Below are 72089 nucleotides of genomic sequence, written 5' to 3' on the forward strand. Positions count from 1 at the left end.
TCTCCATGGTAATATATATCATAGATTCGATTTATTACTATAAGTTTATCCCATCCAAATACCTGGATCCGTCCCTGGAGGCACTGGAACGAAATTAAACATATATTCCGTTATCTACAAGTAACGACAGATTTGGGACTTTTGTATTCTAAAGATACCAATCAAAATATCATTGGTTATGCTGATGCTGAATATTTATCTGATCCACATAAGACACATTCCCAAACCGGATATGTATTTACTCGTGGAGACACTGCAATTTTTTTGCGTTCACATAAACAAACACTCGTAACAACTTCATCAAATCACGCCGAGATTATTGCATTACATGAACCAAGTCGTGAATGTGTATGGTTAATGTCAATGGCCAAACATATCCAAACATCGTGTGGATTGTCAGTAGACAAGAAGCATGTGACACTATATGAAGATAATGTTGCATGTGTTGCTCAAATGAAAGAAGGATACATCAAAAGTGACAGAACCAAACATACATATTCCCCCAAAGTTCTTTGCCTACACTCAAGAGCTTGAGAAGAATAAAGATATTGATATCTGTTATATATATTCAATCAAGTGAGAACTCATCAGATATCTTCACAAAGTCACTTCCCACGACGATATTCAGAAATCATATATATAACATTGGGATGCACAATCTACGAAATATGTGAAGAATCGTTCATATTAACATGAGGGGGAGTGTACGTGGCTACACTATTTTTTTCTTACAATGGTTTTTATCCCAATAGGTTTTTCCTAGTAAGATTTTTAACGAGACAGTATAAAACACATAATAAAGACAGTCATCATATCACGATCATCATCACAAGGGGGAGTGTTGAAAATATGATAATAATAATAATAATAATATTATTATTATTATTATTATTATTATTATTATTATTATTATTATTATTATTATTATTATTAAAGTTGAATGTTGAATATTGAGTTGTAAAATGTGAAAAATTAGTCTGTGATGATGTAGATGAAGATATATTAATTTTTGGATTAATCTCCAAATGAGATCTATAAATAGGTCTTCATTTGTGATAAAAAAAAAATACAATTGAATTGTGAGAGAAAAATTTGTGAAGTTTACAGTTTGATATATTTTGAGTTTTGAAATTTTTACTTTTTACCATAAATTTTACTTTTTCACAACATGTATGAATTTTTTTATTAGAAATTATAAAAAATTACCAACTGTTATATCAACTTTTTAGTCATGTGTCATTTTTAATTATGTGTATTTAATTTTCAAAAAAATTATGTGTTTTTTTTAATTTACTTATGTTATGTATTTGAAAATTATATATTTCTAAGCTTTAAAATTCAATTATGTTATTTAATTTTGTGTAATTGTATTTTTCTCAATTATGTGCAATTTTACTATTTTTATTTTAGACAAAAAGTTATTAAATTGAATAAAAAATTAATATTTCAACGTCATCTAACCATTTTAGAACATACAATCAAATTATCAAAGTTGACATCAGCATGCGATCAAGTTACCACTTCATCACATCAATTTCGTCACAGTACTCTTGTACATGCTCTCATGCATGGTGGCCCAACAATATAAAGAAACGTTGGAAATTAGTCATTTGATTTTGATTGATCATACCGCAATAAAAAAAATATATATACACCAATATCTTGAATTCCCTTTCAATATCTTACCCAAATTTCAACTTTCATATAATTACTAAAAGATAGTTGAATTTGTATAATATCTAACGTTCAAATTAGTAAAATCATTTCATTTTAAATTCATATTGATATTCGACAACTATATTCAAACAATAGGCTACACACATACACATAAATACAAATATGTTGGGGTGTAATAATTATGCATGTCCATAGAGCAATCGAACTATAACTCTTGGTTGCTGTGCGATTTACAAAATTTGAGTTGCACGGTTACCACCAGCTATAAATTTTAGTAAAACAACAAGTGTTCGGTTTTACAATTGGTATCGAAGTCGAGATCACGTACGTGTTCAATTTTAATTGATTGCAAAATGATGCAGTGATTGGGATAAAGATTGTTGAGGTACAATAATTGTCCTTGTTGGTAGAGCGATCAAATTATAGAGTTTGGGCTGCTGTGTGATTTACAATATTTGAGTTGCACCAATATTTTCACATGTTATAACTTTTGATAAAGTGGCAAGCGTTCGATTCTACAAAATATTAGACATGGTATTTCTACTCCAAATTAAATATATATGATTCCAGTAACTAGAAAATGAATATTGTGATATCCATATCCCATATTAATTGAAAATTAAAATTTTTACAATGGCATTGGCCAATGGACCCCTGTTGTAAGTAAGATTACCCAATTCCGTAGAGTAAGAACAAATACGTGGTAATTGCTAATAAACTTATTGTGTAGTGTTTGCAAATTGCACGAACTTGGGTCTAGAGCTTGACAACTACTTTGCTCGTCATTAGCACAAGTAATTTAGTATCTATATTTATTATTATTATAAAGGGGTAGAGGAGGACTCGAGTTCGAGTTTCCGTAAAAAAAAAAGACAATGAGATCAATTGGACTACAAGCTGATCTTAAGTAATTTAGTATCTAGAAATCAATTTTTTGTTGATAAAACATATATACAATATAAAAATATACTTTATTATACCCAAGAGAGAGTATATCGAGTCCATCCAACTATAGTCTCCACAAAAGTGTCGTTGAACTATAAAATTATACTAGTGTTTCGCATGCATCATATTTTTTATAAAAAAAAAATTGTTAAATAAACATTTTTCATTCGAGAGATTATATTAAAATTTAAATATTTTTTATGTTATGAGTTTTATGATTATTTTAACTTAAAAATTCAAAATATTGATAAATATATAGAAAGATTTTTTGTTGGGAAATAGGTTAAAGATAAGAAGCAAAATAATTTACAAAATTGGATTTAATGACAATTTTTTTAAATGAAAATAGAATATTTTGTAATTTGAGAAAATGAATATTTCTGGGTTGTAAAAACTAGACTATGAATCAAAGTTAGTTATTCTAGGTATCAAACATAATAATATAGTAAATACATTGTGTCAAAAATATAGTAAATATATATATATATATATATATATATTAATAATGAAGATACTTTTTATATATATATATATTAATAATGAAGATACTTTTTAATAAAATGATGTGTACGTACATCTCAAAACAAAAATTAAGATATGTAATTTGATCTTGGCAAATGGAATATCTAAAATTTAACTCGATGACAAAAATAGTCCAACTTTATAATGGGGCGGCCTCATCTTGAAACAAGGGTAGCTTTATATTATAATATTGATGTGCATTCACACGTTTTGCCAATGTAAAATAATTGTTTTTATTTTATTTTTGTATCATAATAATATTTTTGATGAAAAATTAAATTTTCATTATATTAAAATTAAAAATTTTAGGGTGACTTTTATTTGTACTTGGAGTTTTCAATAAAGTTTTAAGTACTATATTTCTGTTATTTTTAAATTTTATGGTGGTCCGAAAAATTTTATGAATCAAGGGAATCAAGGGTCGTATGGTCATTTTGTGATTACATTTATAAACTAATTAATTTATGCACGTTTCTATTTTGTTTTAAAATTAAAATTATATAACATATAATTTATGTTTCTATGTGTGTGCGTGAAAGTATATGATCATGTAAGTGAATACTTCACATGGAGACTAGTACTTGCAACCTACGAATGGGAATCTGATCCATTGTCAATGCCAAAATTTGCTCAAAAATAAAGCTATTTAACCTTTGAAAATATTAAATTAGTGCCGCCATGAATTTAGAAAATGTAAATATAAGGGACAAGCATGTGAGTGGCTTGACCGCGCTCATGATTGTTTAGAGGCGTAACTAGAATTTTAGAAATGAATAGACAAAAAAAAAATAAAAAATTATAGTCGATCGGCAAGATATAATATTTTTATTATTTTTAAAAATTTTTAAAAATTAAAACAAAGGCTTTAGTAAAATTTTCAATTTTGGTGATATTAATCATATGCATTGTAAAATCCTAGCTTTAGTTCGTTATGTTTTTTTACCTACCAGTTTTGGTAATTTTTCAGTATGGTGCTAATGTGACGCATACTGCATACATGATAAAATTCATAGAATTTTTTAATTTTCTAAGTGAGAAAATGTTCACATGAGGAGTACGAATTTTCACAATATTACCAAAGGCTTGATTCATGTAGTATTGTGACATTTGTATACTAAAGGTGGATTCAAAAATTTAAAAATAAATAATATATATATATATAATAAAAAAAAGGTGTATTGATAAATTTATTTCTACTAGCCGCTTGCACATATTATAATTTTAGAAGATAATTCATATGTATTAGTTGTTATTGTTATTATTATTTTGTAAAAAAAAAAAAAAAAAAAAAACCTCGAACAGTTAAAACATGACAGGAAAGTTACTTTCAAAATCTGAAAATCAAGTGAAATTAGTAACATGCACATTTGATTTTAAAAATTTGTTTTATATATTATATGGATGATAATTTTGATAATTCATTTAAAGTACATAACGACTTATGAGAACATCCTCTCACTTTATTAATAGTAATAGATTACACAATTTTTTTTAAATAATAATGAATATGTCAGTACATATTTCCCTTCGTCTAAATATATTGTCATTAATTTTATCATTTTTCTTCAGATTTGAACCCAATAAATTCGTTTCTTCAAAATTAAGGGTTGGATTCGATTTTTTTTTTTTGTCATCGTTTTAAATGTTTTTTTGGATTCGAAAATGTCATTAAATTTTATAAATACATGATATCAAAATGATTCACATAAGTATGTTCCAAAAAAAAAAAAAAATTTGCTTCGCCATAAGTCCTCAGTAATTCGTTCTGGTTAAAAAAAAAACAATAAAAACAGTAAAACCGAAATCGAATCGATTCCCGGACTCTATGGGCCTATGGCGCTGCTGGAGCCAGGCTGAGATGCAAATCCAGCCCGAACGCGTAGTCGAAAGTCGGCCCATCGAACCCCTTTTGGGCCTTAACGGGCTCTCGAAGCCCATGATCTGCCGGAGCTATAACTTCACAGCCACGCGACACATTAAATCCCCGAGCATCCACCGCCGGAAGAGGAAAGACGGAGGATCCGACGGGACGTAGGAGGTTTTCGGGCGGAACGAAGGGGCGGAACGTCGCGTTTCGCATGCAGGAAAAGGCGGCGGCGTTTCGAGTGGCTTGCATTTGTGCTCGCTTCAGCTGTTGCCTCTCTTTCTTGTGAGCGTTCTGGTGTCCACCCAAAGCTTGCGAGTTTGGGAACTCGCGGGAGCAGTATTGGCACTCGTATTTCCGGGATAACGATGTCGCGAGACCGCCGGAATCCGGGGACCTCGATGTAGTCGTAATCCTTGTGGAATCCACTTCTTCTTGATGATCTTCGGTCACGTCGAATCCGAATAGTTTTAAGGGGGGATTGCTCGTAATGTTTTGTGGTTTCGGATTTCGATACTCGAGTTTGGACATGCTATACATTCAAGTTATATATATATATATATATATATGTTAGAAGAGGAAGAAAAAAGAATGAAGAATTTTGGTGAGAGAGAGTCAAGAGTTTGGTGGTGTGTGTGGGTATTTATATAGTACTAGTGGTAGGGTTTGTTTAAGTAAAGGCCTTCCACATAGCTGATGTTCATCGGGTAATATATATGATTAGAAATTGAAAAAATTTGCAAGATTTAGTGCTAAAAATTATAATTTCTCCATATCTAAATGAGTTAAATGAATTTGAGCTTAATTTCTTAAAAATAATTGGGCAAAGACCATCGATTCAATCCAAATGTTTGACTCTTTTTAGGTTCGGTCCCAAATTTTTCAAATTAGTCCTAAACGTTCATAGATTTTGGCCGAGTTATTCCTTCCATCAATTTAATGGTTAAACTAAAACTAAAGGTAGACATGACATGCATCGGTCATGCCCCTAACATAGGTCAAAATTTATAAATGTTTAGTACTAATAAGTAATGTCGAAATATTTGAGATCAAATTAAAAAATGAGTTCAACATCTTAGACGAAACCGAGTTTTTCTCTCGTTAATTTTAATAATTATTGATTGTAATATAACTCGGACAAATTTTTGAAATAATTAAAACTAAACCACGAATGTCAAATTATTTAAGACTGAATTGAGAAAAGTTTGAAATATATATATAGATATATGATTGAACCGACTTATATGCTAACATACTCATTTGTGGGATACTACTCTTTCATTAAAAAAAGCAACAAGAAAGAAAGAAAGAAAGAAAATACCCTGCAATCGATCAATCCCATGATTCCATGTAAGTGTGTGCCAAACAATTAATCAATTAATGAAAAAGAATGCACGGAAAGATATATATATAGCATTAACATGAACTAGGTTCTGTGAATCAAGAGACTGGCAATCTAGGCATGGGCTTCACGATACATCATTGGGGCTCGTTCCGTTAATAAAATATCATAATATATCTAACTTTTATTTAAAATTTATAATTTTATGCCTAGCTACTTCAATTTTTTTTAAAAAGGGTAACCAATGCATTGATTTTTTAAGGAATTTATAGTGTTTCTTGTTGCATTGAATTCCGCCGATCTTTCATTGGGATGGGATATTACTTTGGTTAATTCTTTAGAACATATCTTGTACAAATGAGCAACTTCAAGTTTTAAAGTACTACCTTATTAATAATGGTGATACTTTGACATCGATATAAAATGAGGGTATTATTCTATATAAAAAAATTTCTATGAAACGTTTTCATAGGTCATTTGTCTGAGACAAATTTTTTATTCGATCTGATAAATTAAAATATATTATATTTTATGTCAAAATTATTAATTTTTAATATAAATATGGGTCGATCGATCCATCTTACAAATAAAAATATGTGACATGTGCCACTGAAAACATACTTCTATTCTATATATATAAGTTATAATGGAAAAAAAATATTGAAAATTGACGGTTGCTTGAAAGGATCAAAGCATCCCGAACTAGCTTTCTCGAATGGATAAAGAAAAGAGTAATTCGAATAATAAATAAATCGAGTAATTCAAAGAATGCTTACCCCTCCAATCTACACAAAATCAAAGATATTATTAGGTATATTCCATAAAAATGTTGAAAATAATGGTTCCTTGAATTCTACATTGAGAAAAATGTATTATCAATATAGATCCTACTCCATGGGTATTACCTCATGGGATAGGTGGCAATCACTGGTTGGTTCAAATCATGTGGGTCTCACTGAATTATATGAGATTTACATAATTTGAACAAATAAAATACATACACATGTCCCATAGGGTAATACCCATGGGGTAGGTTAAAATTTCCCAATATTGGATAACGGAACACACATGTACGCAAATTTCAAGGGAACTATTATGTATATTCCTTTCTTGCCGATAAATGCCCAGGAAATATATTTTTAGAGTACTCATGTTACGTGTACAATGATATTTATTTAACAATTTTTTCAACACAAAATTTCATGTATCATAATAAATTCAATACAAAATCTCATAATATAATGATAAAATTCACGATACAATTGTTATAAATATAGATGTACAATATATTTGTTGCATCTTTAACATCATTAGTATTTTAATTATGTATGTACTATGGAGTGAGAAACCAAATAATTGATGGACAAATGCAAATTTCACGTGGGAACTAGGGGTGCAAACGAGTCGAGCTACTCGTGAACAGCTCGCGAGTAGCTCGGTCAAAACTCGACTCGAACTTGGTTTGACCGAGCTCGAGCTCGAGTAGTTCGAACACACATCTAGCTCGAGCTTTCAATGTATATGATCGAATAACTCGCGAGCTACTCTATCATATATATGTATATATATATAATATAATATAATATAATATAATATAATATAATATAATATAATATAATATATATTATTATATTTATTTATTTATTCATATATTATTTATATTTATTTATTTATTTATTTTTCGAGTTCATATATTATTTATTTATTTATTTTTCGAGCTCGAGCTCGAGTAACTCGAACTATAGTCGAGCTCGAGCTCGAGTACAAAAATAATTACTCGATCGAGCTCGAGTTCGAGTTCAAGTAGTCAAATACGAGTCGAGCTCGAGCTCAAGTAGCATGATACTCGACTCGGCTCGACTCGATTGCACCCCTAGTGGGAACTATTGCATTTGTGAGAATTTAAGAGGAGCGTGGGGGATATTGTCACATTTCATAAAATAAAATAAAATAAAATAAAATTCCAGTTCTAATGATATTTTGCCTAAAATTTAAGTTTCACAAAATATCTTGGGCATTCGCTACAATTTCTAGATTACCATTATTTTTAGGTACCTTTACACGTAATTTTGATATCCTACATCGTAGTATGCACAAAATACGTGAGTGAAGTGTTCAAAAAATATATAAGCGACTGCTAAAACATGATAATGTGTTTTAATAGTTTTTATTTTTTTAGGACAGCAGTCGTTAAAATATAAAAGATCAAAACTACCTCTACATATGGATTTTGATGCTACACCAAGAAAATTTAATAGCATCATTATAACCATTGAACCATGTAACTCAGATCATATTTTATGAAGTACTCACTTCATAATTCATATCTTGATATTCCAATGATTCATAGTTTGTTACAATATACGTAAGATAATCATAGAAAAAGCATATGTGAACTGTTATTGTCATGTCTCAATCCTACGCCAACGCAAAAGCGATCACATAATGAGTCTCTATAATAAACTACTTTGTATCATTCTTTGTTTTACGAAATCCAAATTGTTGTATGAGAATTGTATATCATTTATAAACATATTTCCACTTTTCAAATTTTCTCATGTGGAACAAATGTATTGTAATCATCCTTCATAGTGTCTACCTTCGATCCACCAACATTGAGAATCTAAGGATTGATGACTCCTATAAGTTTAAGAGGTGTACAGATGACTCACGTAATGTAGCACTTTGCCCTGCAATTTCAAAAGATATTTTCACCTACGTAGCATTGCCCTGCATATATAACACTTATTTTTCGATGTTCCTACTAGTGATTTGAGCAAGCACGAATACTCAATGTGCCACTATGACAATTATTTTGTATCCGGTCTCACTTTAGAAAAATGGTTAACTCAAATTATTGTATGAGTCACGTAAAAAAAATCAGTGTCAAATAACATCCATATTGGATATATTTAATGGCTTAAAAATTCCAAATAATCTGAACGAAAATCGAACTTGACAAGTTAAAACACTACAACACAATAAAAACTAACTTACGAAACAAAAATTGCATTTATCCCTTGCTAAAGAGTATTACCTTCACTCACATATTCAACTCGAACAAATTTCCTCAATATTTTATAGTACACAAAAATGTTAAATTTAGAGAAAGGGGGATAAGCACATGGGCTATCCATCGATCTAGGAATACATGTGATTTTGTATCCATTTGTTTTCTAGCAGTTGGCTACATGTATGAAGTTTCTGATATTTATGTCTAAATTCTATCTAATAGCCTTTGTAAGATGCAGTAGTGTGAAATAAGTCAAATCATTTTGTAATTAAAGTGTTGCACTTTAGTCTCAATGAGAAATTTCACACTTTTTCTACGTCACGAGGTGTGAGACATTTTCTATTTCTTCGAGTGAATATAATTCAATTTCTCTATATTTGGAAAAATAGACTTGAGATAGATTTATTTATATGGAGATCAGTTGAGATAGATTAATCGATTGCTATCATACTGCGTGTTTTCTACCATTGATTGCCAAACTAACCTTCTCAAGCTGGAATTAATCAACGACAAAATGTCCTTAATTAACAATTTGACATGAAGGATCCACACGACCATTATCATATATAGATATTTCCACCTATAAGTTATCCATCATAATTAAAATTTCAAAATTACTATAACATTTTTATAAATTTAAAGACAGAGATAAACTAAAATACTGATTTTTATAACTTGAAAAAGTGAAGATATGATATAAGGTGGCTCTCAATCTGATCAGACCTTAGTTGGGTACGTAAAGGTGAACGATATTGTTCGGTATCGGGTCAGGTTCGGGTTAAATAGTGTGGCAAAACATGAATAATTACCTTATCTCGAGTATCGGAAATCGGATGATTCACGTTTTTCTTTTCAACGTGTTTGAACGTTAAATTTTCCAAATTCTAGTTAAAATGGTTTCTATCATTAAAGTGAACTTTAATCATACAAGAGACAAATAATGAAACTGGCAACATAGGAGAGTGGGGACCAAATGAGAATCAAGAAGACATTGGAGGAGTAAAATAGAAAAAAAAAAAAAAAAAAAAAACCCCTTTAAATAATTTTGTCTGGCGTTAGCCTTATGCCACCTATCAAGTGACAATGACGAGTCTCTCCTTCACGGCCAGTCCTAACTTAAAACACGGGTTTCTTGATACTTTTCCCCTCGTAGACGTAGGTTTAAGTCTTTAACATTTGAAATACTACAACGATTAAAAAAAAAAAACAACATTTGAAATACCTATTCGTACATAGTATGGAAAAACCTCTTAAAATCAAAGTTTTAAAAAGCGAGAAGCGTGTTAAAGCGTGAGAGTCAAACTTCAATTTTTTAAGCTTAAGCGTAAAAATGTGTTTTTAATTTCAACTTTAATTTTAGTTAACTCAAACAAATTAACAGAGTAAATAATGAATAAATATAATAAATTCAAGTGATTCTAATTCAATTTGTTTCATCATTCATTTTATATCATGTGTCATCGAACATAAATTAAATTAATTGGTCTACTTTAAAATATTAGCTGTAAAATCCATCAATATGTACTCCATTTACATCATCGTTACACTTAACCATCCAATATTTTACATTTCTAACATTCCTAACAATCAATTACTAATAAAATCACTAATTTAACGTTTAAACGTATTTAATGACATTTGACATGGTCAACCTATGTCTAATCGTTTTTTTTACCGCTTTTGGCCGAAGAGAAGCGTTTTGGGGAAGTTTTAAGCTTAAGCGAAATTAAGCAAGGCTTACTCAAGATTTTTAGAACACTTCTGAAAATACACACATCCACACCCCCTGTGAAAAGTCTAAAAGGCATAAAACACCCTTTGTAAAATTAATAGCATGTTAGACCCTATGTTTTAAAAAAATTAGCATAAAAACCCCTATAAGAGGGTATAAATGTGCCTGAGTTTGTATAACATAGGGGTGAAATGTGCTACATTTTAAAAAACTGAGGATGCATTAGCCTATTAATATTTCTTAGGGGGTTTTATGATTATTAGACTTTTCACAGGGGAGATTAATGCAATTAGCTCTTAGGGATGGCAATAGGTCTCATATGACTAAGATTTAATGTTTTCGTTATCATCTCCATTTATTGTATCCACTCCATACTCATCATTATCTTCGTCGATTATTCAACTTTCATCTTCATTTTCATGTCCGTCGGAAGATCCGATATCTATACTCTATCCAAATACCCAGTTACCAACTACCATTATATTTTTTTTTTCAAATTTCAATTATTTCGATAAAATTATTCTTATGTGCCAAATTATTAAAAAAACAATAAAAAAACTTATTAAAATAGAAAATAACAAATTAAACATCATATAAAAAATAATAAAATATTATAAATAATTTATTTCAATATCATTATCCTACAAAAAATAACATTTTATTTATATTAATAATTTATTCGTTTCATCTGACTACCATTCTTAAAAAAAATAAATAATATATATATATGAGGAATTTTCAACTACCCAACCATGTTTTCTCACTTGGTCCACGATGCAAAAACAAAAAAACAAAAACCACTAAAACCCACTACCGGGTTTTAGTGGTCGCGGACCAAGTGAGAAAACATGATTGGGCAGCTGAGCATTCATCATATATATATATATATATATATATATATATATATATATATATATAAATTTTCAGTTGTCCAACCAATGACGCACAACTCATCCCCGACAACTAAAACCCGATAGTGGGTTTTAGTGATACAATTTTTTTTAAAAAAAAACAACTAAAATCCGGTAGTGAATTTTAGTTGGGCAGCTGAAAATTACTCTATATATATATATATATATATAATTTTGATATCACGCATCCTACCTTAATGTGCAGGATATTCGTGAGCCACCACTAAAACTCTCTAAAACCCACGGTTTTAGTGTTTCATTTTTTTTACAAAGAGTTTTAATGATCGCTCACGAAAATCATGCACACTAAAGTGTTGTATATTTATATTTTAATCGGATATTCGGGTCGAGTACGGATATGATGGTACTACATTCGTCTCCATCCACATACTCAATTACTCATTTATTTAATCGAGCTCAAAAATTCATCCGTATTCTTCTACATTCAGGTCGGATATCAAATTCTCCATTGGAGAAAATTGACATCCCTAATTGATATCAATAATCCATCGACCTAGTGATAATTGTTAAGCCCAAGATCCCACTCCGGTGGGTTCAGGTAGATAGAATTCCCCACCCCATTGTATAAGGAAAAACAAAACAAAAATGGATCAATAACTTGAAGGAAATCTAAGGTGAAAATTAAGCAGATATTACAAGTTAGATGGCGCATCTTTTTTTTAAAAGGTTGTGAGACAACATGTATTTAGGACTGCCATATTCCCAATAGATCGAACATTTGAAAAACATATAACTAAACACAGCGTAATATATCAAGCCCGAGTGGCACACATGCACGTCATGAGATTTAAACTCTATTCATTTACTATAAGCTAATGGAGATAATTCGAAAATGATTATTTTCTCGGCCAAACATGTGGATCCCTTATTATACCTAGTCCTCGAAACATTTGTGGAAATAACATCAATGCACATATAATTCATTAAAATGTAAACAAATACGTGATTCAAACATGCATTTAAGAAAAAGGACCGGGTTAAAGAATCAGACATGTATAAACCGAAGTGTTCTGTGAAAAGAAACGATCTAAAAAATGGTACTCAAATAACAATCAGTACCTGGTAAAATACAGTACAGTTATAGTGTGCACTTGTGTTGTATTGATAAATCAATCAATATTAAAGTCAAAAAAATCCTTTGATGGTATGAAATTTTACATGGTAGTCCTCGGCTTACTTTCATCTCTATACGTGGAAGGAATATTGGCAAAAAAACAAATCTAAACACAGGAGCTCTCAAACATATTGAAGTATGCTATACATTGTTCTTTGAGAATGAGAAAAGAGAAAATTGACAACAAAACTCACTAAGAAGCATGATCACCTGCATGGACGAGCATGATACCATGGCACCAGCCGAGATTTGTACACACAGGAATTGTCTCTGTGACAACTATAATGAACAAGTAGGCGCTCGTTCAACCTTGATCACCCTTGTATTGTAAGATCCGCAGAAACCACACTTGTGATACAACCAATGAAAGGGCGCTGATCCCTTTCTGTTGCAATCGTTGCATAATATATCCTGCAACAAGGAAATTGATTTACTCGACTGTTTATCAAAAAAAGGGTTGACAGAGTTTTTTAGGTAGAGTTTGACGCTCACTTGACACCGATTCCTGTATTCTTCTGGGAGAACCTCAGAAGCCATTAAAGCATCGAGCATGCCAAAATAGACCTGCAGAGGTGAAACAGCTCTCTCAGTAAAACAATTCTTTATATACCTCCGAAAGTATCAAATGTCCAACTGAACACGAGAGCAATTTATTAACCAGTGAATGACAACATTTACTTGTGAGTTTGCTTCACCAAAGTAGGGGTATAAATGAATTGAATCGAAAAAAACAATGAAGAAAATATTAAACTCAAATTAAATATATTCGAGTTTGAGCTCAAATAGTTTAAAATTTTCACTCGAACTAGAGCTCGTGTTCAAGTTTAGCTCGAAAAAATCGAACTCGTTTGTGAACCATTCAAGACATTGCTCGAAAAAAAATAATCAAAAAGCTCAAAATATATTTATTAAATAATAAATATTATATTATATTATATTAATAAATTATTACAGTTCGAGTGGTTCGATAACTGGCGAAAACTTTTGAATAAAATAATTTGTGCTCAAGTTTGGCTCGAAAAATAATTTGAACATGTTCGAGTTTGAATTGAATTCGATAATTTCGAATCCAAATAAAATATTTTTCGAGTCTACTTGAAAAGCTCACCAGCCGAATCGATCCATTTACACCCTTGACCCAAAACGAATGCATAAATAACAGTTATCTCACAGAGAGACTTGAAACGGGGTGCAAACAGAATAGATCAAAACATGGGGCGTGAATTGTGATGACACAATACTTACAAATCATATGAAAAGGAAGAGACGATCAACATGACTTGTGACACTTGAGAAAGACTGAGCAATAGCGCTTGACTAAATTAACTATATAAAATTTGTAAACCGATAAATATAAGAGGTTGATTCCAACTTCCTATCATCAAAACCTTTCGAGTGCCAGCATGCGGTTGAATAAAAATCAACACCACCAATTTCAACTCACATCCACATCAAGACCAAAGTTTGAGGAATCGATTCACGCATGCATCACATGGCGAGAAAAACTACTCCTCTAGAGACAGACAACATTCAAAATGACATGATCGTCGGACAGTATCCACTCATACTACAAGCATACAACAAATCAACAATAATGCAATTGAAAAGTATATTTTGAAGAAACAACTCATTCTTACCGACATGTCTCCCATAGACTTGCTGCAGATCGGACAGATGTAATGTGTGCAAGCATATGCCTGGAATGTGAAATACAAGCGAAAGTGTTACCATAATGGAATACAAATGCCAAGAATGAATCCAAAGAAGCAAGTACAGAAGATCAAGGCAAGACCTGGAAACAAGCAGAATGCATATAATGACCACAGGGAAGGTCCCTCACTGTTGCACTTGACGTGAACAAAAAATCACAGCATATTGGACAGTTGGTTTCGAGACTTCTCTCATAACACTTGTGCTCCAATAGCTTCATGCCAAGGCAACAATTGCAGGTCATGCAATGAAAGAAATCTATACCAAGTCCTTTACCGACACGGCATAAATTGCATGAAGGACAATGGTAAACATCCCTGCAAAAAGAATGAATTTGAGAATAACAGGTTAAATATAAAACTTAAGCATCATTGCCATTATCACTGAATTTCTACAGTAAATATATTTATATTCGTGATATCACATATGGACAAATAAAGACAAAAAAATACAGGTTTTGGACAAAAAGCATTAACGAACGCTTAGAACATTATAGAGCAAAGATATACTGAGATGATTAAGCTAGCACTCTAACTACTACATTCGGAACCCCCCCTCTCAGTAGCAGTGTCCTTAAAAAAATTTAGTTACCCATGATAGAGCCATAACAAACTTCCATATGAAAAGAAACTAAAGCAGCGATAATGCACCACAAGTAGGAAAAGATTCTTATAAACACTAACCTTTCATCATCAAAAAACCGGCAGCTACTGCAGTAGTACTTTGCCATGGATAGCCCATGGCAAGATGGTGTCGTGCAGATTGGTCCAACTGGCTGAATTGTTAAGCAATTATTACACATCATTTCAGATGTGGCCTTCCTGAAAGATAACAATATATCAATCTATGTTCATGAACAAATATATATTTTCCTCGTTATTTAACCAATTTCCAAGAGTTACCTATCCATTGAATGGTCACTGACTTTGTCGTGGCAGAATCTGCATGCAAATAACTTGCCACAGCAAGCAGCACGAAGCTTGCAGTTTCTTTTGTAATGCTCACACCCGAAAATCTGTTTATCTGGGTCACGAAATGACGGGGAACACCCAAGAGAATCATCATTATCTTCAGCTTCACTACTTCTTGATTGCGAAATTTTTTGCTGAGAAGCTATCCACTGACTAGAAAAGGTTATTGTGATTTGAGTAACACGTGTTATCGTATTAAGAAAACAAAACAGAAGTCAAAACCGCAAGAAATTGGAACCTGGTCATTAAATTTTGAATAAGATAGTCTTTTCTTCTTGGATCAAGAGATGAATCCTTAGAGACTTTCCGGATTTCTGATTCAAGCTCATTTTGATTCATCCGGAATATATCTTTCCACCCAGGCTTAAAAGTATTATCACTGTGGTCCACGGATTCATGCATCTCATATTCTGAGACATGGTATTCAAATCTTGTGAGCTAACAACACCGAAAATGGTTGAAAGTACTTGAAATGTGCATCTCAATAGCACAAACAAAACTGTAAACCAAGAATGAAAATTTAAGAGCGGACTAATAAATTTAGCACAATTACCTTTCGAGTTACTAATCTCTGATGTGGATAACGTTGAAGATGAAGCTGCAGTACCTTTCGAGTTACTGATCTCTGATGTGGATAACTGTGAAGATGTAGCTGGAGTTCCTTCCCACCATTCATTAAGCCACTGGCTAAACATAGTATTTTTGGTCGCGTGCTTTAACGTATCCATCATCCTATTTTGTTCCTCATGAGTAAGAGCAGATGTTACCCATGGCAGCATGGACTGAAGCACTTCTGCACCTGTAGTGCCAATTATCCGCCCAACAAGTTTGTCCTGCTCCTCCACAGAAAAATGTTTGTCAAACAACGGCCAAAGCTCAACCTCTTCACGGATGACATGATGGTCTAAAGTAACTCTAATGGATTTGCACATGCCCTGAATCTTGGTTGCCAGCTCGTTGTATTTTCTTAAGGTATCACCGAGAGAAGAAGAATCAGAGAGTCTCTCACACAAATCTTCAGCCAAATTTTTAGAATTCAAATGGTCATGAAGTTGAGAAAGCTCATCTAGCGCAGATGAAATATCCTCAAACAATTCTTCTTCCTGCTTGTGGTCCAATGTGTATGAGTGGCTAACATTATGTAAAGTTTCTCTTGATTCCAAGGCTGGGAACACGATATCATCCTCTGCATTACTATGAGCTCTGTATAAACCCCATAAAAGACGAAACCTACCACTAAATTGCCTAAGATAAGTTTCATCACAGTTGCTAAGCTTCCCAGATTCCATATCCAAAAACTCCAAATCTTTCCGAATGGCCTTGTGGAACTTAAAAATGTTATCAATAGGCCGTGTTGTAAGCCCACCTCCTTCGGAGGAACAAGTTTCAGTTTCCCAGTTGAAAAGACTGGAGTTGAGAGAAGGAGCACTAGGACCAATAGATAAAGAGCGCAGAGATTTTGCCGAGGCAAGGGAATTCATTCCTAAACTAGTGCTATTGACTCCAAGACCAGGAACGCAACAAGACTGGTTGGCAAGAGAGACATTTTGCGATCTTGTTCCTGAAAGATTGCAACCATTACTATCAACCATAGCAATTGCATTTTCAGGCTTTGTTGTCTTTTCACACTTGCTCGCTCGATCAAAAGGTGTGGTTTCATTACAAATTCTTGAACAGGCACACTGGCAACAAGATTTGATTAAATCCTCCTCGATTTCTGTAGGAATCTTCGTTGAATTATAACCAGATGCACAGGAAGAAAGGCAGATGCCTGTTGGGTAACCTTTACATGCCCAACCAGAGAATAAAGTAATCAATGCGGCATCTGATGCTGGAGCTGCAATAACAATTAGGTCAGGCTATGAATCACTTTTTGACTTACACTGATGGTTAACCAATAAAGAATTCACAAGATAGAGGAGAAGGAAGCTGACACTGGACCTGCCATATGCATGTTGTAGAGGAAACAACGAGCTTCCTCTTCATTCAATGATCTGATCAGCCACGGTAAGACGCATTCAATCAGTCTCAGTGGCATTACACACATACTCTGATACAACAACTCTCGTTGCCTTTCAAAGCTGAAATACTTCCGCGCAAGTGGAAGAACCTACAACACAACAATATGAGAAGAGTACATATCTAGAACCCTACAAAGGAAGTTTCATTTAAATATTTCAGCTTTTGATTGCATTGATTTGAGTTGGAACATTTAAAAAGATCAATAAATCAAGTGGTGCGGTAGCACACCAGATGTCGGTTCTTTGAACATGGGAGGCTGATTGGTTAAATAAGGTCCACATACGACAATGCAGTATATGGAAATGAACAAGGACAGGAACATCAAATGCTTCATCACACCTGAGTTTCCTCATTGCGAAAATGTTTCTTTATTGTCTCCATTATACGATCAGCTTGCAAGCATAGGCTGGAGTAAAGTTCAGCAGATGAGTTGGCTCCTGCACTTTCAATATTTTCGATTAGGGATCGGAATTTGTCGAATTCACTCTCTTCTTCTGCATGCTCCTGCACAAAAGAGAGTTCTGCATCCAAGGCAGGGAAAATAACTCTGTCCTCAGCAATGCTGCACGGAAAGGGAAAAAAAATTCAGATCAATGTTAAGCAATTAAATATATAATACATTCATGGCCTATCAGAAGGAAGGGCAAGACAAAGTTTTGATCAACATGTTTTCAATTCCTCCATCCACGGTTTATAAGTTGATTGAAAAAGCCAACTTCAATAAAAAAGCAAAAAAATTAGAAGCATTAATGCAATTTCTAGGTCATTAAACTAAATAGCTTAACTGGAAGATTGTGACCTAGAGCAATAAAATTAAGAAAGTTTGCTAATGAAAAACATTGCCATTGCTTACCACAACTAAAAAGAGAATTTTTTAAAAAATGGTGAGCAACAAAGACTGAAGATAACCTATGGAAAATGCAGACTTCAGCTATAAACTGGAGCCTTCTATTGAAGGAAGGTGGATCAGAAAAATCTCCAGTTAACTTTATACTCCTAGCCGCTTCAGCAATGTCATCCAACTCATTTTGGATGGCCCTGTGCCAATGCAATATATCATCTATCGGATGATAAAGAGAATCAGACAGCAGATTCTCTCTTCCAGAAGTCTGGGAAGATTTACAAATGCAGCGCATGTCTTCTGTTGGAGGACCAGTTGAGATAGAATGTCTATGATCTTCTTCACAGCGTTTCCGTTTGCTGTTAAGCTTTACCCCATCCATCCAATTAAATATAATCTTCACAAGGAAAAAATTCGAAAGTCAGAGAAGCGTCAGAAACTTTTTAAGCCTGTGTATCCTTTCAAAGTGCCGAACCTGTTGAAGCAACTTTTCATCAGGTATTATTTTGTGCAAGCACCTGCGCATATCCTGTCTCTCGTCAGGTGAAATTGATGAAGAAAGCCATGGCAAAAATTCCGCCATCATATTTACAGGAATGCTACATAAAAATTGCCAGACTAGTGATGCCTGCTCTTTGAATGAGAACTTTGCGTTAAGCAAAGGAAAGACCTGCCACATCACAAGAAACAAAGTAATTTCCAACTAAAAAATGTGTTCCTGCATAGAATAAAGAAAGGCAAACATGAAAGACCCGTGCTTGATTTTAAGATAGTGATAATGTGGGTATACGACTGGCCGATTAGCCTAGTGGTGGTGCATAGATGAACCGTATATAGATCTTTTTAGTGCTTACTGAGATTTCTGAATAAACTCGTTTACTATGAGTACGCATAAGACACAAAAAAATTCAGAATTAAACCTGTTCCTCTTCCTTGGACATGTGCTGATTAATCGATGTCTGAAGAGCTCCAGTACAAGAAGCCAACTCTCTCTTGTAGTTTTCTTCGTTTCTGGTTTCCTTATCCAGCAAAGCGAACAACTGATCAAAAAGTACACTTTCCCCTTCATGCTCAAGGGAATAAGTTCTTGCCACATTCTTCACACGGATATCGAGTGCAGGAAAGATAACCTGCCATCATTCATTTAAATGAACTTTTTACAGTTAAGCTAACTTTTAAATTTCAAGAAATAATACACTCATATCGGCCATTATTTACTTTATAAAATATAGACCAATAATAAAACAAATGTTAATTAATTTTTAAGCAAAAATGAATTACTATGACATTGAAAATACTTTGCATTCACAGATTTGGTATTTAAAGTGTGATTGATGATAGTCTCAAACTTTATCTTCACGTGCATGGTGTGTGTTCCATTAAGAGTTGTGCACCAAGGCTTGAACGTTAAACCTTGTTCCTACGCGTGCGAGCACCTTGTGGCCATTAAATAACTACACTTGCTACTTTACAATAACATATGTCATGGCAAATATTACCGTAAGGAATGCAATAAGGTTCCTGCTAACTCATAACATTGTGCCTGGGACTAGGAAAATTAAGAGCGATAATAATTTGTGCGACCAATGAATTATATGAATGCATGAATTATAAGAAAGCTAGACAATACTCTGTGCAGTCAGTTTACAATGGTTATATTTTAAAATCCATTGCTAAGATCTTGCCCAACTTGTAGAATAAGACGTTTGTGGTACTTCCAAGAAGAAGAAAATTGGAGAGGCAAATACCATTTTAATGTGAACTCATAAACATAAATCTAGAGGACAATATTAATGTATGTATGAATATGAACTGTGAAGTGACCGTAGTTCACAAATTATAAGCCAACTAGAATTTTCAATCTTAACAGATGGACTAGGCACAAAATATTAGCAAACAATGCCTTACAAATAGTTTGTTAAAAAGTGACTCAGCATTTCTTTGATCAACCCTCGACTCATATTGCTTAATTAGAACGCAAACATTTTGACATTTTGTTAATTGAGATTTTCGTTTATTCGCTTTAAGCTTTTGGCAATCTTCTAACTAATTAACAATTGTTCAAGAACCTAAAAACTATAGCATTCAAGTGCTGCAGCCGATAAACAAAAATCACAGTCATCAAAACTCACAGAAGTTCAGTAACCCATATTAACTGAAGTAGAATCTTGATAGCAAATCATCCTGAATTATCATCACAAATGATGAGAGAATAGCAGATAGAGAAGGCATGAAAACATTATACTTCCATGTGCAATTAAGCATTTTTATAAACAAGAGATATTCCTTCCGATTAGTAATTCATGCACATGCGATAGCCACAAAACATAGTTTCCAACAAGGAAGTTGCGTGATACATACATTGATGAAAACTTTCGCTTCAAGAATGCTTTCTCATGTGTTCTCTTATAACCGCCATGCTTCTTGAAATAAAGTACACAACGAAGAACCACAACAAAATGAGACTCGTATGCATTAAATTCCCATTTTTGAGTTTTTACAAGGAAATATTTATGGTAATGCAATCATGAATTGAACTTCCGTAAAAATTTAACTTTCCAGCTCATAGATCCTACAGCTGGTGTTATCAATCAGTGCCGGGGAGAAAGTAATGAACACAGCTGAATGCAGATGAATTGCACTAATCCATATACGAGACATCAAGTTATTGATTCAATTATCTAGAGATATACTAAGATAGCAACAAGCAAAATGATACCTACACTTCAATGCTAAAATTCTCTTCAATAATAGTTAGAATACTTAGAGAAAATCTCACCTAACATCCTAAAAACACAGCTCAATCAAGCGCGACAACCAGCTAACACTATCCATCTACGACAAAAAAATTCAGCTAATCGAAGCAAGATAAACCGCAAACACCAACTAATTCAAGCACAACAAAACAAACACCAAACACACCAGTAGGAACAAACCTCGTCTTCCGCATTGCAATGGTGCTTGTAAATCGACCTGAGGAAATGACACTTCTCAACCAGCTGCCCGATGTCGCCATCGTTCCTGTTCGTCGCCAGCGCCATCGCAGCTCGGTGCAAGCCGTCGAGCTCCGCCCGAATCGCCTTGTGGAAGAACAAGAAAATCCGAATCGGCGACGAAGCCTCCAGCTCCGCCGCCGAGCGCCCGTTCTGATCCACTGGAGCCGCCGCCGGCGCCACCGCCATCACCGAGACGCTGCCGTGCTGAATCCCAGGTGCGGCCATGTATTTATACCATACAAAATCTGAGAGGAGGAGCAAAATAGAGAGGCGTGGGGATTTCTCTCTCTTTCGGGGTAACAAGAAAAAAGGAATTCGGAGGTGATGGATAAATGGGGCGCAAATTTATAGTTGGACACGTGGCTGGGGTAACTCGATGTTGGTGACGTGGCGCAGATGGTCCACGTCATCGGATCGATATGGCCTTGGTCGAGTGTGCGTGGCGCGTGAGGGAAGAGGGGAGATCCGTGGGTGGTGTGTGAGGCGGTGGTTGGACTCATAACTACGCGATGTCTGTGTTTTTATGTTTCATAACATAAAATAAAATTATTTATGATGTCAAATTTCGAAGGGATAATTATTATTATGAATGAAAAATAGAGCAGTGGTTGTAATTATTATTATTATTATTATTATTATTATTATTATTATTATTATTATATATTTCGGATATTTTTTGTTACACATCAGATCAAATATCACATGAATCATCTCATCGCATATTTTATCAAACATCGAGAAATGAGTTGCTCTAAATGCGTCAACGACGTTGACAATAACATCTTGCGACGTCTGTGAGGAAAAAAAAAAAAAGACATCCATAACATCAACATTAAATATAAATCTATAAACAATTACTTTAATTCATTATTTATGATCACAAGATAGAAAGTTTATTACATATATTATATCTTACTGGTGTGGTTTTTTGGTGATGAACTTGAATTAATTGCTTTGTAGTGACCCATCATAGATCATTTATTAATTTGAAACTTAAGGATGTACTTGTGCTTAAACAAAAAAAGAATCAGAGTTAATGCGGAAACTAAAACCCAATACCAACCCCGCAGAATACAACCGTTAAATAACCCAAATCAGATAACAGATAAATATATAGCCAAATCTAATTTCAAATAAATACCGAATAAATGTTTATAGAAACCATTGGAGACCTCTGCTACCAAGCCTTGGTCCTTTGACTAATCATCTGATCTCACACCTGGTCCACTGCAAACCTACTCCGTCGAATGAAGTGTTCGAGATAAAAGTAGAGACGTGAACGCTAACGTTCAATACATAAATATGAGTATACATGTTCATATGATGCATGCAAGAAAAAATATGAATGATCTGGCACACTGAGATCGAGATCTGGACTATCATGCTAAGAACGTAGGCGCCTCCAATATGCGCACGCTGCTCCGAAGATCCAGTGGGTGTCACACATAGTGAACCCGATCTTGGACCATCATCGTCCTGGATATACCGCACACGCTGCCCCGTCGATCCAGTGGGTGTCACACGGTATCCGATCGTACAAGAAAATACTAGGGTTGAGCGACTCCAGAAACAACAAGCTATCTTGAACGGATAACGAGCCCAACATGGTATGAAAATGCCCCATAAAATATCATGCACAGTAGTAACATGCATCACATAACAAATAATAATGCAATACATAATAATGCAACACGTAAATATACATACTCAATTGGTTATCTCAGTGTAGTGACCCTATATAAAATCACCTACCAACTGGCAACTAATAGCATGCATTAAACTTAATACATCAAAATTCTTAAACAAAGTAAAAACGTGCGAAAACATAATCCATAATTTACATATCAGCTTAGTAAAACATATCCAGGCTTAAATCTGTAGTGATACAACCATATTGAAATGCTTAAAATAAACTGTCAGCTAAACAAATCATGCTGTATAAAATCTCCTGAAAAGCTCCGGCTCCCTAGTCCTGCCTCGAGCTACCGGCTCCGTCCATCCTGCGACCTGCCCCGTGGAATGGGTGTCCAAGATAACAACTAGGACGTGAGCGCTAATGAAAGGGCCCGTGTCCTGATTTAATATTTAATGATCAAACAACCAGGATTAATTAATGTAAACAGCGAAAACGAATTAAAAATTTGCGTTTTGGGCCTACAGAAAATTCGGCATGACTTATTCGTAAATAGGACATCCCAAAAACCTGTACAACACAACCAACAATATATACTCGAAAATAGAGATACAACACCAATTTACACACCTATAGCCGCACTGGCCAGGACTAAACACATGCAGAGCCGGCAAGGTCGATCACACAAATAAAAATCCAAAACAAAGTCCAAAACTATCGATACAGGTACACAGGGCATCACCCCGACAAATATAAAACTCGCTAAACTGATATATACATATATCTGGGAACTCGACACCACGCTCGACTCACTGGGTACCACTAGATGATGCTCCACCATATGCGTCAAATCCCCCTGGATAACCTGATATGGAATCACAAACAACCACAACATAAAAAGAAAACAGGGGTCGGACCCCAGTACGACAAACTAGAAAAATTACGACAAATATAACTGACATGAATAAAATCAAGTACAATGCAATGAAATGCAATGTAATGCGTGACATGTATCAATAAAATAAGGGATACCAAATGGAGTCCAAACGAAACGTATCACAATAATCTCAGTGGCCACCCGTGCCAGAAACATAGCAGACCTCGAATCATCACTGCTAATCCATACACGTAGCATCGGAGGGTGACAGGAGCGACCCGTCCAGCCTCATGCTGTCATCAGGAGTGTCGTACGTAGCATCGAAGGGCGACAGGAGCTACCTGTCCGTGCCTCATGCTATCTCAGGAGTGCACTAAACAATGTCACTCGCTCCATGATGACTCCATACATCTCAAGATATCAATATCAATAGCAATCAAAGGAGTCAAGGCTCAACGTGCTATGAAAAATTATAAATGAGTGAATGCAATCATATAATCCACATAAGCACCTAAAGCACGTTAAAAAAAATACTTAATATCATTACATGTCATTATAGGCATCGTAATATAAACAACTCATACGTACTTCAACCAACACTTAATTTATCACAGAATATCTCAAGTAATATTCGAATACTCCAATCCTGTGAAAAACCATTTATTTCACATCAATTCCTATTTCCGTTTACAAATCTGAATATTATTAAAACTAAATCTAAAAATCAAACTAACATTTCCAATTATTCATATTTCATATTAAATCATCCTATCAATGACCAACTATCGAATAAAAGACTCTAAAAGTCAAAATACCAACATATTCAGATTTCGAATTTTCCCAGAAAATTCCTAAAAATTTCAAAAATGTGCATTTAAATTTTCTAGAGCATCTAAACACTCAAATACTGACTAATCAACACTTAAATTAAAAAATCCCCAATATTAAAAATCTGAAAATTCGAAATTAATCCCAAATAAATTCTGAAAAATATCAAATACCTTCAATCGACTCTAATTTAGTACCTACAACCAATAATAAATCAAATATCAATTATCGAAAGTCAATTGAATCAATATTCCCAAAATTTGAAACACTAATCTCGAAATCTACCTCAAATATTCGAATTAGAGGTCTAATCAACCGAAACCACAACCCCCTAAACTCCGGCGACGATCGGCGGCGGCGAACGATGGCTAATGGCCGCGGCTGGTGCAACGGGTTTCCGGGAATCTCAATAAAAAAATATGAAATATAGGTACGGAAAGATAGCTCTCGTCGAGAGGATTCTGAAACTATATTTATTTTTGAAATCCAGCCAAAAACGAAGAAGATACGGAGATTTGAAGCGATAGAAAAATTTTGAAAAGAAATCGAGAAGAACAGACGAGGCGGAGGCGGTGGAAAAAGATGGAGGAGAGAGATTATGCTATATATATTATATTTGTATATGGATATGTATTAGTTTAATGTGTGTTTTCTTTTATTCATTCGGGGTTAAAACTTGACCCGGTTTGAGTTATTTCAACTCCTGTGTGATTTATAAATCAAATATGCATTTTAATATCGTCTATAAACCGATATTTATAAATACATATTTTTAACACACAAATTAATTAATAGAGTAAAATCGGGTCCTTATATTTCTCCCCCTTTAAAAACAAGATTTCGTCCTCGAAATTAAACACACATCAAACTTATATACAAAGGGATCAAACATCTATCACTGATAGTACATAGGGAAATCAGAGTACAAGGCATAATTCATAACATTGTCAAACAAATGAGGCCATTCTTGACGCATTCTAGACTCCAATTCCCATGTAGCTTCTTCTCTCCCATGTCTACTCCATTCCACCATAACCAAAGGAATCTTCTTGTTCCTAAGTTGCTTTTCTTTCCGATCAAGGATCTGCACTGGGTACTCAACATAGCTAAGGGAACTATCCAACTCCACATCATCAGCCCTCAAGATATGAGAAGGATCTGGTTCATACTTTCGCAGCATAGATACGTGAAATACATCATGTATCGCAGACAAACTCTGCGGCAAGTTCAAATGATACGCCAAAATACCAATCTTCTCAACAATCTCGTACGGACCGATATAACGAGGAGCTAATTTCCCTTTACGCCCAAATCTCATAGTACCACGAAATGATGATACTTTCAAGAAAACAAAATCGTCAACCTGAAATTCTAAAGGTCTACGCCTGTTATTAGCATAGCTGGCTTGACGATCCTGGGCTGCTTTCATTCTTTTCCTGATCAGTTCAACTTTTTTTTTCATCTCTTGAATAAACTCTGGTCCTGACAACTGTCGTTCTCCTACTTCTTCCCAACATATCAGAGATCTACATTTTCTGTCATACAAGGCTTCAAATGGTGTCATCCCGATAGATACTTGATAACTATTATTGTAAGAGAATTCCACCAAAGCTAAAGATTCTTGCCAACCACCACTGAAATCCATCACAACAGCTCGTAATAAATCTTCGAGTGTCTGAATAGTTCTTTCAGATTGACCATCTGTCTGTGGATGATAGGCAGTAATCATGGCCAATTTAGAACCCAAAGCTGATTGCAAACTAGACCAAAACTTAGAAGTAAATCTGGGATCACGGTCTGATACTATAGTAACTGGCACACCATGTAATCGCACTATCTGATCAATGTACATTTTTTCCATTTTTGTATATGTCTAAGTACGATCATATGGAATAAAATGGGCAGATTTAGACAATCTATCCACAATAACCCAAATGGCATCACAACCACGATTAGATCGAGGTAGGTGTGTCACGAAATCCATAGTAATGTGTTCCCAATTCCATTGTGGTACTTCAAGACTAAGTAACATACCACCTGGTCTCATTCTTTCAGCCTTCACTTGTTGACACGTCAGACACTTAGCCACAAAGTCAGAAATATCTTTCTTCATACCTTCCCACCAATAATGGGCTTTCAAAATATGATACATCTTTCGAATTCCAGGATGTATACTATGTCGACTACAATGAGTTTCTCGTAGTATATCTTCTTTCAAATCTATCAAATTCCGAACCACAAGTCTACCAGTATAACGCAAACATCCATCAGAAGCAACAAGGAATTTCCCTGACTGACCAGCTGGAGTTAATTCTTTCAAGTGATGAATATATGGATCAGTCTTTTGTGCTGCTTTGATTTTCGAAATTATTCGTGGTTCAACTTGAATAGATGAAACTATGAAATGATTACCTTTAGCTCGATAAGTCCATCCTGAAGTTCCCAAATGCTCATGAACTTTAGAAATAGTTAAAGATGCTAACATCTTAGTATGAACTTTTCTGCTCAAAGCATCTGCAACTTGATTCACATTTCCTGGCTGGTATTGAATATCACAGTCAAAATACTTAAGCAATTCTAACCATCGACGTTGTCTCATATTCAAATCAAACTGTGTGAATAAATATTTCAGACTCTTATGATCGGAATAAATCACAAACTGTTCACCGTACAGATAATGATGCCATATTTTCAATGCATGCACAATGGCAGCCAATTCTAAATCATGAACTGGATACCGAGTCTCATGTGGTTTCAATTGACGAGATGCATACGCAATCACGCGTCCATTTTGCATCAAAACACAACCCAGTCCATTCAAAGAAGCATCTGTACAAACAACAAAGCCACCTGAGCCTGAAGGTAATGCTAGTACTGGAGCCGTAGTCAGTTTTTCTTTCAAAGTATGGAAACTAGCTTCACATTCCTCAGTCCACACAAAACGTCGATCTTTTTGCGTCAATATAGTCATAGGCCTAGCTATTTCGGAAAATCCCTTGATGAAATTCCTGTAATAGCAAGCCAAACCCAAAAAGCTACGAATCTCAGAAACATTGGTTGGTCGAGACCAATTAAGAACAGATTCAATTTTACTAGGATCGACAGATACCCCTTGAGCTGATATTACATGTCCTAGAAATAATACTCTGTCCAACCAAAATTCACACTTCAAAAATTTAGCATATAATTGTGATGTTCTGAGTTTCTGAAGTACTAATGTCAAATGTTCTTTATGCTCCTTCCTTGACTTAGAATAAATCAAAATGTCATCAATGAAAACGATAACAAATCGATCTATAAACTCCCGAAACACGCGATTCATTATATCCATAAAAACCGCTGGAGCATTAGTCAGCCCAAAAGGCACAACTAAAAATTCATAATGTCCGTAACGTATTCGAAATGCTGTTTTGGGAACATCTTCCTCTCGAACTCTAAGTTGATGATATCCGGAACGAAGATCAATTTTAGAATATACAGATTTACCCTGCAACTGATCAAACAAGTCATCAATTCGTGGCAAAGGATACTTATTCTTCACAGTAGCCTGACTCAATTGCCGATAATCGATGCACATTCTCATCGTTCCATCTTTCTTCTTCACAAACAAGACTGGAGTACCCCAAGGCGACACACTTGGTCTAATATAACCTTTTTCCAGCAAATCTTGCAATTGTGTCTTAAGTTCTTTCAATTATGCTGGAGCTAATCGATATGGGGCTCGAAAAATAGGACTTGTCTCTGGTATCAACTCAATACTAAGATCTATTTCCCTCTGAGGCGGAAAACCCGGAATCTCATCAGGAAATACATCAGAAAAATCCTTGACGATAGGAATATCTGAAACTTTCAATTTTTCCTCCTTCGTCGCATCAAGAGCATAAATCATAAATCCTTCATTCCTATCGACAATAATCTAAACATTTCCATTGCCGATACTAATGGAATGCGAGATTGTGAATCATTACCATAAAAATTCCACTTATTGCCATAATACGGTCTAAATCTCACAATTCCATGAAAACAATCAACAGTAGCTCTATAATTCATCAGTGTATCCATACCCAGAATACAATCAAAATCAGACATAACTAGTTTGATTAGATTGGTTATCATGATCTTATCCTCAAATCTAATCACACAATTAAGAACTATCTCATTAGACATCAAGAAAACACCAGCAGGAGTAGCAATAGACACAGTATCCAACAACGGAGTAAAAGCAATCTCATGCTCATCAGCAAATGTAACAGATAAAAATGAATGAGATGCTCCTTTGTCTATCAAGATACGTGCAGGATAATAAAAAATATAACAAATACCTACAATAACTCCCCCAGGTGCATCTTGTGCCTGATCCTGAGTCATAGCATGGACTTGAGCCTGTTGTGGCCCTGGAAAACGTTGCTGACTCTGAGGAGATGAGTACCTATGCTGCTGAGGTGGTTGTACCGGAACATAAGGCTATGTAGGAGCAAACTTTGGTACAAGAGTATATGTCCTGAACGATGGTCTTCCAGGAAACTGGCCAAACTGTTGTGGCTGAAATGGCTGTCTTCCAGCATTTGGACATACTCGAGACGAATGTCCAGCCTGCCCACAAGTATAACAAGTTCCTGGAAATCCTGTACAATGTGCACTCAAATGATTACCACCACATCTGTCACAATACACCCTACCAGACGATCCAACTGAACTTCCACCATGACTACCACTGGAACTGGAGGAACTAGACTGTGGCTTTTTTTTAAATGGCTTTCCCTTAGCTTTAAACCAAAGCCTTTTCGCTTGCTAAGAAGATTGAATAGGCTGATATGAAGGTAAACTCATTGGTGTCTGCAAACTGCTTCCAGCTCCTTGAGAAACAGATGCTGGGATTGATTGTGGTTCACCCCTGAGTAGACCCGCTTCAATCTTCTTTGCCTTTTCTACTGCTTTCATATAAGTCAATGGAGTTCCAGTAGTCACCAAAGTATGGATCGTTCGTGTAAGCCCCTTTAGAAAATGTGAAAGCTTTGACCGATCATTCTTTGCAACGTGCGGAACATAAGGCAAAAGAGCAGAAAACTGAGAAGCATATTCAACAACAGATTTATTTCCTTGCACCAACAGATTAAATTCATCTTCTTTAGCAGAATAATAAGATGGTGGTGCATATTCCTGTGCAAATTGAGTACGAAAGACTTCCCATGTAATCTTTTCACCAGAATCAGAAAGTGTTTCTGTCGTCTTTTCCCACCAAAGTTGCGCACGGTATTTAAGTTGAAAAGGAACTAACTTCAGTCGAATTTCATCAGGATATTCTAGTCCATTAAACATATTGTTGAGACTTTTCAACCAACTAGCAGCTTTCTCACTTCCTTCATTGCCAAAGAACTTTTGAGGACGCAACTCCTGAAATTGAGAAATTATTAATCGTATTCCTCCCATTTTCTCAGTCAATTGGGCCACTGGATCAACCTCAGCCTGAACCGCTTTTCCCTTGTCAGGATTTACCCGTGGCTGTTGTTCCACCTCTAATTCCACATTCTTCGGAGGCTGAACAGCTGGTCGACCACGTCCTCCCCTGACAATATCATCAAGATTTCTAATATTCTCTGCTGCAGACTCTTCTACAACTTCCTTTCCTTTTCTACCTCTTCCTCCCGGTGCCATTCTACAAGACACAAGAATTTAAATATAGGCAGAAATATCTTAACGAACATAAAACTATGATAGAAACTCAGAGTTCTAATACGAATTCATAAACAAAGTTCTAAAGCCAAGAACTACTGGTTCTATCAGATAAGTTCAAATAATAAACACAACAAGCAAGTCACGTAAAAACAAGTAGTCACACACATACTCAACAATTTTTTTAGTGTCTAAACTCGAGTGTCCTAAACTCTAATTCGAGCATATCCCAGTATACGCTCTGATACCAAATGAAAGGGCCCGTGTCCTGATTTAATATTTAATGATCAAACAACCAGGATTAATTAATGTAAACAGCGAAAACGAGTTAAAAATTTGCATTTTGGGCCTACAGAAAATTCAGCATGACCTATTCGTAAATAGGACATCCCAAAAACCTGTACAACACAACCAACAATATATACTCAAAAATAGAGACACAACACCAATTTACACACCTATAGCCGCACTGGCCAGGACTAAACACATGTAGAGCCGGCAAGGTCGATCACACAAATAAAAATCCAAAACAAAGTCCAAAACTATCGATACAGGTACACAGGGCATCACCCCGACAAATATAAAACTCGCTAAACTGATATATATACATATAACTGGGAACTCGACACCACGCTCGACTCACTGGGTACCACTAGATGACGCTCCACCAGATGCGTCAAATCCCCCTGGATAACCTGATATGGAATCACAAACAACCACAGCATAAAAAGAAAACAGGGGTCGGACCCCAGTACGACGAACTAGAAAAATTACGACAAATATAACTGACATGAATAAAATCAAGTACAATGCAATGAAATGCAATGTAATGCGTGACAGGTATCAATAAAATAAGGAATACCAAATGGAGTCCAAACGAAACGTATCACAATAATCTCAGTGGCCACCCGTTCCAAGAACGCAGCAGACCTCGAATCATCATAATCCATACACGTAGCATCGGAGGGTAACAGGAGCGACCAGTCCAGCCTCATGCTGTCATCAGGAGTGTCGTACATAGCATCGGAGGGCGACAGGAGCTACCTGTCCGTGCCTCATGCTATCTCAGGAGTGCACTAAATAATGTCACTCGCTCCATGATGACTCCATACATCTCAAGATATCAATATCAATAGCAATCAAAGGACTCAAGGCTCAACGTGCTATGAAAAATTATAAATGAGTGAATGCAATCATATAATCCACATAAGCACCTAAAGCACGTTAAAAAAAATGCTTAATATCATTACATGCCATTATAGGCGTCGTAATATAAATAGCTCATACGTACCTCAACCAACACTTAATTTACCACAGAATATCTCAAGTAATATTCGAATACTCCAATCCTGTGAAAAACCATTTATTTCACATCAATTCCTATTTCCGCTTACAAATCTGAATATTATTAAAACTAAATCTAAAAATCAAACTAACATTTCCAATTATCCATATTTCATATTAAATCATCCTATCAATGACCAACTATCTAATAAACGACTCTAAAAGTCGAAATACCAACATATTCAGATTCCGAATTTTCCCAGAAAATTCCTAAAAATTTCGAAAATGTGCATTTAAATTTTCTAGAGCATCTAAACACTCAAATACTGACTAATCAACACTTAAATTCGAAAATCCCCAATATTAAAAATCTGGAAATTCGAAATTAATCCCAAATAAATTCTGAAAAATATCAAATACCTTCAATCGACTCCAATTTAGTACCTACAACCAATAATAAATCAAATATCAATTATCGGAAGTCAATTGAATCAATATTCCCAAAATTTGAAACACTAATCTCTAAATCTACCTCAAATATTCGAATTAGAGGTCTAATCAACCGAAACCACAACCCCCTAAACTTCGGCGACGATCGGCGGCGGCGAACGATGGCTAACGGCGGCGGCTGGTGCGACGGGTTTCCGGGAATCTCAATAAAAAATATGAAATATAGGTACGGAAAGATAGCTCTCGTCGAGAGGATTCCGAAACTATATTTATTTTTGAAATCCGGCCAAAAACGAAGAAGATACGGAGATTTGAAGCGATAGGAAAATTTTGAAAAGAAATCGAGAAGAACAGACGAGGCGGAGGCGGTGGAAAAAGATGGAGGAGAGAGATTATGCTATATATATTATATTTGTATATGGATATGTATTAGTTTAATGTGTGTTTTCTTTTATTCATTCGGGGTTAAAACTTGTCCCGGTTTGAGTTATTTCAACTCCTGTGTGATTTATAAATCAAATATGCATTTTAATATCTTCTATAAACCGATATTTATAAATACATATTTTTAACACACAAATTAATTAATAGAGTAAAATCGGGTCCTTACAGCTAACGCCCAATACATAAACATGAGTAAACATATGTATATGATGCATGCAACATGATGACTGGTAAAGGGTCATCTGAAAAGTCATGCTCAGTACCGGCTCCACATGAGTGCTGCCACCGCACGGATCAACCTCTGGGTGCAACCATACTCGTCTAGTACACCAGAGTAGTCAGACATACATGTTCCCGCCGTCGCGGTACTCTCAGTGATAGACTATCGAGTATAGAGCTGAGCGGCTCTATAATCAGGTATAACAAGATATAGGCTCAGTGTGTATATGCACATGACATATGAGTATAGAAAGCGGTCAATCATATATCATGCCATATAATAATGCCAAATAAATGCAACATATAAACATGTATACTCGCTGGCAATCTAAGTCAATGTGTATGTACCTCTAGGCTAGTTCAAGTATAGTAGATCCTAGGTTCCAAGCCTATATTCAAAAGTTCACCGTATCACTATACAAGTTCTATAAGCCTTAACTAAGCTAATAAATACTCCCAAAACTTAAATAGATTCCCGGACCATACATTCGTCCGTAGATAGCCCTTTGGAGTCGCTAGTCCCGGATGACTATAACCACACCTTGGTTATTCCAAAACTTCTATTATAATCGATAAGGCCCTCAAGTGTATAACTCACACTATATAACTGATCGAAGAAGGAAACTCGGAATTCGTATTTGAAAATGAACTCCGGAGACCCCTATTTATAGCCAAAATTTCCAGACACGAACGTTGCGTCCTTTCGGGTTCATTGCGTCCGTTCCTGCATGTTTGACACTTGTCAAAACTCGTAGTTTAGTCATCAAGCCACCTCATGCCTGCCTGTATCTCAAGGAACGTTGTGTCTGTTCTGCCCCTCCATCGTTGCGTCCGATGGCCAATGGAAGCTCCGTTCGTCAAATTATCTTTTTAGTTGATTAAGCCCCGAAATTGTTTAATTACTAACCTTTAATCATGTTTAACATATTATTATCTTAAAATGGGTTCTGGGTTACTACATTCTCCCCACCTTTAGACATTTCGTCCGCGAAATAAAATCTAAAGACAAATCAAGATAACAATATGAAACATCAAATCATGTTTTATTACAACAACTATAATTACACCTTTACATGGTAATGAAAAGTACAAGGCAAACAACTCAGGATATTCTGCTCGCATATGGCTCTCGGTTTCCCAAGTTGCCTCCTCAATGCCTCGGCGCTGCCACTGTACCATCATAAGTGGTATAGTCTTGTTTCAAAGAACTTTCTCCTTCCTGTCTAGGATACGGAGTGGTCGTTCAACATACGACAGATCTGGATTTAGCTGAACATCAGTAGACTGAATCACATGTGATTTATCAGCTATATACTGTCGAAGTAACGACACATGAAAAACATTATGTATACTGGAAAGAGATGGCGGTAACGTCAAACGATAAGCAACATCTCCAATCTTCTCCAGTATCTAGAAAGGCCCAATAAAACGAGGTGATAACTTGCCTTTCACACCGAATCTCATCACCTTCCTGAAAGGTGATACTCGTAGAAACACATATTCACCAGGCTCAAACTGAAGTGGCCTGCGGTGAATATTAGCATAACTGGCTTGCCGATCTTGAGCAATTTTGATCCTTTGTTTGATCAAATCTACCTTGTCTACAATCTGCTGCACCAACTCAGGACCCTCGACTTGTCGTTCCCCGACTTCATCCCAGAATAACGGAGTACGACACCATCGACCATACAATGCCTCGAAAGGTGCCATATCAATACTACGATGATAACTGTTATTGTAGGCAAATTCGATCAAAGGTAACTGATCCTGCCAAGATAAGCCAAAGTCCATGACAGAAGAACGTAGAATATCTTCCAATGTACGAATCATCTGATCTGACTCTCCGTCAGTCTCCGATGATATGCAGTGCTTAAACTCAGAGTGGTACCCAACGCCTGATGAAAACTACCCCAAAAATGTGAGGTAAATCGCGGGTCTCTATCACTAACTATGCTCACTGGAATCCCATGTAATCTTACTATCTCCTGGATATATAAGCGTGTCATGCGATCATAAGAATACTTCCGGTTGTAAGAAATGAAATGTGCTGATTTCGTCAAACGGTCAACAACGACCCAGATAGCATCACACTGACGTGTGGTCATAGGCAACTGGGTGACAAAATCCATAGTCACATGCTCCCATTTCCATTCGAAAATCTCAAGATTCTGCAGTAATCCACCTGGTCGTCGGTGTTCAGCCTTGACCTGTTGACAAACCAAACATCTCGAAACAAATTGATATACACTTCGCTTCATCCCTTTCCACCAGAATCTAGTTCGCAAGTCCTTATACATTTTCATGCTTCCAGGATGAATAGACAATCGACTCATGTGAGCTTGAGAAAGAATATCATTCCTGAGCTCCACAACACCAGGTACAACCACTCGATTCGATAAGCATAATAAACCATCTGCCTAATAATGGAATCCAGAGGTATTAGCTCCATTGGCTAGACGTGCCAAACGCTGAGTCTTAACATCAGATATCTAAGAATCTCTGATCCGAGAATACAATCCTGGCTCAGATAGAATAGTATACAATCGAATCTCATTCCTCCCTTTCTTGTGCTTGAGCGTAAAACTCAATGAACAGCACTCTTGAACCAAATGAGATATTTCACTAGTCTGAAGTGCAGAAAGTCTCACCTGCCGACTCAGCAGTAAGATTCGCAGAACCTGGATGATATTTGATTTCACAATCATAATCCTTCAGAAGATCCATCCAACGTCTCTGTCGCATATTCAACTCCTCATGAGTGAATAAATACTTCAAACTCTTGTGATCCGTGAATATCTCAAATTTCTCGCCATAAAGATAATGCCTCCAAATCTTGAGTGCAAATACAATGGCGGCTAACTCGAGATCATGTACTGGATAATTATTCTCATGCGTCTTCAAATGTCGAGAAGCATAGGCAATAACATGTCCATGCTGTTTCAGAACACATCCCAACCTCTGACCAGAGGCATCAGTATAGAAAACATAACCTCCTGATCCAGAAGGTAGAGCTAGCACAGGTGCAGTAGTAAGACGTCTACGCAGCTCATGAAATGACTCCTCACAATCCGAGGACCATATGAAGGTAACATCTTTCCGAGTAATCTGAGTCAAAAACCTGGCCAACTGTGCAAAATTCTCGATGAACCGACGGTAATAACCCGCTAGACCCAAGAAACTTCGAATATCAGCAACCGTCGTCGGACGAGACCAGTTCAGCACTGCCTCTATCTTACTTGGATCAACAGATATTTCTTAACTAGAAATCACATGACCGAGAAACACTACCCGATCAAGCCAGAATTCACAATTGCTCAATTTCGCATACAACTGCTTCTCTCGTAACGTCTGTAACACAATTCTCAGATGATGTGCATGCTCATCCTTGTCATGAGAATAGACAAGAATATCATCAATGAAGACGATGACAAATCTATCCAAATATTCTCGAAATACCTGATTCATCAGATTCATAAAGACTGCCGGTGCATTCGTCAAACCAAATGGCATCACTAGAAATTCATAATGCCCGTATCTGGTCCTGAAAGCAGTCGTAGAAATATCTGAGTCTCGTATCCGCATTTGGTGGTATCCCGATCTCAGATCTATTTTAGAGTAAACAGAAGTACCCTGTAATTGATCGAACAGATCATCAATTCGTGGTAAAGGATACTTATTCTTGAGAAAGAGTGGGTGCCCGGTTAGCCAACTTGTGGCTAAGGGCTTTTATGACTTTATGTATAAACAATCTTTTGTTTAATATAATTTACACTTTTATTATGACATTTACTTTATCTTTTATCATATTATTATGTTGTGACATACTATAAGATGTTTAGATGAAGACCTTGAATATACTATAGTGTATGTAAGATGTGGTAGCACATGGGGATGGCTATCATGAAACACATCTTATAGTCACTGTATATTCTAAATAGTTCCTAGTCGATTGAGCCGTCCGTTAATAAGGATAAGGATCGCTCGAGATTGAGACTAGCATTTGCGATGCCGAGTACCATGTTTCATTGGTATGGAACATAGAGATGTTCAAAGCATGCAAATGGATATTCATATGATGAATGATCGAACTACCCTATCCGGACTTTTCAAGTGGTTATCACTTATCGAGTGGATAAAGTCCGCGGTTTTGGTTGTACACCATTAGTCCTTACTACTTAAAACATCATTGAGACTCTATATGCTAGTACTGTACTTTGACTCGTTTACCGACTCTATTGGGGTCATCAGGTGTTGGGATTGGGTACAGTTATGACACATATAGGAGTCGATGCTTTGTTGTCAAGGATTCACCACATACTAGCGAGTGTGGATATCCTATGCAATCTGAGGAGATATTAGTGTGACGAATCTCTGGCCAGAGTACATGATGTGTTTTAGGTTACTTGGTTTCCTAGTAGCACATGCGATGTCACTATTTGATCTTCAAGATGCATTGCATAGTTATCGAATCTCGAACGACTCTCGATTTACCAATGGTTGTTGATTCGATCGGGATATATGGATGAAGGGACCGTACTGTATGCTAACAAAAATCTATTGGTTCTTGCAGGCACTATCAGTGATACCTAGGGAATCATGGGGCAATGTTGCTAGGCGCTCTTACCATGATTCGATGGGCAAGTCGGAAATTGTTGTTCCGAGTCACAAGGAGTTGTGAGCCCACGGCTAGCTGTATCCCTGAACCATTGAGGGTCACACAAGTAATTGATTTTTAATCCCCGTTGAGATAATTAAATTTAAAGAGTTAAATTTAGTGAATAAAGAAGTGGGACTTCTTATTTAAAAGTAGAGGGAGTAAGATTTTTTAAAATGACATAGTGATGGACATTTTTGGAAACCACTGAATTCGGATTCAGAAAATTTATCTTGACTTTAAAAGATGCAGAAATGGTTTCTGTGCACATTGGTGAAATTGGTTTATCAATCTGAGTCACGATGAATTTTATATTAATTTCTGAACATGCGGGCTTTTCTTGTCAGGCTTGAACTTATGACTAATGGGCCCTAAGCTGTTAGCAGCCCACATTATAAATAAGTTATTGCAGTACAGAAATTACACACAACTGGTCACAAAATTTTCGAAAACCCTAGTTTTTCTCTCTAGGTGTGGCCGCCCTCTCTCCTCTCTCTGTTCGAAAAATCCAGCCTGTGAATTTCGAATTTGCAGTCTGGTTTAACGGATCAAATCTGTTAATTTTCTCTTCGTAGAAACTTCTGATAGACTTTCTAGTGCAGTCTATCAGAGGGATTAAATTTCCGTTCGTGGACCTGATTGAAGAAACGTTCGTTCATCAGTTCCTGGGATATACAACAAGAGCAGATTAATCTGTTGGTGTTCATAATCTCGCTTCGAGATTTTAAGGTAAAATTTATATTGTTTAAATTTTATATTATTAATTTTAATCGTAGGAATTTGATACCCATATGGAATCGTTCCATATAAAATTTTAAAACTTCCGCTGCACCGGGTATCACTTTTTTTTTTTTCGATTCGGAGAACGACCGTGTTCCAACAGGTGACACGATTAAGCTGCCTGTAATCAATACATAATCGCATCGATCCATCCTTCTTCTTGACAAATAACACAGGTGCTCCCCACGGAGAAACACTCGGACGAATATATCCCTTATCAAGCAGATCCTGCAACTGTTGTTTCAATTCCCTCATCTCTGACGGTGTCAGGCGATAAGGTGCTCGGGATATAGGCGTAGTTCCTGGTACTAGATCAATACCAAATTCAACCTCTCAAACCGGAGGAAAACCAGGAATCTCATCAGGGAATACATCAGAAAACTCGCTGACAACCGGTAGCTGATCGATACCCAGACTACTCGTGGACATATCAACTGCATAGATGAGGTAGCCCTCTCCACCTAACTCTAAGACATGACATGCCTTCAGAGCCGATACAAGTGGCATCGAAGGTCGCGCACCCTTACCATAAAAGTACCAGCTATCACCCTCATCCGGATGAAACTGTACCAGACGCTGATAACAATCCACAGTAGCGTGATACAAAGTCAGCATATCTATTCCCAAAATACAATCAAAATCTGTCATCGCTAATATCATCAGATTAGCCGATAACACATTACCCTCAAACTCTAGAAGGCAACCCATCACTAGACGCTTAGTTACTACCTCCTGCTCCAGCGGAGTAGATACAACTAAATCCATATCTAATGATACATAAGTTAATCTATGTCTCTTAACAAAGCGACTAGAAATAAAGGAATGCGATGCTCCAGTATCAATTAAGACAAGTGCAGGAATACCACATAACAAAAAGGTACCTGCCAACATGCGATCGCTTCCCTCAGTAGCCTGCTCCTGTGACAAAGCAAATACCTGCCCTTGAGTCTGTGGATGGTAACCAGAAGAACTCTGTGGTGCTGGCTGCTGACGTGGAAAAGTAGAAGCCTGAGATCCAACCTGTGATCCCGATCCACTAGCAGAACCCATACGCTGAGGACAATCTCTTCGCAGATGTCCCTGCTCACCACAAATATAACAAGCACCAGTAGCCTTCTGACACGAAGCTGCAGGATGCTTCCCACCACAGTGGCTGCAATCTCTTCGCAGATGTCCCTGCTCACCACAAATATAACAAGCACCAGTAGCCTTCTGACACGAAGCTGCAGGATGCTTCCCACCACAGTGGCTGCAAAATTCCTCCTCCTCCTCCTTCTTCTTCTTCTCGAAACGAAAATTACCTCGTGAACCACGAGAACCAGATGAATTAGTAGTAGTATAAGAAGACATAGGTCCAGATTGCACAACAGATTGAGCCCTAGGCCCAAGAGATCCACTAGGCTGTCCTGGCATCATCAACAGTGCCCGCCTATTGTTGTTCTCCACTTGACGGCAACGGTTCACCAAAGTCTCATAAGATGTCGGATCATCACAGACGACAACTTGTGAGTAGATATCTTGATTCAAGCCTTGCAGAAAGATATCATACTTCGATGCATCACTGTCAATGATATGAGGACTGAAAGGTAGCAGATCAAGAAATCGTTGCTGATATTGATCAATAGTCATTGATCCTTGCCTCAGAGTCAGCAACTCCATAGATCATGCCTGTCGAACAGCTGAAGGAAAATATAGTTTCTGAAACTGCTGACAGAAATCCCCCCAAGTCACCTGTCCTTTCTCAGTACGTGCCTGAGTAGCCTTGGCATCCCACCATAAGCGTGCTCTATCTTCTAGAACAAATTCTAGAACTTCCAGCTTCTGCTCCTTAGTGCACTCAAAAGCTCGAAAAGCACTCTCGAGTTTAGACATCCAACCTCTTGCCTGTTCAGGATTCTCACCTCCCAACAAGGGTTTCGGTGCTACTTGCATGAACTTATTGATAGTGTAGCGACGTCTACCCTCATGAGGACGATGTCGATCATCCTGATGGCGATGGTGACGATGATGATGACCACCTCCCTGGCCAACACTACCGTGATTCTCGTCAGCCATATCCTAAAAAGAATTGCACATTAAAATCCCAAATGCTCAATAATTACTTAAAACTAGAGTAAATCCCAAGTACTAATTCCCAAAATCTATGCATGCTCTGATACCAAAAATGTAGTGACCCTGCATGGAATCACCTACTAACTGGCAACTAATAGCATGCATTAAACTTAATACAGCAAAATTCTTAAACAGAGTAAAAACGTGCGGAAACATAATCCATAATTTACATATCAGCTTAGTAAAACATATCCAGATTTAAATCTATAGTGATACAACCATATTGAAATACTTAAAATAAACTGTCTAAAACATTTATATAGCTAAACAAATCATGCTGTATAAAATCCCCTGAAAAGCTCCGGCTCCCTAGTCCTGCCTCGAGCTATCGGCACCGTCCATCTTGCGACCTGCCCCGTGGAATGGGTATCCAAGATAACAACTAGGACGTGAGCACTAACACCAAATACATAAACATGAGTAAACATATGTATATGATGCATGCAACATGATGACTGGTAAAGGGTCATCCGAAAGTCATGCTCAGTACCGGCGCCACATGAGTGCTGCCACCACACGGATCAACCTCTGTGTGCAACCAAACTTGTATAGTACACCAGAGTAGTCAGACATACATGTCCCCGCCGTCGCGGTACTCTCAGTGAAAGACTATCGAGTATAGAGCTGAGCGGCTCTATAATCAGGTATAACAAGGTATAGGCTTAGTGTGTATATGCACATGACATATGAGTATAGAAAGCGATAAATCATATATCATGCCATATAATAATGCCAAATAAATGCAACATATAAACATGTATACTCGCTGGCAATCTCAGTCAATGTGTACATACCTCTAGGCTAGTTCAAGTATAATAGATCCTAGGTTCCAAGCTTATATTCAAAAGTTCACCGTATCACTATACAAGTTCTATAAGCCTTAACTAAGCTAATAAATACTCCCAAAACTTAAATAGATTCCCAGACCATACCTTCGTCCGTAGATAGCCCTTTGGAGTCGCTAGTCCCGAATGACTATAACCACACCTTGGTTATTCCAGAACCTCTATTATAACCGATAGGGCCCTCAAGTGTATAACTCACACTATATAACTGATCGAGGAAGGAAATTCGGAATTCGTATTTGAAAATGAACTCCGGAGACCCCTATTTATAGCCAAAATTTCCGGACACGAACGTTGCGTTCGTTCGGGTTCGTTGCGTCCGCTCCTGTATGTTTGACACTTGTCAAAACTTGTAGCTTAGTCATTAAGCCACCTCATGTCTGCCTGTATCTCAAGGAACGTTGCGTCCGTTGAGGAACGTTGCGTCCGTTCTGCCCCTCCTTCGTTGCGTCCGATGGCCAACGGAAGCTCTGTTCGTCAAATCATCTTTTTAGTTGATTAAGCCCCGAAATTGGTTAATTACTAACCCTTAATTATGTTTAATATATTATTATCTTAAAATGGGTTCTGAGTTACTACACTCAGTCTGTACTTACGTACCTCAAATACTGGTCTAGATGAACAACTATCTATAGTCTAAGCCTACAAGTCAAGTGAATATCATATCACTATAACTTATCAAAAATTCTTAACTAAACTAATAGCTACTCCCAAAAGCTACTAAAAGTCTAGACTTATACATGCGTCCATCGTCAACCCGTTGATGTCGAAGGCCCTAACTGTGGGGACCTCGGGTTGCTAATCTCATCTTAGGGCAATTAATGATTAATAACCATTAATCATATATAAAAAGAATACTAAAACAAAATTTTTTTTTTTGCGAATAGTGCTCGGCTAGATCGGTAAGATCTTACCGATATAGCGGGCACATTTTTCAACTTCTCTGTTTTGGAAAAATCAGGCCTCGCTCATTCGGTTAAATTCAACCGATCTAGCGGCCTCTCTGCCCAGAAAAACAACATAAATCATTTTGCTGTCAAAGCTAAAAATCCAATCCCAAAATCATGCAAAACCAACTCAAAACATGGTTTTTCTATTCTAGAACTTGCATATATACACATATGAAGTCTCAAGCATCAATCCATGTGATTATTACATCAATCAAATAGCGTAAAAACATGAAACGATAAGCTACACTAAGTCTCAAAAGTGAACTTCTAAATTACAAAGTTTCATGTCAAATTCAATGCTATCTAACTACCATTCTTATGCCTAAAACCCGAGTCCACACATGCTAAGTCTTGCTCTCGAGCTATCAACGTCATCTTAGACTAGCTCATGCCCCATCTATTGCAATGCACACATACAAAACAAAGCAATAGCCGAATAAACTCCGGTGAGAAATCATTCTCAGTATAAGCGACATATAAATGCATTAAATAAATCATATCAAATCTAATTGTAAATGACTCAACAATAGAGTAAATAACGCATATCTCGATTAAGAATTGATTCATATATCGTCGTTGCCATCAAGATTCGTATCAGATCTTGACATGGATATCCATCTATCGTCGTCTCATTAGACTCGAAAATAAGGTCCATCTGACCTTGGCACTAGAATCAATTCAATATCAAATCATATCATATCATAAGCAATAAAGATCCACTACCTGAGATGGATCGACAACATAAAATAAAACAACAATAACAAGTATGTGATTTTTGCGGAATAACTCAAGAAACGTCATTCTTGATTATCAAAATTCCTAACTCTCGATGTTGTCTTATACCTTCATATTTCCTCCATTTTGAACGCTTCAAATCTGAAACATAGCATTAAATCATTCATATCAAGCTTCATTCTATTCAATCATTTCAGAATCGAGTCACAATCATCAATATATCTTCAATCAAAATTATTTCAAACCTCACTTCTTCTCCTTTGGTTCGAATTCGGAGTCTTGAGTCGTTAGCCTTCAAACTAGTCTGAAACTAAGAAATAAAATTGCTATATCATTGATAACATCTAAAAGAACATCTCATCTCAGTCATAGGCTATCAAAACGGCTTCAAATCATCAATCGATGGCGAAGCGATTAAAAATCGGTAACCGACGAAATATCGAATTCGAATCTAACTTATTTAACTTCATGAACGTGTGATATATCAGCACTATAACCTCATACACCAGCATATCAAACACAATCAGCTGCTATAACTCTCTATATACATGCTGGAAATCATAACAAGTTCATTCAATGATCAATCTTCGATTCGGTTTCGAATATACGAGGTAGAAACGGTCAAGAACATGAACATACAATCAAATTCTGATCTCTATCAAATTTCAATCTTCGAAACATGCCGAAATAAATCAAGAATTACATCAAATCGAAGTCCTCATTTCAAGGATTCTAGAACTTTTTTCGGAATCGAAATCGGACGATCGGATCAAAAGTTACGGCGATTTAAAGAATCAAAATTCAAAGAAATTGAAAATGTCTCGGCTCTCTGCTTCAGATTTTCTGATTCTTCATGTGTTAAACACGTATCCATGCTGAATAATCTGATTAAAATCGGATAGGTATTGCATAAATTGCAAGTTAGTCCCTGAACCTTCGTAAATTGCAATTCAGTCCTCGGTCCTCTTTTTAATTCAATTTCAATCCTAAATAATTTAAGAATATTAGATTTTAAATCAAAACTCTAAATATTCACAAATTAAATATACTTGGATTAGAATTAAATAAATTCGGATTATATAAATAATCCTGGCCTTTTGCACTTTAGCCCTTCAAACTTTGATATTTGCAAATCAGTCCCTGGTCGGGTTGAATCCTCAAAATTAATCTTCTTTAATTCCCAAAACATGAAATTTAATCTCAAATTCCATAAATATTCAATTTGAATATTTATTCTTTTAATTTAAGAATTCTCGGAATTTAATTCTCAAAATTCGTAAATTCTTAAATTAAATATTTTCGGCTCGAAAATTACATCTATTATTTCTTTCGCTTCTCAAATCAATATTAGCCCATAATATGGAATTTAATTCTCAAATCCCATAATTAATAATTTAATATTTCTGGGCCTTACAATTCCTCCCTTCTAAAAAATGATTTCGTCCTCGAAATCACATTCAATCGAAATATTAAGTCTCATGAACTGAATGATTATCTGAAGTGATTCTCACTTCAATCATCCAACTCTGATCTTCATATCTCATCTCTTCATCTCTTATCAGATTATTTCTTTGAATCTGTTTTTATTCTCTTGTATTCGATATCTATTCATTGGTATTTTAATTAATTGAAAATAATTCTCTCTGAGTTGTGTTTTTCTTCAGTCAAATATCTGTCGAATAATCGACTTAACTCAGAATCTTTTCAATATCTATCTCATCAGATTAAAGTACATAAGAAGAATCTACTAATACTTTCTTCTCTTATTCACATGGAACAATTCGGACCCATTGTATCGAGCTGAAAAGAATAAATCTTCCAATCAAATCATTAATTCTGTCGGACATCTCATTCAATGAATTTTAGCTTTTTGTGTTGACTTGTTTCTTTCTCTATATTATTTCATGCTCTGCATAGAACATATATCTAGTCTACACTGTCATTCTGTTCATCGCTTCAAAATTAGTATTCCCATTTATATTCTGAATCTGTAAAACAACTCTGCTCTTTCTCAATTCTGAATTGAATGATGTTTCAAGAATAACTCTTTCGCTTAACGAATCAGTTTCGGCTTCAAAATTTATATCTATCATTAAATTACTTACTCTGATTCTTCTTCATTGTCCTCGCTTCATATAGATTCATATTTATCATCTTTGTGTTCCTCAAATCAAATCTGATCTGATGTCGGCAAATCATGTATGATCTAATGTCGTATACTTCGGTAGTATCATTTCAACACAAAGATATCTGATTTCTTCTGATCACATTATCACAACACCACTTCAATATCAATTCGATAGCTGCTATAGGAATTATAATCATCAAGTGGCAATACATCAATTCAATTAATACCGAATCAGGTATTAAAGTTCTGAGAATATTCTCAAAAATTTTGGATAATTAAGTCAGATAATCCATCAATCGGATAATGGTATAATGCAATCACATATAACTAATACCCAAAACATCAATCAATCGATGCCACATCTATCGAATAAATCTAAAGTCTTAATCATGACAATAGATTTTAATTATTCCTGTAATTTCATCATATCCTTATCTTCTTAACAGTTATCTGTTCATATCTGTACCACATCTTATACAGCGTATTCTGAAAATCTGATTAGTCTGTTCAGACTATCTATTAATCAGAAAATAATAGGCTGTATTCACAGGTTTTAAAATATTCAGAGTTGTTGATAATCGGTATCATGTCAGATATAGTTCATTCTCGAAATTCTATTCATCTGCTCTGACTATTCTTCAATTCAAGAATAACATCTTGTACTTTCACATCCAAAAAGTACTCAGAGCCTTCTGATCGTCTGTATTACAATTCACTAGTAAACATAATGTCTCAATTTGAAACAATAATTCTTGGCTTACTGTGACATCTCGCACAATTCTGATCACGGATCAGTGATTTATTCGTACAGACAGATCATCTTATTCAGTAACTTCAATCAATCTGATCATAACTACCACCTGTTTACCTCATCTATAATGTTTCATCATGGTAGTTTCGCAAAATATTCTTTCAAATCATAATCTCGTTTCAATTTTTGGAGTTTCTAAACTATCACTGAACTCATCTGGTCAACGATTTTCAACTTCATCAAAAACTCTCTATACGTTTAACTTCGAAAACGTACTAATTCTAATACATCTGTTTGCTTTATCTTCTGATAAAACAATTATTGAACGAATATTGAATTCATTGTTGTGCAATTCTTCAAATTCTGATATCTCTTTTCGAAAATATCAGGCACAATCAGATAATCAGTCACAAAAAAATTCATCCATTCTGATCTGAGGCTTCAATTCATATCTCAATCTGGCATTCTTTACTGAATTCTTATCGTTTCAATTTACTTTCTGTGGTTTTTTTCATCTTCTGAATAGTTCTGGCTCATTTCCAATCGAGATTCATCCTGATTGTTATGCATTCGTCTGAATACTCGAACTAGAATACACAAAAATATGAAATCAATTTATCGAATGCCTATTTCATTCCTCATTTCTATCTCCAAAATACTGACAATTCATGTAATTTAACTCAAACTCTGGATCATATTCAAATTCTTCTATCAGTTACGAGCCAACCATCTTAAAATATGCTGAAATATCCATCAAAGGATTAATAATTCTCAAAATCAAAAGAAATAAATCAAGATTGAGAAAATCCCTCAATCAAGGTCATCCAAAATCAAATCTTCTGGATAACAAACTCTGCAAAGTGAAAACAACTCACTTGCATCACCCAACTCAGAATGAGTGAATCAACATAGGCTCTAAACGAAAGCAATGTGCCATGAGAGCCAATCAATATTCAATCATTTCAAGAATTATATTTCCAATTGATGTAATCGATTCAGCATAATCAAAGAAAAGACCCAACTGTAACTGATTTTCATCTCATCATCTATTCTATCAACCTCAAAAACAATATTCAATTCATAAACTCATCAATTCGCGATTAAATTCCAGCTCACAACTTAAACTAAAGTCGAGAATCTTACTGGAATACATTTGAAAACTTCTAACCATTGGCACATCTATCAATTCTGGTTTAGATCATGAACATATCGAGTGCATAAAATATACTTATTTCGGAACATCTCTGTAATCAAACACAATAGATCAAACCGAAATCAAAGAATCTTAAATTCCAGATCCCATATCATATCATCATATTCACATGCACATTATGTTCTTGCTGATCTAATTTATCGCTTCTTATCATCAATCTTCTGATAATATGTACTTGATTAGTGCATCATCATCCATCATGCAACATACACATATATCTCAAATACGAACAAAATCATGTTCAGTTTCATTTCATTGAAGCAGTAGTTCAATTCTTCAATTCAATTCACAAATTCTCCTTCCTAATACAGAGGTGGAAATAGAAAAAGCTGTCAGCTATCATATATATCTTTTGCACCATTAACATATACAGGTTAAAACAAAATAAATTGGTTACGTGTAGTTCTCATTCTCAGGTGCAATTTCATTCTGATCCTCTGTATATTTCTGGAACTATTTTTCATTCGAATCTTCTCAGAATCTAATTTGCTTCAAACATATTCTAGCACATCTGCTTGAAATGTCTTTACACTGATTTCTAGGATATCTCCCTTTACAATGAGTGTAATAATTTCTATCATACTCTGCACTCAGACTCAGATAAATCTGTCTCGGTCCTCTAGAGTTAAAGAACTACTTTCATTTCGTTTTCTTCATATCTGCTCTGGAATAGAAATTGTAGTTAAGGTTGTGATTATCTCACACCTTGTGACATATCTACAATTCCATTCCTTCTGCGTCAATATTTATTCAGACATAATCTTCGAATTAAAGCCATGAATTAAACACTCAATCTTGAGCTTCTTCATCATCTATAATTCATAGAATCGTAGTAGTAGGCTTGAAAATATAGGAATATATTCTTCAGTCTGCAAATTGCTCTAATTATGATTGGTATATTCTGTTTTCTGGCTATTCTTCTTTCTTGGCAGATCTTGTCTTCTCATCCTTTCTATCTGTTGTGGCAAAGAACCATTAATCAAAATCTGTTCTGAGCACTTACCAACAAATAAATATACCCCAATTCTGTCAGAATTTCTTCATCAAAATCTATCAGCTGGTTGCTAGGTTTTGAAGTTGGTAGACAGTCAATCTGATACGTCATTCATCTGTATCTTTCAGGTATCTGAACGACTGATCAAGTTCTTCAGGCCAACTTCTACCTGCAATAACATCTATTCATTTGCTGATATTCTGTTCTGTTCAATTAGAGATACTTCTTTCAACTGAGCAATACTGTTATGTTCAGTCTGACTATACCATTATGTTCAGTCTGGCCATACTATTCTGTCAATCTGGGGTGCTTATGTCACCCAAAGAACACTATTCTATTAAATTATGGGTGCTTACATCACCCAGGGAAAATCTTATAACAACATCGATAAGAAATTCAAAAATTTACAAATCAGTAAATCAGGTAGTTTCACTTCAAGAGTAAATCATGTTCACATGCAATTCTTCAAATCATCGAATCATCAAATCAAGTAATGCACAATCGTGAAATACTATAAATGCATGTGACTCAATCTACCCCGCTCAGCTTCTATCTCAGTCCAAGAAACTTATGCTCTGATACCACCTGCTGTGGGGACCTCGGGTTGCTAATCTCATCTTAGGATAATTAATGATTAATAACCATTAATCATATATAAAAAAGAATACTCAAACAAATTTTTTTTTTGTGAATAGTGCTCGGCTAGATCGGTAAGATCTTACCGATCTAGCGGGCACATTTTTCAGCTTCTCTCTTTTGGAAAAATCAGGCCTCGCTCGATCGGTTAAGTTCAACCGATCTAGCGGCCTCTCTGCCCAGAAAAACAACATAAATCATTTTGCTGTCAAAGCTAAAAATCCAATCCCAAAATCATGCAAAACCAACTCAAAACATGGTTTTTCTATTCTAGAACTTGCATATATACACATATGAAGTCTCAAGCATCAATCCATGCGATTATTACATCAATCAAATAGCGTAAAAACATGAAACGATAAGCTACACTAAGTCTCAAAAGTGAGCTTCTAAATTACAAAGTTTCATGTCAAATTCAATGCTATCTAACTACCATTCTTCTGCTTAAAACCCGAGTCCAGACATGCTAAGTCTCGCTCCCGAGCTATCAACATCATCTCCGACTAGCTCCTGCCCCATCTGTTGCAATGCACACATACAAAACAAAGAAACAGCCGGATAAACTCCGGTGAGAAATCATTCTCAGTATAAGCGACATATAAATGCATTAAATAAATCATATCAACTCTAATTGTAAACGACTCAACAATAGAGTAAATAACGCATATCTTGATTAAGAATTGATTCATATATCGTCGTTTCCATCAAGATTCGTATCCGATCTTGACATGGATATCCATCTATCGTCGTCTTATCAGACTCGAAAATAAGGTCCATCTGACCTTGGCACTAGAATCGATTCAATATCAAATCATATCATATCATAAGCAATAAAGATCCACTACCTGAGATGGATCGACAACATAAAATAAAACAACAATAACAAGTATGTGATTTTTGCGGAATAACTCAAGAAACGTCATTCTTGAGTATCAAAATTCCTAACTCTCGATGTTGTCTTATACCTTCGTATTTTCTCTGTTTTGAACGCTTCAAATCTAAAACATAGCATCAAAACATTAATATCAAACTTCATTCTATTCAATCATTTCAGAATCGAGTCACAATCATCAATATATCTTCAATCAAAACTATTTCAAACCTCACTTCTTCTCCTTCGGTTCGAATTCGGAGTCTTGAGTCGTTAGCCTTCAAACTAGTCTGAAATTGAGAAATAAAATTGATATATCATCGATAAAATCTAAAAGAACATTCATCTCAGTCATAGGCTATCAAAACGGCTTCAAATCATCAATCGACGGCGTAACGATTAAAAATCGGTAACCGACAAAATATCGAATTCGAATCTTACTTATTTAACTTCATGAACGTGTGATATATCAGCACTATAACCTCATACACCAGCATATCAAACACAATCAGCTGCTATAACTCTCTATATACATGCTGGAAATCATAACAAGTTCATTCAATGATCAATCTTCGATTCGGTTTCGAATATACGAGGTAGAAACGGTCAAGAACATGAACATACAATCAAATTCTGATCTCTATCAAATTTCAATCTTCGAAACATGCCGAAATAAATCAAGACTTACATCAAATCGAATTCATCATTTCAAGGATTCCAGAACTCTTTTCGGAATCAAAATCGGACGATCGGATCAAAAGTTACGGCGATTTAAAGAATCAAAATTCAAAGAAATTGAAAATGTCTCGGCTCTCTGCTTCAGATTTTCTGATTCTTCATGTGTTAAACACGTATCCATGCTGAATAATCTGATTAAAATCGGATAGGTATTGCATAAATTTCAAGTTAGTCCCTGAAACTTTGTAAATTGCAATTCAGTCATCGGTCCTCTTTTTAATTCAATTTCAATCCTAAATAATTTAAGATTATTAAAATTTAAATAAAAACTCTAAATATTCCCAAATTAAATATACTTGGATTAGAATTAAATAAATTTGGATTATATAAATAATCCTGGCTTTTTGCACTTTAGCCCTTCAAACTTCGATATTTGCAAATCAGTCCCTGATCGGGTTGAATCCTCAAAATTAATCTTCTTTAATTACCGAAACATGGAATTTAATCTCAAATTTCATAAATATTCAATTTGAATATTTATTCTTTTAATTTAAGAATTCTCAGAATTTAATTCTCAAAATCCGTAAATTCTCAAATTAAATATTTTCGGCTCGGAAATTAAATCTATAATTTCTTTCGCTTCTCAAATCAATATTAGCCCATAATATGGAATTTAATTTTCAAATTCCATAATTAATAATTTAATATTTCCTGGCCTTACACTAACTCAAGCATAGCTCCGCTATAAGCCCTTTAGCACCTCACTATCACCGGCCCTCAAGAAGATGACTAAAAACACTAAGATTTATACATTGAATCATACAAATCACCTCCAGACACACACCACTATGAGAAGTCTTGGCTCCTATTTATAGGCATGTGTTCGAAAGCTCAACCTTCTGATCCTCGTCGAGCAATACACGTGTAACTGTGATTGGACAAGTCAACTGCAGATGAGTTCGGACGTTCCAATCTGGGGGTTCAGAGTTTTCTAACTGTCCCTGTCAAATCACCAATCATAAGCCCATGACTTGTTGTCCAAGAGAGTTCGGACCTTCCGAACTACTCCGGTGCATCTGAATTGCACCTTTGACATCCGAACTCATTTGGCTTGGGGTTCGGTCCTTCCAAATTACTCGGGTCACTGGGTTCCTTTGTAACATTTCCGGGTACCCTAAAGTCGATTTTCTAGTTATTTTTACCAAATAAGGTCTCCTCAATCATGTTTATCCATTTAAACATACTTTGACGTTTTCATTACTTAAATGGGAGTCGGGTTACTACATGCATGCTTAAAGAATGTTAATATTATTTTGTTGGATGTAATAATTATCCCTACTAGATAAAACGGTCGAATCGTGATGATTGGGTTGTTATGTTGTTTAAAATATTTGAGTTATATCGTTAATACTGGCTATATCTTTTGATAAAGCGGAAAACGCTCGATCCTACATATTCTAACTTATTGATTAGATGTGGCCAAATATTTTTAATTAGAAAATTTTTCTTATGATATTTTCATTTGTATTTTGCAAATTTTGATATAATTAATTATAAACAAAATTAATAAACATTTTGTGAGATCGAGTGTTTTATATTTTTGTCAAAATATAGCTGGTGATAATAATATTTTTAATAGGGTTGTAAACAAATAGAGCTGGTTCGTGAACTTTTAGAGCTTGCTTGATGTGTATTTGATTCGTATTCGAAGTTATCAAAGACAAGTTGAACATGAAAATTTTCAAACTTTTTTCGATTTAAACTCGGACAAATTATTTCGTTCGATAGTTTACGAGAATCAATATTATTAATATAATATAATTTTATATTAAATACATATACACTTGAGCTTCCTAACCTTCAATCTTGAATCTTAATGTTCGAGAAATATTTTGAATAGCTCGTGTGATACTCACTAAAATTGAAGGATCTAATCCAAGGTCCAAGTCCAATCTAAGCCCAAAAATTCAAGTTTAAAGTGAACCTAAAACCAATCAAAAAGTCTTAGAAGGCGGGAGGGTGTCCCGGTCGAAAAATAAATAAGTTAATAGGAGAGCTTGATCGCCCTTCAAAAATGAAAGTAGTGAGTTAAAAATAAAGTGACAAAACCTGATATTTATAGGAAAAAATGTAGGGAGCACACATATTCCGTAAGGGACTACGTGAGTGAGATTCAAACACTTGTTTAACGAAAACTCACCTTTCTAGAGAGGTTCAAAGTGTGACCTCGCCCTTGAGGCGATGCTGAAGCTAACGGCTCGTCTATCTCGTGTAGGCTCTGCACTAGATACTCTCATCGTAATCCTCAACTCCTTGGCTAATTCCCACTTCCTCACCTCCTATACTCCCCAACTCCTACACTCATCCTTAGATTCTTAGCACCTCCTCACCTTCCAAACTCTCAAACTCATCCCTAATTTCTTAGCCACTTCTTAGCTCATTTTCACATTTGCTACCTCAATTTGCTTCAATTGGCATAACTCCAACTCTAACTCTTACTTCAACTCCAATTTCAACATACCTCGCCTCCACCACCTACCCTCATGGGCCGATTTTACCACTTAGAAGTAGATCCGAGCTTTGTTTCATGGCTATGGACTCTAATTAGACCCGATCGAGAATGTGATGGGTCTATTTGCGGGGTATCATCGTTAATAGACTCGAATGTTTTGAGTTGAAATCGAGCCAAAAAGTTTAAATTTTCAAGTTTCGAATTGAGCTCAAACTTAAATATACTTAATTCGAGCTTTAACTTTTTTCCTAATATTCAGATCGATTCTATTTGTTTAGGTCTTACTTCAAACCCTTTTAGAAATTGCGTCCACTTACAATTTTACGAGGATTGAACTTGTAAGTTGATCTCTAACGATTGTAAGATCAAACAATCATAATTTTATATATATATATATATATATATATATATATATGTGAGTTTCTTTCAAATACCCACCTATCATGCCCACCACCATGCCCACTAATGATGTGGCACTATTCTATTGGACCTACAATTTATCACATCTTTATCACATCCAATAGAATAGTGCCACATCATTGGTGGGCATGGTGGTGGGCACTTGAAAGAAATTTTATATATATATATATATATATGCAGTGGTACCCAATTTTTTTAAGGGTTAATTGCCAATCACTCCCTACACCAATTTCTAACTTATCTATAAATCCCTACATAAATAAAACTTAATTTCAACTCCCTGGAGAGAGAAACTTTTGTTTATAAATACCAATTATACCCTTATCTCTTAAAATTCATAAAAAAAACAAAAAAAAAAGAGAGAATGGATAATAATAAAAACAAAACCAATCCAAATAGTATATATATAAAAATTCAAATTAAAATCAAAGAACATAAACCATATCATATACATGCTTATGTTGATACAGGAGCAAGTATGTGTTTAGGAAGCAAACATATACTTCCAAATCATTATTGGAAGAAATATGATAAAGAATTAAAAGTTCGAATAGGAGATGGATCAATAATCATGCTTGATACAGTAGCAGAAAAATTAAAAATAGAAATTGAGGAAACAAAATTTGTAATACCCATTATATACCAATTAGAATCAGGAATGGACATTATAATAGGAAATAACTTTTTAAGAGAATATCTTCCTTTTACACAATTTGAAAATCACATAACTTTAAACAAAGGATCATCAATGATTTATATTCCTAAAATACGAACAGCATTTCATGTAGGAAATGAAGGATTTACAAAGAATTTTCATAAACGAAATACAAATCCAATAGAACTAAAAATAGAAAATATTTTAACAATTAATCATGAAAAAGAAATCATGAAGAAATTTCATGATATTTGTTCTGAAAATCCTCAGGACAAAATTAAGAAAAGAAAACAATTCATTGCTTCAATAAACTTAAAGACCCTAATATTACAATCTGTGAAGCACCAAGAAGATGCAACATGGATGATGTAAAAATATTCGAAAAAGAGGTTCAAGAATTACTAAAACTTAAGATAATCATCCCAAGCAAGAGTCCACACTCTTCACCAGCCTTTTATGTCAGTAAGAAAGACACTGATAAGAAAAGAATGGTAATTGATTATCGAAAAATGAATAATGCAACAATTATGGATGAATATTACATCCCAAACAAGAATGATTTACTATCTTATATAGGAGGAATGAAATATTTCTCCAGTTTAGATTATAAATCAGGATTCTGGAAAATTCAGCTAGAACCACAAACACAATTACTTACATCATTCAGTTGTCCAAAAGAACAGTATCAATGGACTGTATTACTTTTCGGACTTAAACAAGCACCAGGTATCTTTCAAAGATATATGGATGAATCTTTTAAATCATATGTAGATTTTTGTTTTGTTTATATAGATGACATATTAATTTATTCAAAAACACTAGATCAACATTATAAAGACCTCATGACAGTATTAGATATTTGTCATAAAGATGGAATTATACTTTCTGAAAAGAAAGCAAAATTGTTTAAAACAAAAATAAATTATTTAGGATTACAAATAGAAGATGAAAAACATTGTTTACAACAGCATATACTTAAGAAAATTCACGATTTTTCTAGTGAAATCAAGGATAAAGATCAATTAAAAAGATTTTTAGGATTATTAACTTATTCTAAAAATTACATTAAGAAACTTGCAGAAATCAGAAAACCTCTTCAGACAAAACTTAAACAAGACTATAAGTGGAAATGGTCTAAAGAAGATACTAATGATATTGACACTATTAAAAAGAAGATAATTAGTAATCTTCCCGAATTATATTTTCCTTCAAATAAAGACATAATAATAATTGAAACAGACATCTCAGATGAATACTGGGGAGCATGTTTAAAAGCTTATACAGGAGAAAGAAATTTAGAAGAACTTACTAAAACAGCTACTAGGAATAATGAAGTACATCAGGAACTTTTCAAGGTGCACAACTAAATTATCATTCAAATGAAAAAGAATTATTAGCTTTAATATATACAATTAGAAATTATGAGATTTATCTTATTTCTAAACCGTTTTCAGTAAGAACGGATAATATGAATTTAACATATTTCAAGACAAGAAAAATATTAAGAAATGCAGGGAAAAATGCAACAAGGTTAATTAGATGGCAATTGGAATTGAACCATTATCAGTTCGAGATCCAGCATGTCAAAGGAACGGATAATTCATTACCCGACGCATTAACTAGAGAACTTCATTCAAATTATACTATCCGTAGTACCAGAATAACAAAAGAGATCCTAAGTGATACAGAAAATGACTTTGAGTCATCCGAACATGCCTTAGAAAGCATGGGAAATATAAATTGATGAAATGAGATTTATATTCAAAAACATGAATTATTTTATGACTTCAAGTCATCCGAATATGTCTTAAAAAGCATGGGGAATATAAATTGATGAAATGAGATTTATATTCAGAAACATGAATTTATCTATGAGTAAAATAATCAATCTCATGAAGATTGGTTCAATTCTTGCAAAAGAATTCATAAATGCAATGATACGAATAATAAAACTATCCGAATTACTCACGAATTAGATCAATTAAAAGAACAATTGATTGACATAGATGAAGAAATTCAGATTCTTCAACAAAGGAAAAAGAATATAAATGAAAAAATTCAGAGGATAAAAGAAAAGATGACAACCTCGTCATCATCATCCTCACCAAGAACACCAATCAAGTTAGCAACTCCATTTGACAAAATAATAGAGATGAATGAAAAACAATCAGTGGTCACAACCAACACTGATAACAAAGAAAAAGAAAAAGGAAAAGAAAAAGAAAAGAAGAAAGAACCGGTGGTCACAGCCAACACCGAGAAAAATGAAAAAGAAGAAAGGACGTTTAAAAGAGCCCTTGAAACAAGAGAAAGAAAGATGGTCAATCTGCGACCACAAAAACCAATTTTTGAAAAAACAAATTTTCCAAAAAAACTCAAAACTGAATTCTTTGAAACACTAAACTATTTGAGAATAGCCAAACCATCTGCAGGATCTTGACTACAAACTTGTGACACACAGAGCATATCAAGAGCAAGAACACTACAAGGTGTTCCAGCGCATAAAGTCGCAAGATTCTTTTCAAATGGATTATTAAGCGGATTAGAAGTCAGTCCCAACAATCAAGAGATAGAACTATTTCCATATCAACTGAGAAATAGTATTATCCAGTTCAAGAAAGCAGTCTTAAAGGACGAACCAATGTTAACATTAAGTATTCATTCAACCCTTCCAGATTGGAAAAATGACAAATTCTATCAGCCGATGATATACATTCAATGTCGAAAAAATAAAGACAAGTTTTTATTTGAAGGATCAAATGAAGAAAAACCAGTAATTGATATCTCAACACTTCCTGAGATAAGAATAAAGACATTGATTGACATGATCTCAAAGACGGGAAAGATTGATGGAAACTCAAAGGTTAAAATAAATTTTGCAACCAGTAAAATTTTATTAACCACTGGACACAAGGAGACAATCCAAAAGAAAGAACAAGCCATGTTAGCTCAATTCGAAGCTCCAATCTATGAAGCAAGAGTTGACATGACCCAAGAAACCCAACAAATGTTATGTCAAAAACTAAGAACAATGATTTCCACTCACAAATATGGACATTGCCAACCCATTCAGACAGAAGAAGCATCTGTCAAAGAGGACAAACCAGCTGTCAAAGAAGACAAACCAATAAAGAAATGGTCCGAATGTACCAGTGATTCAGAGAGTGACACAATGTAAAAATAAATGAAATCGTGGACCACACCACATATGAAAGGCATCCACTCAGATGTAAAATGAGTTGTTTTCCATTATGTAGTATGGTCCCCATCTTCCTTTATTTTTATTACTGTATGCGTTTCTCCACGCCTATAAAAGGAGATGTTTGTGTTGTAAATGGATAAGTGAAGTTTGAGTATCTCTCTCTTCTCAAGTTTCTTACAATCTGGTTCATACAAGACGTATGAAAACTATCAGAAACTAAGAAACATAAAATCAGAAACAAAAATAAGTCTTATGACTAATAACTAAACAAGCAGAGCGTAAGGAGGATAAGGTTGGAAATCAACCATTGAAGATTCATGGTTAGAGTAAACCTGGAGATCCATAGAGCAAGTACCAGTTGATCAAGTAATCGTTAAGGAAAAGCAAGGATTTGGCCTCTGCTGAAAACCAAGATTCATTCAAACAAGGTAACCTTCCTAAATCTCCTGCAGCCCTTAATTTAAAGAAATAGTCAAAATACATTAATCATGTCATCTTCCTTTATAAGAAATGGAAGATTGATAATAAAAAACTGGTTTGAAATAGAAGATGATCATGAATATGATACATTTCATAAATATCATTTAAATACTTCTGATTTAACCATATTCGAATCAATTTATCAACTAAAATTTGTAATTATAAACTATGAATGGAACCAAACTAATCTGAAAAAATTTATCTGTTATAAATGAATCAGATCTGTAAAGCCATGAATGAGAAAATTCATAAGAATTTGAAGAATTCCGCAACCTGATATCAGAGCGGTTAAATAAAGCAGATTATTAATGCCTAGATTAACTTTAGATATTGAGATTAAAAATTTATTTGATAAAATAATCTTACTAAAAGATTTACGTCAAATAGATCAATTATGGAATAAAATAAAAGATCTCCAAACCTTTTATTTCAAAAATCATAAAAAAAGAACATTTTTCAAGCAACTGGAAAATGATAATTCAAATTTCTGAAAACGATGAAATTGAAGACATAAAAATATTTTATGAATAAAAACAAACTTTGTTATCGAAATCCGATCAACAAAAATAAAATAATAAAAATAACAATTTTTACTAAATGGAAAATGTATGAAAATACAAAAATGAATATCTTTAATTTATATTCTCAAAATATAAATTTTGATATAGAAAATTGTGAAAACAATTTGAAACATCTCAAAAATTGTCAATCTTCAATTGATAGTTTCGAAGATTTTCAAAATTTATTAGAACAGATAGATTCAACAAAAAGGCTTTTAATAGCCTTAAGAAAATTAAGAAGTTCTATCATCTGTTAAAATGACAGAAGTAACAATTCCAAATCAAAATAGTCAGATTGATGAATCTGAAGAGAACCAAGAGTATAATTTGAATATTATATTTAATCAGAATAAGTTTGCTGAGATACAAAAAACAGGATTTTCTAATTCAAAAACAAATCTAATAGACCAACCAGGAATATTAAGCAAGATTTCAAATTTTATTATTCCTAGAAAAAAATTAATTTATTATTCGATTCGTACAAAAGAACGATCTAGTAAAATAAATAACGAATCAAGGTCTAATACTCTGAAGTTATTAACAACTCAAGATATTGATACCATTATGACAAAAGCTAGTGAAAAAGAACGATCTGAACTAAAATATGTTCACATTGGAGGAATCGAAATAATAGTATCAGCTCACTACCGAGAAGGAATAGATACACCAATTGAAATCACAGTTCGTGACAAAAGGATACGTAATCTTGAGGATTCTATCCTTGGAAAAATTGAAGAAAACTTATGTTACAAAAAGATGAGATTTTGTATTTATCCACAATACAATATATCTCTTTTTGATAAAAACATAAATGACGTTTTAACATTAGATTATTACTTTTATAGAAATAATCTTATGTTAACAGGAAACCATTCCGATCAATACAAACTATGTTGTCAGTTTAGCAATAAGTAATAATTCTCAAACAGGAATAATTTCAACAAAACCAACTATTTCTGTTGAAAGAATGTTTGAAAATATTACAAGAATTGAACACCCTCGAAAAGCATTTATTGAAGAAATAAATCCCTATAAAAGATGGAGTTCAGATGACCTCCAAATCACAAAACAGTCTGTACCAAGAAGATCATTATCATTTGCTAAAAATGATGAAGATATTCTTGAAAAGATTGGAACCATGAATCAAAATATTCTTAAAATTAAACAAGCTATTGTTAATGAATCAACCTCATTGCAATGACGTCCTTAATAAAATTAGAAAAATATCTAGGAGATTTAGAAAATAATATCAATAAGATCAATCTATCAATAAAAAAATTAGAGAAAAATTTCAAAAAATATATTGATTTAGCAACGACTAGATTAATAATTGAACAGGAAAGACATAGTAATGAAAAATTAAACTATCTTAAAGAAGTTCTTTCAATAGATAAAGGAAAAAGAAAAATGGAAGAAGAACCACCATTCAAAATTGAATCATGGTATAGAAATCCCCTTAGTTATGACAAACATAAGTAAGGAGATGTTTAGTGAAACCGACTCATCTGATTTTGAACAAATAGGAGTAAATACAGAAGAATTATATCATTCACATCAGGACTCAGAACAATACAGAGATATGGATATTTCAGAATCAGAATCCGAAGATGATTCTAGACCACGATTAAATCTACGAACGAATGTAGAAGGTAGTGGTGGAAGAGATGATGAAGAATTTAAATATAACAGAGACCAATACTCTAGATCTTATAAAGATGCTAGAGATATTCTTAGAGAATCAAAAACATCAGGTTTTGTGAAACAGAATATCTTAGATTTAGGTTGTTCAACAACCAAAGAAAGAAAATCAAAGATAGATCATTGGGCAAATGAACTATCAGTACAAATTCAATTAACACCATTATTAGACAAAAGTGAGAAATTCAAGTTTTAACTCATGGGATGATAAAAATGACACTGGTAGGAGCAGTAAGAACTTGGGCTGAAAACCTAATAATTACTAATCTTCCACAAGGAATGACAGGACATCGATATTTCGAACTATTTGTTGATGCCTTGTACCAAGAATTTTTAGGAGTTTCTAATAATGACGCTAATTTAGTAGCCAAAAATATAGAACAAAATAGAGCAATTTTATTCTGGATAATATAAAATTATGTAATATATGTTATCTAGAAGAATTATATGTGATTATGAAACAAACTATTATCAGTTAATAGATGCTGATAAAAAAGAGCATTATAAATTAAGTATTTTTAATAAAATACCTAATATACCAATAAATAATAAAGATGAATTCTTAACTAGTGCTTATGCCAAAACACTAGGAGGAGCTATTAAATTTATTAAAGACGTTATAACAAAGAAATGTCATGAATTAACATTAAATAAAAGAATATCCAAATCTTACAAACAAAACAATAAAATTTATTGTGACAAAATGGAATTCATAGTAAAAGAATACGGTTGTAAAATAAACATGTCACACAAACATTTAAAACGACAGAAACATAATAAATTAAATAAACCTTATAAATCTTTTAATAGGAAATTTATTCCCTATAAGAAAAAGAAATTTAGAAGGAATTTCTTCAGAAAACCTTATAAAAGAAAATTTTATAAAAAGTTTGATAATAAAAAACCACCTTGCCCAAAAGGTAAAGAAAAGAACTGCACATGTTGGTTGTGCAATGAAGAAGGTCATTATGCAAATGAATGTCCAAAACGAAACGAAAAGAAAAATAAAGTTAAACTTCTTGAAAAAATATATACTAATAGATTCTATCCAGTAGAAATAATTGAATTTTCATCCGACGATGAAAATATTTATTATCTTGATGAATCAAGTGAATCAGATTTTGAATCCGATTCCACATTTGATAATTCAAGAAATAATAATGATTAAAATAAAGACAAGGAAATTTTCGGAAAGACAAATATAGGGAGTAAATTGAAACTTATGTTTGATTTAGGGAGTTATCTACAAGTTGCCCTTTTTTTAATCGTATAATACTTTTTATTTTATTAGGGATATTTATTTTATCCAACGTATTAATAGGCTATTTTTGGGATAGAAATAGTATGCTTTTATCTAGATTCTTGATTTGAAGTTAAACTTTGTTAAATAAATTCAAACATTAAAATGTGAATTTATTTAATTTATTAATATAGATATTGAGTAGGTCTCCTGTGAGACTGTCTCACAAATTATTATCTGTGAGATGTATCAACTCTGTCCATATTTACAATTAAAAGTAATATTTTTGAGATGAAAATTAATATTTTTTCAAATGGATAACCAAAATAGAATATTCATCTAAAAAATTATTATCCGTGAGATGTGTCAACTCTGTCCATATTTACAATTAAAAGTAATATTTTTTAGATGAAAACTAATATTTTTTCAAATGGATAACCAAAATAGAATATTCATCTCACAAAATTGACTCGTGAGACCGTCTCAAAAATTTTTTGTGATATATATATATATGTATGTATGTCGTGGTAGCATGTGCAAAGTGCGTGTATACATGAGGGTTTGGAAGTAGTCTATGCTACCCCAATCGAACAGTGCTCGGGTGGGGTAGCAACGGCCCGGATCACCCGGGAGATCACATGATGTGATCTCCCGGGTGATCCGGACCCTGCTCGTCTGCCAGCATAGACTGAGTCGAGGGCTTGTTATGGTATTATAAAACTCATAAGTGTGGAAAGGTCATTTTTATATTAGATATGCTTTGCGTGTTTGTCTAATTTCTCCCCTTTTAATTAATTAATTAATAATTAATTTAAAATTAAATTGGTCAAACATATTACATAGGTGCGGAGGTACGATATTAGTATTTAAGGTTCTTCGTGGATCGTCAGATTACACCAAGTTCATATTTGCTTTGCTAACAATATTTAATTATACAAAATTTAATATAATTTTTAAATATTTTAGTATGGTTTATTGTGGAAGGGTGATAATACAATGTTATAAATGAAAAAATATATAAAAAATATTTGTGTATGTATGTATGTATGTATGTATGTATGTATGTATAATACACACATGCATGTTTTTTATTTTAAAATTATTAATTTAAAATTTGAGAGAAAACTGTAATATTAGTCATTTGTATTTATGTTTATGTATTTTTTTGTTCTATATGCTGTTAAATTTTAATATTACTTTGTTGGACAGTTATCTTTTGTAATTTTTGTAATTTTAGTCATTTTTTCGATGTGGCGTTGATATGAAACCTATGTGATACATATGTGTAGGCATGCTTATCGGTTCCACGGTTCTGAGTTCGGTTCCGACTATTTTGGATCGGTTGGGTCGGGAACCGGACAGAATCGGTACGAACCGGTTTCGTTTCTAAGATGTTTACCTTGGAACCATAGGTTATAGACCGGTTCCGGTTTGGATCAAACCGGTTCCATACACATATCTATACAATATAATAATTCATGAACTCATTAGAATAACCACCTTAGTCAAATTAATGGATAGACAAAAATGCCTCTTATTACTTATAACTACTCACTTTCAACTTACTTTTTCAATTTGAAAATATAAAAAATGCTTATTATTTATAGATGTGCATAAATTATTTATGCACGCAAATTTTCGCATGCGTGGATTATTAGTTTAATATAAATATAAAAATTATTAAAAAACCTGATCAATTATTTTTGAAAAATTAAAATCCGGTCCCAGAACTTGAACCTGAACCGGCTGAACTGGTTCCCAAAATATAGAACCGGTTCAATCCATTCCTTAATGGATTGAAGCCGGTTCCGGTCCAGTTCTTCCGAACCAGTCCCAGTTTCGAGTTTATCGGGCAGGTTTTGGGTTGGTTCCGATCCGAATAGGTCCGTTAAGCATGTCTACATACGTGGATTCGATGTGACACTGATGCATGTCGTTGTTACATTAGAAAATTTGAAAGAGAAATGACTAAAATTATCAAAAATAAAAAAATACAAGATAAAACTGAACATGGAATTATAAAAGTGATTAAAATCGCGAAATAAGAATAATTTTTCCTAAATTTACTTCTCCATCACCAAATTTTGATTATTGGGAGCCACTCTTACGCATGGAGAATGGTCTGATAAAAGATGTCTGAAGCAAGAGTTTTATATTAAAAAGAAACTAATGTCAACTATTTTGACCGTATTATTTTTTCAAGCTTCTTTTTTAATTAATCAATCAGGCAACTCATGCTTACGTCACTTTTTCTTTGACAATATTATGTTGAGAATTGTTTTTGTAAAAAAATTACTAAACTTGTCTCGATAATAACTAGTTATGATAGTTGTGGCATTGGAATTACCGATTGGAGAATCCGATGTTAAGAGAAATATAAAAAGATCTTTCTCTTCTGTTCTTAAGAAAATCATATAGCGTTTTAAAAATATAATATTGTTTTTTAGTTTTTTTATATTTTTCACTATGAGATTTGATTTTTTATGTTATCAAATTTCAATTTAATTTATTATTTTCTTAATTTTATTCATTTTTTTGATATGTAATTAATTATTATGTCATCGATTAGTGCTGATGTGACCCTAATATGTGTAGTATCATATCATCAATACTATCGATGAAAAACGGTTAAAATTGCAAAAAAAAATAAAAAAAATACAGGACTAATATTATAATTTTATAACATGAGAACTAAAATTACAAAGAGTTAAGCATATCCGACCAAAAAAACAAAACAAAACAAAAACAAAAAAAATTTCCCTCTGAAAAAAGTTCATTTACATATATGCACGTACAATTGAATTTCTCATGATCTTCGTGGATGTTCTTAATTTAAACTCCACGTACAATCGTACTCTTCACCAATCTCCAAAAATGCTCAGCATCTCAACCAATATTGAGATGTCGGTTCTAAGAAATTGACTGAGGTTACACTTGCATTGATATACTTAACTTGGATGAAACGATTCATTTTTGGAATGTTTTGAGAGAAGAATTTCAAATGAGGAAAAATTGTTATTTTAGTTTTGTAAGTTGCTCTGTTTTTTGTTTTAGTATTATAATTTTTTAAAGTTTAGTTTTAGTCTAGTAACTTTAATTTTTTTTTGGATTTTGATTTTTTCCATCGAAAGTCACTAAAACAATTGAATATTATTTATTATTTATTTGACGTCGATGTTCTTCTACAAGATTTGTGTGGTTAAAATTATATTACACGCATTAAAATATATTTAATCATAATAAAACAAAAAAACAAGTTTTTTTTCCGATTTTAATAAAGGTATCGTTTTTTTTTTTTTTTCACTTTATTTTTGTGTAATGAATTTTAATTTTGTGTAACATATGTTTAATTTGTGTTAACTAAGTCATATAAGAGAGTACTACCGGTGATAAATAAGTAATATTCAATTGATTTAGTACTTCGGATGTAAAAAAAAAAAAGACTAAAATAAAAAGAAAATCCAAATTATTAGACTAAGACTAAACATTGAAAAGCTATAAGATTATAACAAAAATAGAGCAACTTACAGGATTAACATTGCAATTTTTTCTTTCAAATGACAATCATCTTTAATATATTTGAAATCAACCAAAATTGATATTGAAATTGCATATTTTGATATGAAATGGATCCGATTCACTTAAATTTTGTTCATCCAAGTAAGTTAATTTGAAATTTGAAATTTTTATATGTCTTCGAATTCAACCATCTAAACCTAAGTAAACAAACGATTGCATGCTGACATATATAGACATGTTTATGGAAATTAGTCATGCCTTGACGTGGATAACTACGTATAATATAAGAGAAATGAGTAATGGTACAAGTGTATCAAGAATATGCCAAATGTTGTGCAGGCTCACGAGAAATCCGTGTTGTCACGTGTCTCCGGCTCCCTTAGTTTTGGAGGGTTGTACCCCACGCTTAATGGGACCACTTTCGTTGAATTTAATGCCTGCAATCGACTAGTTCAATTTACATTCAAGTTTCACGTCAAATTTAATGCACAAAATTATATATGATAAGGAAATTATTGAAGACAAATCAACTCAAGAAATATTGGATCTCGAGATTACAGGAACAGATCTGTTAGAATCAAACCATATCAAAGAATTTGGCTAGATTAAATTCACTTTCCATTGTATTTTTAGTTTCCTTTCTTTTGCACATAATCGTGCACTTATATATTGTGTATTTGTAAAAGAATAAAATACAGTTTCTCATAAATTCTTTCATGGTATCAAAGCTTTATACCTGCAAATCGTAAAAAAAAATATATAAAAAATAAAAAATGGAGGAACCTAACCTCAGTATTCAATCGTTTCATCAAGGTGCTAGTCTTATCTCTGTTAAGCTAAGCACCACAAATTATCTAATGTGGAGATCTCAGATTCTTTCACTTGCTCGTAGTATGGGCGTACTTCATCATCTAGAGAAAGATGGATGGAAACCTGCTGTAGAAATAGAGAAAGACGGAAAACAAATTTCCAATACAGCCTATGTACGTTGGATCACCAATGATGGCTTGATTCCTTCTCAAAATGCTCCTCTTCCACCAATAACAAGACGACTTCCCTCCTATTTGAAAGACTATGAAGTCTGCAAGCTTCATTCGACACATGCTCTTGCTGCTACTACTGAGGATACTATTTTTGAACCGAAAACATTGAGAAGTGCTCTAAAAAACTCCAGGTGGACTGCTGCCAATATAATGAGTTCAAAATGGGTCTATCGAGTGAAATATAAAGAAGATGGCTCGGTTGAAAGATTCAAAGCACGCTTAGTTGCTCGTGGTTTCAATCAAGTCTCGGGAATTGATTATGATGAAACTTTCAGCCCGGTTGTTAAACCAACAACCATAAGACTGGTTATATCTCTCTCTATCTCTTTTGGTTGGTCTATGAAGCAACTTGATGTTAAAAATGCATTTTTACACGGGAAGCTGAAAGAAACTGTGTACATGGAGCAACCTCCGGGTTTTATTGATGAGAATTTTCCTAATCATGTTTGTCTTCTTAAAAAATCTCTCTATGAACTAAAGCAGGCACGTGCTTGGTTTGATCGACTTTCTCAATTTTTGCTTCACCTTGGTTTCTACTGTAGTAAGGCCGACTCATCTCTCTTTATCTACTGTTGTGATAACATTGTCACTTTACTTCTAGTCTACGTTGATGATGTTCTTTTGACTGGAAATGATGCTTCTTTCATTGGCAATTTAATCACCATATTGGGCACATAATTTTCTATTAAAGATCTCGGTCCTTTGAAATACTTTCTTGGAGTTGAAATTAAGTATTTTTCTGGAGGAGTATTTCTTTCACAAGGTAAACATACTCGTGACTTGCTCTCTCGCACCGGTATGCTTGATAGCTCACGTACTGCAACACCCATGAGCCTTAAAGAGCAGCCACACTCTTCTGACAATGACATTGTTGACTCCACTGCTTTTCGAAGTATTGTTGGTGCTTTGCAATATCTTACATTCACAAGACCAGACATTATTCATGCTGTTAATAAAGTCTGTCAACATTTTGCTGCTCCTACCATGCTTTATTTTAAGGCAGTAAAGCATATCTTGCGATATCTTAAAGGCACACAAGATTTTGTTGTTCGTTTCTTAGCCAGAAGTCCACTTTCCCTATATGCATTTTGTGATGATGACTGGGCCGGTTGCCCTTCCACCCGTCAGAGCACATCAGGATTTTGTGTGTTTCTTGGAGCTAGCTGCATCTCATGGAGTTCCAAAAAGCAGCCGATTGTTTCTCGTTCTAGTACGGAGGCGGAATATCGTTGCATGGCATCAACTACAGCTGAATTAACTTGGGTGACTTTCTTGCTTCGAGATATCGGCATTTCTCTGCCAAGGCCTCCCAAGCTGTTTTGTGATAATGTTAGTGCCTTATACATGTCCGTCAACCCAATGTTTCATGCTCGAACAAAACATATTGAGATTGACTACCATTTTGTTTGAGAGAAAGTAGCTATGGGAACCTTAGTAATCTGTTATGTTCCTTCATCCTTGCAACCCACTGATATATTCACTAAGCCTTTATCTAAGGCTTCATTCACTCATCTTCGTAGCAAGTTGGGAGTTCACTGTCATTCCCACTCCAACTTGAAGGGGCATGATAAGAAAATTATTGAAGACAAATCAACTCAAGCAATATTGGATCCCGAGATTACAGGAACAGATCTGTTAGAATCAAACTATATCAAAGAATTTGGCTAGATTAATTCACTTTTCATTGTATTTTTAGTTTTCTTTCTTTTGCACATAATCGTGCACTTATATATTGTGTATTTGTAAAAGAATAAAATACAGCTTCTCATAAATTCTTTCAATATATATATATATATATATTAAACACTATTTAGTTTTGGTGTAAGTTTGAATTATATTTAATTGAAATCATTTACTTGAAATTTCATGTCAAAATATCTCTTACGACGGATACCTAGCTAAGATGTTCATTTTTATATAGATCTAACAATATTTCACGGTTTGATTTTATTAGTGTCTTGATTTTGCTGGTTTTTTTTCTTAGCCTTTCTATTTATATAGCAACCACGAAACGAGTTTTTTTTTTTTTTAGAGATGTAACTCAACAAAAAGCTTGTATCAGATGAAAACTTCTGACCATACCCCTGCTCAGGCCAATAAATCGCGCTTACAACTAGCTTGGTGCCCTTTTGGGAATGGATCCCCTACTGTGCCCCTTGCCACAATAGGGAATGTTGTGCTCCAAATACGGTGTCATTTTGGGAGCTGTAAAATTTTAATTATTTTTAAAAAAATTTGCTTCCTTTCGTTTAATGTTCCGGCCATGCTAGGTACTGTGTGTGATCATAAAGACTTGTCATTGCTATTTTTTGCAATTATATTTATTTCCTTTTTTTTCTTATTGAAAGTTGAAACAAAAGGGTCAAAAGTTAACATAAAAAATTATTCTCTTAACATTAATATGTAAAATTCGTTTTAGTAAATTCAACGAATTATATATTTTATTTAAAGTTATTTTATTATAAAAGTATAAAAATTTATTTAAACTTATATTATAACAAATAATTATCTATTTTTTAAACTAATAAATAATTATCTGATTCTTTGTAAAACAATTATAGAATATATATTGCTAATTATATACTCAAATATAATATATTTTCAAAATATTTATAAATATATAATAAATTATATATTTTCCCTCTATTTATATTAAAGTATTATAATTATATAATAGTAAAATCATACTCATACGGTCGTTAAAATGAAAAAAAAAAGGGGAAGATATCTCTCACGGGTTTGTTCGTGTCTTTTTAATTTAAGTCCTCCTTGCCGAATATTAGTGTTCGTAATTAAACTCTAAAATAAATTATATTATGGATTTTTTCTAACCTAAAATACGCTTATTTCAAAATATAATATAGTTCAAGCTCAACTAAAATCAATAAAATATTGTATATGAATAAAATTAATGTTATCCACTAATCCTAAAAAAAATGTACTTCACTAATACACTTGTCACGAGAATTATTCCAAGTTAATAAAATTTGAAACTTGGATTTTAATTCAACATTGATGACAAAAGCAGGGGTAGATGAATATGACAATTTATCGGACCACTATAAGGAAGAAATGCTTGTTTTGGGAACATGCTACATACATTTTCATAAAAACAAAAGGACATATATAATGTGGGACAAATATATTTGAGCAACCTAGCGTTGTATGATTTGATAATCTGCTTTATGTGGGTGAACTTGAGTCTAAAAGTTTATATAAAAGATATATACATAAAAATTCTTATGACATGATCTCAGAAATTAATTTTGTGAGACAAATCTGTTATTCGACCCAACCCATTAATTTTTGTGTCAGAATTATTATTTTTCATTATATATATAGAGGTGTCAAAATGGGTTAGAATCGTCGGATTGACCCGTCCCGCCATACAATATAGTTGGGTTGGGTTGATAATTTTCCAACCCGACTTAAAGATAGGGTGCAAAGTTTCTGCTAGTAGAGCGATCGGATTATGACGCTTGTGCTGCTGTGTGGTTTAAAAATATTTGAGTTACACCATTACCAAATACTATATTTTTAGATAAAGTGACAAGCGTTCGGTCATCCATCTCTAATATTATTCCTAGTTCTATTAGAAGCATTAGTATGGACAAATGTAAACTCCCCTATTCATGACTAATAAATTCATGGAGTTCTGAGTTTCGTAAAAAAAAATTTAATTTTTGACAATGAAATGCAAATTTTTTTAGTAGATTGTTGGAAAAAAAATAATTATAGTCACTAGAAGAGCGACCAAAACATAATGATTGAGTTACTGTGAAATTTAAAAGATTTCAATTATATTATTATTAATCAGCTATATATAATTTTTTATAAAGCGAGGAGCACATTGTAGACAATTAAATTTGTCGACCTTCAAACATGGCAAATACAAAATAATTAAATATCAATAAAACAATTAGCTATTTTTTGGGAGATTAAATTTCTAAAAAAATAAATAGTTAATTAATTGATATTTTAATATATTTTGTGATCAAACCAAGATTTTAAAATCAAGATTGGATCTTGTATCAATTGGAATAAAATACTAACATTTTTAGTATTTAAAATCAAATCTTAAACCAAATGGAAAGAAATACTAATATTTTTAGTATTTAAAATCAAATCTTGTGATTAATAGAAGATAATCACCAAATAAATCAGGAGGAGCCAATCAAATTGTGACACCTCATCAAATCGAAATGGTAAGAATCTGCATCCTTCAGCTATAAATAGGAGGCAGATGGCCAAAAAGAAAACACAACACAGAAGATTGAAGCAAAAGAGTAGAAGAATTCAAGAGTTTTTCTCTCAAGTCATATTCAAGAAGTTCAAGGCGCAATTCAAGACGTTCTTTAAACAAATCGAATTCAAGAAGATCGTGTTTTTCATCAAATTCAAGAAGTTCGAGTTCTCCAGCAAACAAATCAAATTCAAGAAGATCGCGTTCTTCATCAAATTCAAAAAGTTCCTGTTCTTCATCAAATAAATCGAATTCAAGAAAACTGTGTTCTTTATCAAATTCAAGAAGTTCATGCTCTTCTTCAAATAAATCAAATTCAAGAAGATCGTATTCTTCATCAAATTCAAGAAGTTCGTGTTCTTCATCAAATAAATCAAATTCAAGAAGATCATGTTCTTCATCAAATTCAAGAAGTTCGTGTTCTTCGTCAAATAAATCAAATTCAAGAAGATCGTGTTCTTCATCAAATTCAAGATAACAAATTTCAAGGCGCGATTCAAGGAGTTCATCGCGTTCTTCCCAAATTTTGAATTTTAATTCGATATCAAGGTGTTAACCCATTGAATTAACTTTATCAAGACATCAAATCAAATCTCAAGACATCAAATCGTCTTCCAAGAAGATCAAATACTCGAGAAATTCAAATCCATCAAGAAATTGTCAATGAAGAGGAAAATCAAGGGATTATTTAGAGATTGCATCCACTAATTTTTATTTAATTTCTCAAATTCACTTTGTATCCATTTTCTATTTTTTAATTTCAAAAAATAAAGAATTTTGCGCTACAAATTTTGGCACGCCCAGTGGGACCATATCTACCCTTCATCTTTTCTCCTCACCAAAAGTTTTAAACCGCCATGTCTACTAATGAAAATATCTTGAGCATGAAGATTTCTGCAATGAAGTCTACTGGACGTCTTGGAGTCATCACGAGAAGTATGTCCAAGAAATTACAAGTATCTTTGGAGGCAACCCATTTCCTTGAGACCCATCCGAACTCTCACATAGAAAGCGTGATGGTGACAAATGCCACAACTCTAAAAGATCAAATAGCAAACTTGACGAAGGCCATTGAGGGACTTGCAAAACATGTTCAAGAACAAGACTCCCAAATTATGAAGTTGATGGACAAGATTAACCATACTGATGCAAGTTACGTGGAAAAATAAGATGAAACTAATGATGGAACTGAGTCATCATTGAAGAAAAATAAAAGGAACATACTAAAGATTTACATTTTTCATCTGATGGTACAGTTCCTGTTGACTAGTTAAAAGAGTTTATCATGGGTACTATCAAAGAAAAGCTTGACGGATGCTCCAATCTATCTCTCACCTATGCCAAGCCATATTCACAAAGGATTGATAACTTAAGAATGACAAATGGCTATCAACCTCCAAAGTTTCAACAATTTGATGGCAAAGGAAACCCAAAACAACATGTGGCTCATTTCATTGAAACGTGTAACAATGCTGGGACATACGAAGATTACCTAGTCAAGCAATTTGTTCGTTCACTAAAAGGGAACACATTTGATTGGTACACTGATCTGGAGCCATGATCAATTGATAGTTGGAAACAACTAGAACAAGAATTTCTCAATCTCTTCTATAGTACTCGACGAGTAGTTAGCATGATTGAGCTAACAAACTCACGACAAAGAAAAGAAAAAACTGTAATTGACTTTATCAATCGATAGAGAAATTTGAGCCTTAACTGCAAAGATCGATTGTTCGAATCTTCTGCAATTGAGATGTGCATCCAATGTATGCATTGTGGACTTCGATATATCCTTCAAGGAATCCAGCGAAAGACATTTGAAGAATTAGCTATTTGAGCCCATGACATGGAGTTGAGCATAACTACAAGTGGAGCGGAAGGGCCTCCAACTCAAGAATATCATAGAGCAAGAGAAACAGAAATTTCCAAGAAAGGGGATGAATATTTTACCAAGACTCCTGACCCACAAGAGTATAAACTGTGAACGGTATCCACCAATGTATTACATGTGGTTAAACTGTAATGTCCCCACCAATATTGAATTCATGTGGTTAAACTGTATTTCTCCCACTTATGCTATT

The 72089-nt window shown here is 34.1% G+C and overlaps 2 protein-coding genes across 2 annotated transcripts; both read right to left on the minus strand.

Annotated features, from left to right (window-relative positions):
- Positions 1-4975: 4975 nt before the first annotated feature.
- On the minus strand, positions 4976-5539 carry LOC140879162 (zinc finger protein GIS3-like). The gene has a single exon (XM_073282825.1). It carries the CDS (start codon positions 5537-5539, stop codon positions 4976-4978), a length of 564 nt encoding a protein of 187 aa, XP_073138926.1.
- Positions 5540-13099: 7560 nt separating this feature from the next.
- On the minus strand, positions 13100-21973 carry LOC140881475 (zinc finger protein BRUTUS-like). Its single transcript, XM_073286818.1, has 14 exons — positions 21622-21973; positions 19606-19815; positions 19161-19355; positions 18754-19082; positions 18184-18406; positions 17764-17932; positions 16376-17659; positions 16061-16232; positions 15754-15975; positions 15535-15672; positions 14934-15168; positions 14779-14838; positions 13634-13705; positions 13100-13552 (listed from the first exon to the last, which is right to left on the minus strand). The coding sequence occupies exons 1-14, from the start codon at positions 21904-21906 to the stop codon at positions 13421-13423; spliced, it is 3726 nt and encodes a 1241-aa protein (XP_073142919.1). The 5' UTR covers positions 21907-21973; the 3' UTR covers positions 13100-13420.
- Positions 21974-72089: the final 50116 nt, after the last annotated feature.

Source organism: Henckelia pumila, chromosome 2, assembly GCF_033568475.1.
Source record: "Henckelia pumila isolate YLH828 chromosome 2, ASM3356847v2, whole genome shotgun sequence".
Taxonomy (NCBI): Eukaryota; Viridiplantae; Streptophyta; class Magnoliopsida; order Lamiales; family Gesneriaceae; genus Henckelia; species Henckelia pumila.

Excerpts from the sequence above, each read along its gene's own strand:
- LOC140879162 (XM_073282825.1), bottom strand. The coding sequence starts at position 5,539 with ATGTCCAAACTCGAGTATCGAAATCCGAAACCACAAAACATTACGAGC.
- LOC140881475 (XM_073286818.1), bottom strand. The coding sequence starts at position 21,906 with ATGGCCGCACCTGGGATTCAGCACGGCAGCGTCTCGGTGATGGCGGTG. Across the intron at positions 17,660-17,763 it reads CTACAACATGCATATGGCAG|CTCCAGCATCAGATGCCGCA; the intron begins GTCCAGTGTCAG and ends TTGTTATTGCAG. Across the intron at positions 13,706-14,778 it reads AGTCTATGGGAGACATGTCG|GTCTATTTTGGCATGCTCGA; the intron begins GTAAGAATGAGT and ends TCACCTCTGCAG.